Source organism: Lygodium microphyllum, chromosome 13 (genome assembly GCF_053477565.2).
Source record: "Lygodium microphyllum isolate KBCC chromosome 13, Lygodium_microphyllum_v1.1.10, whole genome shotgun sequence".
NCBI classification, from domain to species: domain Eukaryota; kingdom Viridiplantae; phylum Streptophyta; class Polypodiopsida; order Schizaeales; family Lygodiaceae; genus Lygodium; species Lygodium microphyllum.
The window spans coordinates 128,614,294-128,680,952 of NC_141147.1; the positions used below are offsets into that span (position 1 = coordinate 128,614,294).

Consider the following 66,659-nt stretch of genomic DNA (forward strand, 5'->3'; position numbering starts at 1 on the left):
TTCTTCTAGCTCTCTTCCTCACTACCTCTTGCCCTTCCTTTTTCTCTATTTCACCCTTTTTTTCATCTATCTCTTCTTCTTCCCAACCATCTTCTATCTACTTCTTCTTTGCTTTCTCCTTCCTCTACCTCACAAGCCAAGAACTTTACAAGGCGAGTACAAAGGCAAGCAGTATATTTGGTTAGATCTCAACCATAAACATGTACGTAACCAATGACAAAAGCAAGAACGATGAACCCTCATCTCCCAACGTTCCCACACAAGATGTCCAACAATAAGAAGACCGCTTTGAGTTTTGAGTTTTGAGTTTTGAGTTCTGAGTTTTGTGTTTTCTTGTGTTTTTGTGTTTTTGAGTTTATGGTTTGTGTTTTCTTCTATTCTACCCTATTCCAATCTCAATCCAACAAACCGGTTCCTTCCGATTTGGCCCTTCCTAGCCTAGCCGCATGGGTTTCGGAAGCTAGCCACAAACGCGGACGATTGGAACCACATCGATCCTATCCACGCCCATGCACAAGCCTCCTATTCCGCCACACGATGGGAGTGTGAGAACCTCGGCGGTTGCACCATCCTAAGTCCCGGCAACGGAACCAAAATGTTGAGGCAAACGCACCAACAGTCGAGACTTTGGACGGACTTCTATTCTTTCAAAAGTTGCAACTCACGTTGGCGACAATCTCTCACCTTGTCTTCACGCTCCGCTCTAACTAACCAAGCATTCTCCTCTCCAACCCAAGGAAGCAAGAACACAAGACTAGCTCGAGTTGTAGTGAACTCACCTAACTTACCTTTCAAAGGCTCGAAGATAGTTCCACGACCACGATCAACATGATCCGATGTCGTCGCTCCTTCGCATCCACCACCAAGCACACCAACGAGTCGAAGAGCTAGTAGAGACGACGAGAAAAGCAAGAAGACGACGAAGAGCTTCACCTTCCCTCAGTCCCTCACTCAACACACCTCTCGCTCTCTCCCTCTCAGTCACTCTCAACACAATGGAAGCAAGATGATAGAATAGAAAGATTGAATGGTTGCACTAACAGAGCTTCCGCAGCATGAATGTGCCAAAGGGGGTGCATACAACTGAGACCTCCCACCCTTATATAGACATAGAATTAGGGTTAGGGTTTGCGTCCCTTTTGCGTTTAGGGTTAGGGTTAGGGTTTGCGTCCCTTTTGCGTTTAGGGTTAGGGTTAGGGTTTGCGCCCCTTTTGCGTTTAGGGTTTCCACAACTGTGAATTAGGGTTTGCACCCTCTTTGGGCATCCTACCCACATAGTGGGCTTTAGGCCGGTCAATCCTTGAAACATGCTTGAACCTTAGCCTAAATAGACCAAGCCTACACTATTCTAATCACAATTACATATGCGCAACCCACGCAACACATGCGGGTGCGACAAATACAACTATGGGTGATAAATATAATGTGTACGAGAGTGAGCCCGGCTCTCACAAAATAATACAACCATGATAGTCTAATGATGTCCATGAGTAAAAAGTAATACACAAGTGCCCAAAGTAATACAATGAAGCTCCACAAAATAGTAATCCACCAAAAAATAGTATCCAGCACTTGCGCTTTCTGCAGCCTTCTCAAAATACCGTTAACAGTGTACCTCAACCACTTTCTCAGGTTGCATATTCATTTTGTCCTCATGAAAGATGACATCATGGCTGCTGATCACTTTCCACGCCTGCGGATCCCATAGACGGTAACCCATCTCTCCTGCATCTCCATAGCCAATGAAAATGCATTTGACACTCTTAGGATCCATCTTATTGCGTTTGTCCTTGGGAACATGGCAGAATGCCTAACATCCAAAGACACGCAAAGGATCATAAGAGGGGGGTTTGCCTGCCCATACCTCCTCTGCAACCTGAAAGTCAATGCCACTGCTAGGTGACCTGTTAATGAAATGCACTGCAGTAGTAACTGCCTCAGCCCAAAAGTGTTGCAGTAAGCCAGCCTGGCTAAGCATGCTATGGACCCTTTCCCGAATGATCCTATTCATGCATTCACCCATGCCATTCTAGACTAGGGTGTAAGGGGTGGTCAACTGACGCTTAATACCCCGCTCATCACAAAATTGCTCAAAAGCACATGATACATACTCACCCCCATTATCTAATCTTAGGCATTTTAGCCTTTTCCCAGACTGGTTTTCTGCCAATGCAAGTCAATGCTGAAATGTGTAAGACATTGGATTTTCTCTTTATGGGATAAGCCCAAACCTTACATGAGTAATCATCTATGAAAGTAACAAAGTGCTTTGCCCCACCAAGTGACTGACAGGGCATGGGCCCACATACATTTGAGTGCACAAGAGCCAAGGGCTCACCCATGCATTTCTTACCAGACTTTTCATGCATGTTTCTAGTCTGCTTGCCATACAAAAAATGATCACAAGAATCAAAATGCGAAGAGTCAAAAGGCGGAAGATACTGCAAAGCATGGAGCCTTTTCATTCCTTTAAGAGACATATGCCCCAAACAAGCATGCCAAAGGGATACATGGGGAATAGAACCCACAGACAAAACATGATCCAAAGTAGCTTCAGATATAAGTAAGGGATAGAGGCTGCCAGACTTGGCACCTCTTGCAAGTACAAGACTTCCACGAGTAATCTTCCATGTAGAGTCTCCAAACGACACAAAATACCCTGCAGCATCAAGCTGTCCAGCTAACATAAGGCTGCATGTCAACATAGATACATGGCGTACATCATGCAAAACAAAAGAGCCGCCAGAAGGAAACTGCAGCCTAACATCTCCAATGCCCACAGTGTCAAGAGACCTGTCATCACCAAGGCGCACAGAACCAGACATAATACGATAGGTATGAAACCAATCTCTAGAGGGTGTCACATGAAATGATGCACCCGAATCCAAGAGCCAGCACTGCACATACATAGAGTGTATCTCAGAAGTCTATGAGGCATCGCATGAAGAAGCTGCAAGTATGTAATTGTCATATGAATCAGTGGTCTGTGTGACTTTAACATCTTCTATCTTCACACTAGACTTTGCAGGTACTATGATGTGCTCAAAAGACTTTTCCTGCACTTTTCCTTTTCCCTTTTCCTTGTGCTTATCATCGTGCATTTTATGGCACTACAGCCTAATATGTCCTGCTTTCCCACAATAATGATAGGTAAGATTAGACTTCCATCTCCACAAGACTTACTGCAACCACGTAACTTGGACCTGGACTCCTAAGAGTCCCTGCCCTTGTGATCATTATCATGCATGCCATGTCTGCCACCTCTAACGGTCAATGCATGTGAAGAGCGGGAAGCATCATTATTTCTCCTGTTGATTTCCTCAGTCAATAAAGCACTCTCAACATCTTTGATTTTCAGCCCATCAAGCTTGTTCGTGCATATGGCAGTACAGAAGATATCCCATGATTCAGGCAAGGTGCCAAGCAGAAAAACAGGTGCAAGTTATCTTTAAACTCAATACCCTATGACAATAGACTCTTCATGATAGCATGAAACCGACTGAAATGAGATGATAGGGATGACCCCTCCTTCCTGCGAAGGTCCATTAACTACTTCAGCCAATACATCTGCATAGAGCTCCTGAATCTTCTCCCTTAAATCCCATGCACTCTGATTCTCATCTTCAACAACATTATGATGGACCTCTTCAGAGAGTGACAAAATAATGATAGACTTGCATAGCTCATCAACTTCCATCCAAACGTCATCATCCATATCCTCAGGTTTGATACCTTTGAAACGCAAGGGTTTAATATGCAACTTCTGCACCAAAACCTGTCATATTTGGGACTTCCAATACCCATAGTTGGTACCATCCAACTTGGCAATGTTAAAGAGAGCTGTGTCTTTCAGATGACCAGCCATACTGTCCCAAATCAATGCAAAATTGCAGATTGTTGTAATTAGTAGAAAATGCACTAAAACCACTGCTTAAACTAGCTAAAAGCATGGATTTTACCAAGAGAAGCACCTGTCCACCAAATATGACCAAGATAACATCAAATAGTAAGCATTATCCCCCTCAGAGAACTGCTCAAAATCTGCAGATTTCAGCTTATTGTAATAAATGACAGATTTTAGTAAATGAGAGGGAACTGTGCCAGAAGTGAATCCCAAGTCAATCATATACTACCAAGACCATAACCAGCATCATGCGGGCATAACATAGGCATATGACAATCGATAAGCATGAATCCAACACCCAAACATGTCATGAAATATCTGCCAGTGAGTAGGCACACCCCCCAATCAACGGAGCAAAGTGTGCCTGCCCCACTACCAAGACTTGACACAAGTAGGTATCTGCTCACAAGGAAAGGGACCCAAGTCAAAGAGTCAGCTCATAAGCATTAGAAGGAACCAAGACATATGAACCATGCATCATCCCAAAGGGTAAGAAATCCCAAATAGTCTCAAAAGCTCAAATAGCATAGACTACTTGCTCAATGTCTGTCAAGCATCCAAAGACGCTCCCACTGGCACAAAATCCGTAAATATCAAGCAACAAAGCTCGAACAAAGCATGTACAAGCACCAGGACAAGTGTCCAAGATCAAGCATCAATGATACATCCCAAACATGTAGGCGGTAGAGCATCCATAGACATCAAGTATATCCCAAAATAAACTCTGAAAAGCCAATAAATAGCCCAAGTAAGCTTCGAGAGTCCAAAGTTAAGCCAAGACAAAGCTCCAGTAGCAAAAGTCTCCAAACAATGTAACTAGCATTCATAGGTGATATAACCCGTACTGGCGGTCAAGGCGGTCAAGCATAGACCAAAGCATGCCATCTTGCATCAAAGATGGAGCATCCAAATGCTTTCCAAAGCTGAGATCAAGCTCAATCAATGATCCGGAGTGTAAGCCAAGCTCAAAGTCGGTCCCCAAATGTCAATACATCACTATGTATGCCCGAAACATAGCCCGAATAGCATAGGCATAACCAAGCATGAGTTAAATAGCTTCAGCCCGCTGTATTACAGCAGTGATTCACTGTGCAAAATTGAATATTTCAGCATCAAAATCATCTCCACAATGGCGGCAAATCAATAGGCGTGCATCCCCGAATCAATAGGCATCAACTAGGACCAACCGGGCATCAAATAGCAATGCCGGGCAATTATAAACATCAAATGTCACTGTAGCACTATTATAAACTACCTGTGGACTATTATGATAGTCCCAAAATAGTGCCAAATTAGACCCAAGTCAATGTTAGTGCTCAAGGCTTCAATACCAAGCTCCAAGCATGTGTATAGGCATCAAATGAGACCCTTTTGAAGTGCCCAATGGCCTAGGGAAGAAGCTGGAGATGAAAAGTGTGAGGCTACTATCAAGAACATGCTAAAAATTGGTGCATTTTCTCCTGTAGATGTTGTTGAACCACTGGGCTTAATGAGGTGGAAGGGGGGCTCAAATGGGTGCCAAGGGTGGCCTACAATAGGCCTTAACAAGCCTCAGGAAACCAAGTGGAGAGAGAGAGCTTCAAACCTCCATGGGGAAGCTCAACAATGGCTGTCCTATTTCCTGCAGCCTAAGAACTAAAGTAAGCCCTCAAAAGAATGCTTGAATACCTCTAAATGAAGGGCCTAAGGGTGCCTCAATAGGCCGGGAGGAAGCTCGGGAAGCCGGGGAGTGATGGGAGCTCAAGGGAGTCAGCTATGGCTACTACGATGGAGACCCAATGCGAATATGGAGTCAATGGGAAGCTAAGAATGCCGAGCCAAGCTCAAGAGTCGGGAAGCCAAGCTCTGATACCAATTGAAAGATGAGAAGGATCGAAGCTTGCATGCGAGAGCTATGGCGGGAGTGCAAGAGCAAGAAAGAGAGAGACAAGAAATGGGAACTCCAACAACCACAATGTGTGGTCGGGCCTTCCTTTATTCAAACTGTCACTAAAAGAATAAAGAATAAGTGATTGTAATGGGCGCCCGCTACCTGCAGTGTGCAATGGTGGGTACTGTCAGTGTAGAAATACACGGGCAGCTAGGCGAAGGCGCCTTTACCCCCAACAATTTAGTGAGGAAGGCCAACTTCAGGTCATCCCATGTGCCAAAAGTTCCTGCTGCTTGTCTCTCATACCACTAAAACTCCGCACCCTTGAAAGTGGCAGGGAAGATTGCTAACCAATGCTTAGGGTTCTTGCATTGTTAGCCACACATGCTACCATAAACTCTGCTACATGAAGATCAGGGTCTTCATTGTACTCTCCCTTAAAAATTGGCAATGGGACTACGTTTTCTGGCCTATCATCAATATTTCCAGGACGAATCTGAATAGGAAGGGGACCTTGAGTCGCCATGGGAACTTTTGTGAAGAGTGCTTTTAAGGCATCAAAGGATGCTTCTACTGCAAGCTTATTCTCAACCTTGATTTTTGCCTTCTCTCTTCTCACATACCTCAAGACTCGTTCTAGCGCTTGTCTCCTTATGGCATAATTTATGAGGGGGTTGGATCCACTAAGTTGTTAGTGCTCCACAAAAGGATAACAAAAGGCTTTAGTCTCTGGAGAACTCTCTTGCCAACATTTCTTCTACTTCTTTATTTTCAATGTCTCTGAATTCTGCTTTCATGCCATCGTAGAGGGGGAGATATTCCATTCTGAAGATATCAAAACTCATTCTTCTGAGGATCGTTATTGTGCCATCATCTGCTGTTGAGCATCCACGAATAAATTCCAACTCTTTTCTTTCTTTTTTTTGTGAACCTCCATTGACCACGACTCCTGAATCTTCTTCACGGTCTCCCACTTTGATGATGTCTGGAAACTTCTCAATGAATGCCAAATCTTCCATGGATGGTCATTCTCTCTATTTCTACACTTCACTTTGTTCCCAAACAATTTGCCACCAAGATGCAAGTTTCTGCTACTTCAACAAGAAGATGAAATAGTCCACTACATAGAGCCTGCATCATGATGGTAATGTGTTTCCACCATTGTGAGATAAACTTCTTATAGAAAGTGGCTTTGGCAATAAGAATCTCCAACTCTTCTGTGGAAGAAGGAACTTTGCAAGCATCCATTGAATTCTTCTCTTCTTTGGTAATGCAATTTCCTTCATTTTCAGCCTCTTCTGATGCTTGTTGATAGCAAGTTTCCTCGGCTGCGCACCAAAAACTTGGAGCCCCAAGAGAGACACCAAGGAAAATGGGTTTCTACTGTAAGAAAATCTATCTTGTAACATCAACAAGCTTTTGTTTCATTCTTTTGAAAACCATAACAAGGAAAAGAACAAATCTTCACGCAGCATCATAGTAGATATCTCCCACAGGTTTGATAGAATTAACCATAATCTTCAACATCTTCATAGAATCCATCAATAGAACAAGAAACACAAAATAACACACCACTTTTGAATGGAAACAATCACATAGTATTCATTTTCATTGTCTTCATAGTTCTCTCTCTCAACCTCTCATAGATAGATATATCTCTCTCAATCAATAGTACATCATCTCCTCACTAAAATAATCAATAATGATTTTCCATAATCCTCTCTTGGTCATGGATGCACCTCCCAAGAGGCATGGGAGGTATGAAAGGGCACCAGAGCCACTACAGTGTCTCTTCATAGCTCACTACTGTCACTTCACTTCAATATTCAACATCTGCTTCTTCCATTTGTTTTAGCTCTTTTGAACTTAGATTCATCCTTTCCAAAAGTTATAAAACTTTCCCAAAGTACACCCTCACATCACAGAACACATACATAAGATCTATAAAGGATTTACAGAACAGAAACAGAGCAAGAACAGAGGTTCTATAAAAAACATCAGAACCTCATAACTCATACTAAAACCATCCCAAACTATCAAAAACTATTCAATAAGCTTTCAAAAGACCTCAAGTTTCAATCCATGCTTCATACAGAAGAAAATCAGAACAAAGCAAAAGCTAAATAGAAGGTATCATAACCAACCAGAACCTCAACAGAACCTATTAGAACATCATAAAGCCTCACATTTCTATTAAGAATCATCGTGATCTTCCAAAAAACAATCAATATAATCCAAAATACTCTCAAACACTTTCAAAACAACTAAACATCACTCAAAATCATTCAAAAATCAACTATTTAGACCTCAAAAACAACAAAAATCAACCAACAAATCTAGTCATTTCAGCATTCAACACTACCCTTTGGCTAGCATTGGCTAGAACATATATGGTACCATTTGCCTACAATTCAACATTAGCAATTGCACTTGCAATAGTTTTATCCAAACCCTTTATAAACTAAAAATTCTACAAATCCAAAGATAGTTTGTCTGCATCATCCAATCTATTCTATAAGTTCTTGAATTTTTGTGTGCAGTCTTACACGAGCATAGACTTTTGTTTGATTTGTTTTAACTTCTTTAACACATATGTGGCTATTTTGCCTTTCCTAAACCTACTTAAAAATGCATTTTTTAGTGCATCATAAGTTGCAAAATGACCAATACCATATGTGCTATACTAATCCATGTCCTTACCCTTAAATGCTGCAATAAATTGTTGAAGTTTGACTTGGTCCCTATACATGCTATCAAAGCCATTAGCAAGCCATCTTGTTTCAAATTGGACCACATGGTAGTCGAGATCTCTCTTCTTCTTCCCTAAATACTTGGAAGTCCTAACTTTAGGATTGACTAGTGGATTTAGGGTCATCATGGATCGTCTTCTTAGCCTTCTCAATAGAGATAAGGGATTGAAAGTTACAGATCTTTTTGCTACCGCTACAAAAGTCTACAACAAGATCACTCTACCCAACACTAAATGCTACAATCTCTTAGCCACTTGATGAGGAGGGAAAATTTGAGTTTGAATAAGAGGAATTGGTTCCTCTTCTTTTGTAGATCTAGCTAGAGAGTGATATACTGTAGCAACACTCACAAAGGTACCTACATCCTAGTAATCCTCTATATAGATTGTATCTTCTTTCTCATCCAAGGTTGTGGATGTTCCTGCATCTCCTCCATCTTATAGTGGCTCCCACTATTGGTTCCTTGCAAATAGCTCTCCCATAATTCTCTGGATTTTCTCCTTATCAAGATGTCATTGGATGGATAGGGATAATACTCTAGCATACAAACAAAAATGCAAGATTAACCCTTTGAATTGCATCTTCCTACTTCAAGGATTACAAGGAATTTAATTTTCTACCACGAAAAAAAATCATTTTTAACTAAATTTTAAGGAGAGCTTTGCAGTAAGAATGGGATTCTATGTGTATGGTTTGGGTTTGTCTTTATAAAGGCTATACTAATTTCTTTCATTTTAGCACAGTCATCATAACAAATTGGAAAAATAACAATTTCCTAAATTTCATAAATTATGAGGGTATATCAAAGAAGGATTCTCAAACTCTACAATAGGAGTCACTTGTAATTTTTATTTATCTATAGTTTTCATTTTCATTTTTCTTTTAGTTGAAGTAGTGGGTGGGGTGGTCTTAAGGAGTGGGGCATTAAACTTTGGATGTCATATCTTGCTTTTTTGAGTGATAGTGTCAACATGGTTCAATCATTCTATCTCATTTACTTCTTTACCTTTTCCTTACTACCACAAACCTCTTTATCAACCTTCCTATTTGGCATTGGAAGCTGATCTAATCCATCTAAATCTCAATGTATTGTACTACAACAAGATTGAATGTTGTCTTATCCTTAGGGAGGTAGAATGCTTTGATAGATTCATCATTTGGAGTGTTGGCCATGTGCATCCCCATAGAATGGGGAATCAATTTCATTAGCTACAATGTCTTTAAAATTATAAGGAGCTACTATGACATAATCAAATACAACCATGTCAATAGTCTCTTTGACTTATAATTGATTTTGAGACCTCTCATGGAGCCTCTCTTTATGGGCTCTAAGCACTTTACAATGCTTTAGACTATGCTCATTGATAGGGTCCACTTAAAGTCTTATGCCTTAAAAGCCCTATCAATGCATGAATATTTTTCTTGTTCTTTTTGTACTATTTGACAACCTAGATGGTGGATAAATAGTTGGATCTGAGTCTTTGGATTTTTGCAATTCTAGTTCATGACTACAAAGGGGCATTTACCCTATCAATAGGCCCATGATGCTGAAAAGAAGTTTCAAATCATTGCATAGCTCATTCGTGTAGCAATCAAACAAAGCATCACCAAATTGTAAGCAACAATCAAAATTTCAATAGATCTTTTAACTTTGGTACATTTTCAACTTCACAATTACCTGTTGTCATACCTAAAAATGGAGCTGAATACAAGCAGTGAAGCTAAAGAAAAATCTCAAACTATCAACGTGAAGGTTCAATGCAAGGGATCTCAAATCACTTGTCATTAATGTGGTAAGCCTAGTCATGTATGAGCCAATTGTCATGGTAAGTTGCCAAGCACTAAGGGTGCTACCATTATGTAACTTCATCACATTGAGGAGCTATTGAATTATGCATGAATTGGGTGATAGATTCTTTGGAACAAGAGGTAGTTATCAAAGACAAGCCAGCATTGCATACTTTTATTTCTCTACATGCTTTACTTCCCATAAAGGCTTGTTCAAAGATTCAAAAGAAGCAGTCTTATACATGATGACAAAAGTTAACATGATTTCATTTAGGAAAAAGACATGCAAACATCAAACAACAAAATTTCTCTTACTACTTGTAGTCTAATTACAAAGGAGCATCAATAGGGGACAGTGAACATAGAATCTAGTTTCCTATAGCAAAACTCACAACTCTCTCTCTCTCTATCAGATGGTCACAATGCTTTGGGGATGAATCTCTCAACCTCAATATACTCAAGGGTACCTCTCCTCTCTCTCTCAATGTGGTTGCACACAATTTTTAATAATCGCCTCAATGAAACACAATGTTCAACCACATTCACTGAGAACACACAAGATCCACAAACCACAACACATTGAATAACCACCCAAACTCTCACAATCATAAACAAACAAATACTCACACTTCAAGGCAACACCACACCACAAGTAGAAGGACATGCAATTATTCAAAAGGCCAAGACAATCTCATCACATAAGCAATCTTCATACCATAGCAGAATCCAAGTTAGTCACATTACTAATCACATCAAGAGAAAGTTATGAGGAAACAGTCGTAAGCTTTGAACAATCAAGGAAGCTCAATCGCAACTTCTAGCATAAACAACTTATTGATCTCCAAAAATTTTAACCATATCACTCAAACCTACACAATGCTCTAGTCAATGTCCAACAAATTCATTCAAAACTCCTAATTCAACCATCAAAGGTTCTCATGTGAAAAATGGATACCTTTTCTCATCTTATTTCACCTTCTTCTCACTCATGCATCTACTAGATCCTTCTTCTTCAGTACTGCCACCCTCTCACAATATGATTACTAGCCACCTTCTTAATAATGGCTGTCTTCCATTCTTCAATCGCACAAGGTGGGCGTCTTTGCTACGCAGCTGCTTCCTTTGAAGATTGCCATCTGCCCTCAAAAATCTCCCCTCCTACCAATGCAAAAGGAGTCCCCCTTCCCTCTCCACACTTTGATTGGGTGATCCGTTGAGCTTTAAAGCTTCTACTTCCTTTTCCTGATAGGTTTTTGCATTTTCAAAAGCAACAGATTGCTTTTGCATTTTTTCCTGCTATTTAAAAAAAATCCTTTTATTTTTTATTTTTTTGGAATAGCACAAGAAAATTCACATGAACCATTTTAAAAGAGTAGCTAAGCACATGAAAAAAGGATATATGACCTCCATATATGACCGAATTGGAGCCAAGTTGAGAGAAACATTCTTATCTCATGAGATAGGACCAAATGAAGGTACAACTCAGAATGTTGTGAAAATTTTCAATCCTCATCTTTAGGACAAATATGGAATCAATATGAATGAAAAACCTCTTGTCCTCAAGGGGCAAGATAGATGCAAATGAAGATGTGGCATTAGGCACTATCAAAATGTTAAAGGAACTTATACATGGTAGATTGCAGAGCACCCAAGTGGAGTGTGCCTATAGTGCCAATGAACCATCTCAAATGCCAAGTGTGGGATGCACCAAGCAATCAAAAGCGCTCCAAGAAGGGCACAATTGCATCCTAGCCCCCTTCAGACATTATTTTTTCTTTATGATGCAAGAGGTGCCCAAAAAAATCTCATGCTTGGAAATATACCACATGTTGAGTTATTCATGCGTATTGAAGAATACAAATATGTGACAATCAATCACTCTATTATAAAGTAGGATATGGATGCGTTGAAAAGCTAGTGTCTAGACTATACTACCGTGCAATGCTCTATGCATTGCTACAAAACATAAAGGGTTACTTCATTATAGTTATATTCTTCACTGTTGGGTCTCACCTCTCATTGGAAAAAGGAATCTCCACTCTGATCCCACTCACTAATAGTTTTGACCATATCATTGATGAAAAAAGGACCATTCTCATAGGTTGAAGCAATCCTTCATAACCCTCTAACTCTCCCAACCTCCTTTCACACTCCCAAAGGTTTCTATTTGAGTGACAAAGCACATCCAACTACATGCAAATGGCCTACATGCTCAATTGATGGTGCTCACTCTAGTTCTCATGCATCAAAATTTGCATATTAGCAAACCTCATGTCATGCTAGTGCTCAATGATGGTGCAATAATGCATCTTCCCAATCCTTGGCATGATAGTAGTTGAAATCTTGAAAAATGACCTCTATTTGTAGTGCAATGAACAAATGTGCTCAATATGTGCTCATGATACCCCAAACCTCGTGTACTACAAGTTAAAGGCACAAAAATTGACTTGTTCTCTTTGATGCTAAGATGCACTAATGTAGCTTCATTCCTTTCTTACAAGGCATGCCACAATGTTGACTAAGAAAGGTGAAATGTGTGATAGAAATCAAACCAAAACAACTACTAAATCCCTCCTTAGTTTGAAATTGAGTTTTCTTTGATTGAAAAGACTTTAAACCAACAACTAAATAGAAAATCAAAAGCCAGAATCCTACCCATTGGTCTAGACTTAGGATAATGACAATGTGTGAAGGCAAATCTATGTCATTTCACACCTATCAATTGGTCACTTACAAGTATAACATTGATGTAAATCTCATGAACACTTATGAATGTGTTGCTATAAGATTCAATGCGAAGATTAAAATTGGCATGTTAATTTGAACTACATTTCTCCAAGAAAATCATAAAAATAATGAAAAAAACATTGATTATAAAGGTGATTTCTATTATTTTCTTGGTGCATATTTGTAAAATATACTATCCCTCGATGCTAAAATCAATAATTTTGTCTAAAAGTCATCGTGTTACAAGTTAGGAGTGATTTCAAAATAGTTCAGTCAAATTTGATATTTCATTAAGGTTAGCTTTCTCATTCTAGGAATACATTGTATACTCCAACTATAATTTAGATGACAAAATGGAAGTACTCTAATCCAAGAATTTGATTGTGAGGAGTCGTATATAGAAATGTTTTTTAGAAGAGAGTGTGTAAGCATGCAATTAGGCCTAAATGCATGTGCATCATTGAAGGGCAAAGCTTGAGTGAGAGCATAACCAAGTAGAAGCACCAAAGGTGTGAGCTATGGCAGATAGAGAGAGAGAGAGAGAGAGAGAGAGAGAGAGAGAGAGAGTCAAGTTGTGGGAACTCCAACAATCACAATGTGTGACTAGCCTCCCTTATTCTATTAGTCACTAAAAGAATAAAGAATGAAGTGACAGTGATGGGTGCTTGCCACCTACAGTGTACAGGTATGCGAGTACTATCAGTGTAGTGAATACACAGGCAGCCTAGGCACAAGCACCTTTATCCTCGACATGCATATGATGTTTGCACCAATGCACCAATGTATGTGTGCAGGGTAGGTGGGTGTGTGTGTGTGTGTGTGTGTGTGTGTGTGTGTGTGTGTGTGTGTGTGTGTGTGTGTGTGAACGTGCGTGCATGCATCCATATCTTTTTCTAACTAGATATTGGATCAAAAGATAAAATTATTTACTGACATCCACATTAGAATGAGAATGTTGAAGTAAACTTATACACACATACACATAGAGAGATAGAGAGCTCTAATACATAAGGTAGGGAACACACATGCGTGCACACGCACACGCACACGCACACACTCTCACTTACTCACTCACTCTTGTGAAAGTTGGTGAATTCACACATCACAATGTTTTGACTAGTCACGCACAATAATTTGAAAGTAAAATTGGGAAACACTTGCACCTTTATCAAAGAAAAGCATAAACATGCAAAAATTATTCATTACAAGTATGAATTCTACTCTTTTGTTAGTGCATCTTTGTAAATATATGTGATCCCTTGATGGTAGATGAACTCTTTTACCTTAAGCGAAACATACATGTTAAATTAGGGGTGATTTTTCAACAAATTCATCAAAACCATATTTTCCAATTTGGCAATTTATCATGTGCTTAGTCTAGAATGTAGATGCCAAAATGGAAATGCATTTATTAAATTAAGTTGTGTCAACTTTTAAAAAACTTGAGCTAGTGATGCCATCCTTTAAGTTTCTCTTTCTCATACAGATCTAAGGCAAGACATGGATGATTTATCCCCCTACACCAAGAGAAATAAAATTGAGTAAATCAAGTTTTCTAGAACTATCAAGGCAAAGCATGATTAGCTCTAGAAGTATTTGGGCATAATAAGCTCCTCTCTCTCTCTCTCTCTCTCTCTCTCTCTCTCTCTCTCTCTCTCTCTCTCTCTCTCTCTCTCTCTCTCTCTCTCTCTCTCTCTCTCTCTCTCTCTCTCTCTCTCTCTCTCTCTCTCTCTCTCTCTCTCTCTCTCTCTCTCTCTCTCTATATATATATATATATATATATATATATATACACACACACACACACACACACACACACACACACACACACACAAATATATATATATACGTGTGTGCGTGTGCGGTGCCTTTATGCATGTAGAATGGTTAGCAGAAAGGGTTTCCTATGTTTCCAAGTTGAGTCGACCAAGATTTCATAAAATTTACTTTTTCCATTTAATCTATATAAAGCCTCTCACATAATCTTAAGAGTTACGACTTACCATTTTCCATTACTCAAATTGGAATAAGAGTTATGGGTAGATGACCAATATAGGTTTGTGATAGGTCATTGATAAATTTCCTCGAATATCCTGTCATTGGATATCCTGACTCTAAACTAGGTCAGATCTCACCCTTGTGCTTCTCTTCTCATTAGAGTCTCTCTGATACCACTAAGGATTTGACATTAACACAATCATAGCCCCCATCTAGCCCCATGCCACCATAAGAGAAAACCTTCCTCACCATTCGACCTCATCATCTAGGTGGCGATCTCATGCTCTAGATAGTAATATTTAGCTAGGTGGAAAGCCAACTTTGGCAAGACTTGGGGGGAAGTACAATGCTAGTCTCAATCTTACAATAACCTCATCATAGCCTTGATAGATCTTTTCACTCACATCCATAGACAACCAACTAAGACACATGCACCTCTACCAAACAATAATACCATCTTAACAACCAATAGCATTTTAACATGATACCATTGCATAATCCCTATCTTCAAAATCAACACTTCTATGCAACCACAATGTGGGATTTAGGATACTTAACATCTTTATATCTCATCTTGTCCCCACTAATCCTAGTGATACCATCACAAGATCCCTATGTTTGCATAAAGTAAACCAAACAAGTAGGTGTTTTCAAGAAGCAACGATCTCTTATACACATTCCCCGCCTCAATTATCCTATCATCTTGAGGGTGGAGTGCAAGTCTTAGACTATTGATCTCACAACTTATGATTGATCTGCCCTTCTTAAAATATAATAATTCCTCAACATGAAATACTTGAGGTTTCCTTAAGCCTCTTGCCCTTATGTTGGTCCTTTCCTAGGAAATTGCAAGGTTTCGCCTTAGGAGGTCAATCATTTACTTCTTGTCCCAACTCCTTTTTCCCCCTAACTAGGGTAGTTGAAGCACATCTCCTGTATATTTTTTCCCTTAGGAAATGCTCACTACATAATTCTTGACAGGCAATAGTCTCTCAACATGAACTATTGGGTTTCCTAGATGCCACACTTTAAGTATGTTTCCCTTGTATTAATCTTACTCTAGAGAATTCCAAGCTTTCCCTAAGGTGATGAGCTACATCCCATTTTCTAATTACATCTTGTAGCGGCCTTGTTGCTACCTTAGCTACCCCCACTTATTGTCCTATTTTATCAATTTACTACTTTACTCATTTCCATTCTACTCTATTATTCTAGTGTTCAACATTGGGATTTCTAATCCTTTTGTATCGCTTTAGCTATGCAAGGATGAATTAGTTGCCTAATGAGACCTTTATTGATGATTTCATAGTGGAGGATGTTGATGCCTAGGCTTTGGAGGCACTATTCCTAAGGCTTATGGAAGTGCACTTTCAAAAAGGTATTAGGCAAAATAGACTTGGCGAGGCATTCTCCTTGGAGTATGGACTAATTATCATACACTTTTTACAAGTTTTCATTTGACTAATTACTACTAGGAGGATTACACATACGCATTTATATATGCTTACTTGATTTCCAACTTCAACTGTGGCTATGTCAATACATACGATAAAGCATTTGGAACGTGCAAGCAATTCACAAGTCTGAGTAAGCTTGTACTTGATTCTCATGGCTTATTGAGGCAACGTTACTTGATGTAAGCATTCTCGAAGTGAGTTATGGAGCCTCATTACACTTCATTGGTGCCATGTCCTGTATGTGTGTCACCCGATTAGCTATTCCCTTCGCAATACTTCAAAGACTTGAAGCTCGGTGATAGATGGAAGAGAATTAAAGATGATGCTATGATACATTCTCTCAATTTTTATTTACTCTCTCTCTAAGCTCACTCAATTCTCTCTTGCCTTTTTCATCTCAAACTTCTACTACAATCGAAGAACCATGTCCACCTTATGGATAATCTAGGTCCTCATATGTTTTCTCAATATCCATGTTAAACTCATGCTAATCTTTGCACTTCTCAATCTCACAAAAATATCAAATTTATCATAGGAGTCTAGTGCATATCTCAAACTCATAAACTATCAATTACATAAATAAGAACAAGCTAAAGCAAACCATATGAGACTATACAAGGCTGCTTCACTCCATTAGAGTTTCTAGCAGAAAGACCAAGCAATAGAGTAAGGACAAAGGAAAAGGCTAACGTTTAAGAGTGGTAAGCCCAAAGGTCTCAAATAGAATAAGCCTATCCCCTAAACTTTTGATATTTTTGGCACAAAACTCTCCCCCATCATTTTGGAACACATGATCCCCTCTCGCATCAACTCAAGGCATGGGGAAGCTGTTGTCTTCATTAAAGAGAATAAAATAGCCACTATATTGAAGATTAGAAGGCCTCACATAGTCTCTCTCTCTCCAAACCCCACACACACACACATCATTAGCCAGCTTGAAAGGTTGTATCACCCACTTGCCCTAAAAGAGAGGTGAGCATACTCTACTCTGTTTGTTTCAACACTCCTTGGCCCAACAACATGCTCTCTCTCTCTCTCTCTCTCTCTCTCTCTCTCTCTCTCTCTCTCTCTCTCTCTCTCTCCAAGGTCATCCCTTGGGCATTGAATTGCCTATAAAGGAGCTTGCTTTCTCTCACTTGTGTGTCAAACCCGCAATCCATCTATGTTTGATGAATAGGAGGCAATGGCTAGTATAAAAGGGTGGTGGGGGACAAGGGAGGTTTTGTTTGCATTAGAGGCCCAAGAGAAGGCCACATAGGGGCAAGGGAAGAGGTGATGTACCCATGTTGATGTGGCTGAGAAGGATTGGTCAATGGAAGGAAGACTCCTAAAGGCACCAGGGGGGTTCTCTGTTATATGACAACCAAATGATATCCATGAGGGGAGAGTATGCTATTGCTATGGTACCAAATGATGAATGAAGGGGAAGAACAGTCTCGGCAACTCCAGCAATTGATGGGTGACGAGAGTTGCTGATGGACCATGCAGGGGAGTGTGGGGCGAGGTGTCAAGAGTATGGCAGGGCTCTCATGACAACCTAATAGGCTGCTGATCCTTATAAGGGGTCCTCCCCCTCCATAAAGTCTAGTCATTATAATTATTTTTTACAGTAAATTAATAGTATTAAATTAACCTATCCTTCTCTATGGTACTGATCAACCAACTTAGCGTATATACCACTTCTACCCAATGATAATGCTGACTCATTAGTTAAATTAAATAATTAGTATAACTAAACTAACCAACTAGCTCAGTAGGTTGATACAAACCCAGCTAACTTTTACTAACTTAGTTGGTTGATGCTAGAGACGAAGGATCATTTAGCAACGCAAATGCTGCACACTCCTCACACCAGGGTGAGAAAAAGCACAAGTAATGACTACAGGTCAGACAGCTCTCTGACGACTCTCACTGATCGGATGCAATGTGTGCGCAAGATCTGATTTGATAGTCCTCTTAGCACTGAGATAAAACCACCTTTTCCATGCAGTTAGCTGGATGATCTGAGGATTATGGAAACCCTGTCACCCTTCTCCATCCTCAGAACGACATGATGGTACAACGTTATCTCACCCAACCTCCCCCAACTGTAACCAGAGGCAACCCAGCTCTTAGAAGAAGCAGCCTGCTGTATCGAAAAGAGGGTATGTGAAAAAGCCCATCATTAAGGGGATTTCAACACTCTTTGCCTCACTACTGGTTACTAAGCAAGGATTAAACTGAGTGGTCCCCTTAAATCTGCACTTTTTCTGCACCACCCCCATGCTCTCCACCTTTGAAAATATTATTATGTACATAGTTATATACATTATATGTAAGGTGTCCTCATGCCTTACATGCTGAGGTTAAACACCAACAATACACATTTGAACTTGGAAACCTCCAGACTCCAGACAGACACCAACCACTACATACCTACCTCTACCTAGATATAAAGACAGACAGAAAGAGAGAAACCATCCAACCAACCAACCGTGCACTAATAAAAAAGTGTCCTGTTTGCACAACCTCTGCAAGACTAGGAAAGAATTCATACTTGCTTCTCTCTACTGGCAAACAAGTCCAACTGAAAAAAACAGAAAACCTTCGCAGATAATATCTCCTTCCAACAATACCACTATCTACAGAAGTAATTCAACTATAAGATTACAACAAGTGCAGAGCTGCTACCATTGGGATGAAACTTTTAAAAGATTACAACAACTGTACAGCTGCTATCATTGGAATTTTCTCCCGCAGCTTTTGAGTTACAGCTACTCGCACAGTCATTACTTGTGCTGCTGGGCCTCCTATCCGAACCTTCACCACTGGCCCATCAATCTTCACTAATTCCAGCTCTCCTCCACCAGTTCCAGTTAGGTAAGGCCTAATTTCAGCAAGCACCTGAAAACATATAACAAAACGCAAGTACTTATTCACCAAAAACAAACAAAATTAGCAGCAGGCAGCACTAGAAACAAGAAACATGGAACATTTAAACCATCCTTTACAAAAGTGCAAATGAAATTCATGACTTCAGGACAAACATTTGCCATCAAAAAAATTTGGCCAACCTATGTTTTCAGCATCAGTTCACAGAAACCAAGCTCTGACATCAAAGGAAGAGGGTTTAATTTCTAAACATGGGCTCTAAAAGCACACAGCCGGGCAGCAATAAGCATGCCCACAACCAGCCATGCAGCTTGAGCTTAATCAGCAATGGCACACACGAGGCAACACAACTCACCAGCACCACTAGCCAAGCAGCATCCACACTGTCAATATAGCATAAGAAAAACTATAGCCTTGTCACCTGATCTGTTGGGAATAAAGGGGCACCGTGCCTTTTATATGTGCACAGGTGTGAATGCACCCTTAGCACTTGTACTTTCATATACCTATCTCCAAAAACCTAAAAGAGGTACACTCTATTGTACCCACATATCATGCCTCTCTCTCACTCTTACTACTCTCTATTGCTGCTCACGTTTTTCTCTCGATCTCCCATCACCATTGCTGACCATTGCATCTCCACTGTACATCAGACACTTCAAATTGGTATAAAAACATCGGTTATTGTGAGCACGCTTCCCAAATTCTGTTCAGCTCATCCCACGCACCTGTCCCGGGTGCAGGTCGCAAGTCACGCAGGTCACAGGTCACAGGTCACACAGGGGAGCTGCCCAATATGTGTACTACATACATATGTGACCAAGTCAAATTCTGATACACATGTGACCAAGTCAACTTCTGATACACAAAAACACCAAAATTCTCTGCAAATTCTCCAAAATTCTGACAAGTCGGAGATAAATCTCACTGCTTACAACAGCAAGATTGCTTCAGCAATGTTCCCAAAGTGCATTTCAGACATCAAATTTGCCAAAATTCTCAAATTTCAGCAAAAGCCCCAAAATTTTAATGACCTATCTTCTCTGATTGCATTAATGCATGATCTTGAGAGCATAATACGGGCAAAATTAGTAAAATTTAACCAAATTTTGCAAAAGCCCAAAATTAATCAGGTCCAAATGTGCACCAATGTCGCTAAATTTGGCTCAGCTGAGCAAAATTTCACTAATACATGAAAAGTCCCAAATTTTTCAAAGCCAATGTGCACAATTTTTGCAATTTTTGGATTAGATTGTCCTGCTCTGAACCATGGTTTCCAAATCCGAGAAAAGCCTCAAAATTTTTATCCAAGATGGTAGACTGTGCTTGTGCACACAAGATGGTACACCAAACACCCAATAAAGAAGGCAAAGAAACAAAATGCAGATTATAAAAAAACAGAAGAAAATGGGTCTATCAAGCCGTTGACCAAGCCCCATCACCCGCTAGATAGTTGCCCCTTGGACCTATCACACGTGACGACTTGCTAGACCTGCACGCGGTCGCCCGTCTACCCCACAATGTGCTGTCTGTCAAACCTGTCGCCTTCGACCTATCACATGGTGTCCGTCTTTTCCAAAGTTGGTACCAAGAGGTAAACCTATCTTTGACAAATGAATTTTACCATCTTTCAAGAAGACAATATCTTTACCTATTGAGAAATAGACAAGATGGAACAATGTTGGTGTTTGATGCACCACAGAGAAGCTTTGGAAGATAAGAAACACTTTCCCAGAAGGAAGCACTAGAAGACATGATCTGTAGAGAGAGATCTAGCTTCTCAAAGTAGGGTAGGTATTGTTTTAGCTATGGCTGCCACAAGGTCAAGTGGAGATGGAAGTGAGAAATGGAACCATGAGCTGGATTTGAGCTAACCTGAGATTAAGAGGGACTGAGAGAGCAGAGAAGGGAGTTATGCCATGCTCAGCTGAGCTCTAATACCATGTGAAATGTCGGATCTAAAGCATGGCAAGAGCTATGGAGATTGGAAAGTGAAGACTAAATTCATGTTGACATGGATAATGAGTAGACAATTGTTACACAAGCGAATTAGGTTCCAAGATAGAAGCTTGGACTCATAAAGACAATCTTGTGTATTGGATTGACAATGACAGTGACACTAGTTGACCGAGGAAAGCATCGTGATATTGTATTCATCATTATGAAAGTGATAGTCAAGTACAATGCTTTATAGAAGTTGGATTGTTCCACTCTCCTCACTATGCATATGGGATTCAAGACACCTCTTCCTGGAGCATACATCAAACCTAGGACCTTGAGATATAGGTTGGTACTGAAGGCAAAAATTCTAATAAGCTATGTTTAACATATACTAGGCAGTATTCAATGTCAGATTTTCGCCTAAACCAATTTATTGACCACTAATGTAGTGGTGGTGACATTAGAGACTAGGCAATAATTAATTAATTAATTAATGTCAGTCTAAAGGTCAATAACTGCTCAAGGGATACTTGGAAGACAAATTAACCAAGACACTTTAATTATTGGCTAGTGAAATTAATTTTTTGAGCACTAGAATAATTATGGAATTGATTTTCAGAATTAGTATTCTGAAAATTAATTTAATAAGTTGAATAATGCTAAAAGAATGGATAGCAATCTTTCTAGTGGTCCTAAGTTGTAGATGATAGCTTCCATGGCTGTTTGCGCAATGCAACAATAGCTTTTCAACATTTCTCATGACAAAACTCTGAAATTTCTCTCTCTATAGCATTCTCTATCATCCCCCAACCTCTCTCAAATTATGTCAACATTTTCTAGCAATTTTAGCTGTCAGAGGAAGAGATTTCAGTCAATCTCTGATATAAATCCTAATTTACAATAAAAATAGGGTTTGACAGCCACCTCAAGATGCATGCTCAAAATTGAGAGCCTAGGACTTGAATTCCAACAGCTGAAATTGAACTTCAAGGAGATTTAAGAGACTAATCAACCAATATCACATTTGGGGCTGAATTTGTCTTTTAAGAAGCAAGGTGAAAGTCAATCCCTAAGCTAACCAAGGGGCAAATTGGTTTGGAGGCTTGCTAGTCAATTTTGACACCAAGAGGCACTTGGATTAGTGGAGGAGATCAGGGGATCTCGCTTATACTCCTTCCATTTGCAATATAAGATTTAAAAAATACTGCAAGGGGAGCTAGTTTTGGGACCAACAAGGTGTCCAATGTCCAAGATTAAAGTGATAAAGTGTGCATTTTCAGTTTGCGTAAATTTTAAGCTTATTGTAATAAGTGCTTAATCAGGTTATTTACCACCCTATTCTATAAGGAAGGCTGGTTTCACCTGGCCGCTATTCGAAGCCCTTTGCAACAAGCCGCGCCTTGTGCTTATCCAAAGTGCCATCACTGTGAAATTTGGTTTTGAAGATCCATTTTACACCAATCATCTTCCTATGAACCGGCCTAGGCACAAGATCTCAAGTGCCATTCAGCTCAATAGCATCCAACTCCTGCTCCATAGCCTTCTTCCAATGCTGTGACTGCAAAGCATCCTCCACAAAGGTAGAATCCCCATCCTGTATGGCACGGGTCATCAAATAGTAGTTAAGTACAAACAAGCTTGATGATATGTGTTTGGGTCCTTCAAGAACGTTGTGGACCATCTTATAACTCCCACTCCTCAAGGACTCCCTCAATCCCTGAATCATGAAGTGTGTCTCAAGCCTGACAAGGAGGCCAAAACTCCTCTCGCCACTCTCCTTTTGCAGAAGTCTCTAGAATATTCATCGAGGCCGACTCAACGCATGAAGCCGATGGTGAAGCAATCTCCTTCTCCATTGAGGGTGGAGCCTCAATAGGCAAAGGCTCCAAAGGCACTAGAGTAGGTCGCCAACTGTCACCTAAATCTCCAAGAATGAACTGTATCCTTCGAATTGCGAGCTATATCTCGAGATAGGGAATCGATTTAAGGATGCGGATAACAGTGACCACTTGCTTTGGCCCAAAGACACTAAGGTGTCTACCAATGCTCCAACATAGTCTGTACTATCTTGATCACATTGTAATTCTTCTACTCCAATATGCCATTCTCCTAAGGGGTACTTGTGTCAAAAAATTCCTAGTGAATGCCACAATCTGCACAAAAATGATTTAGCTCTTGGGAGACAAACTCCCCTCCCTTGTCAAAACACAGGGACTTGAGTTTTCTACCATACATGTTCTCTTCAAAGATCAACCAATCCTTGAAATGTGAGAATGCTTCAAACTTCCAAGCTAAGATATACGCTCATGTCATTCTGCTAAAATCATCAATGAGCATAAAATACAAACTCCCCTTAGGGAACTCTGTCCTCATGGATCCACATAGGTTTGTTGAAACAAGCTCCAAGGGCTCCTTAGCCCATCGGAAAGCCTTTAAAGGAATAGGATCTCTATGCTCCTTGCTACGAATACAAGATACACATGTCAAGTGGCTCATCCCAATCTCTAATAACCTACGTACCAACCAACCACCACCAGCCTTCTGAAGATACTCGTAGTTGAGATGGCCAAACCGAGCATGCCAAGCTTGATCTGAGTCTATGAAGAATAAAGAAGAGAAGAAAAAGTAAAAGAAGACCGCAGCTTGTAGACTTCATTTTCCTTATGTCTTGCACAAAGAACCTGTCAAGAAACACCATCGAGAACTCGGAAGGAGTCCTTATCAAACTCAATCGTCAAACCAAGAGCTCATATCTTGCTCACTAAAAGTAGATAATACCCTAGACCCAACACATAGAGCATCTCTAATGTGTGGGCACCACCTTGCCCATCTAGAGTCAACTACATATCACACTTGCCTTTGATGGGAGCCGAAGTACTATCACCTACAAGGATTTGCCTATGCATCAAACGCATACAAAGAATCCCATCTAAAGGAGGAATAATGTAGCAAGAAGCACCACTATCCACAATCCACTCAAGAGACTATGGGGCCATCATCATTGCATCAGTAGCCGTCAAAGGAACATCTTCTATCACCTCCAAATGAAGAAAGGGAACCGATTACCACGACACAACCTATTTTTAAGTCTTGCTTACGCTCTTCTTTATCTTTTGAATGAACCAATATATCATCAAAGAAAGCACATGTAAACTTCCAATGTTCACTAAAGATTCTTTCCATCATTCTATTAAAGGTTGCAAGAGCATTGGTGAGACCAAATGGTAGCACAAGAAACTTATACAAACCAAAAGTTGTCTTGAATGTTGTTTTGTGAATATCTTGAGGAGTAATCCTTATCTGACGATAGCTACTCTTCAAGTCAATCCGATTGAATACTTTGGACCCATCCAATCTATCTAAGATATCATCAATTCTTCGAATGGGAAATCTATTCCGAATTGTAATTTTGTTGAGGGCCCTATAGTCCATACACATATGCCAAGCTCCATCTTTCTTTTACACTAAGAGAACTAGAGAGTAACAAGGTGAGAAATTAGGTCTCATTAGACCCTTCTCCAAGAGCTCATTCACATGCTTCATGATCTCCTCTTGTTGTGTTGGACTCACACAATAGGGTGGCCTATTTGGAGGTGAGCTCCCAGGAATGAGATCAATGTGATGATCTTTTGGCCACTCTAGTGATAACTCATTAGGTAAAGTGTCTGCAAAGCAATCTTAACTCTTTTAAGAAACTCATTCAGTCCTCATTCATATTTGAGATGGACTCTTCAATTCTTGACTCTTTGTTAGAATCTTTGATAAAAATCAAATATGAGAAAATAGACTTTTCATTACTTTACAAATTTGTACATGGGATAAGATGGAAATAGAGATTCCTTCCACCCCCATAGGAATCTAAACTTATTTTAATTCCAATCAATGGCTGGATCTATTCTTCTATGCTAAGGTATTCCTAATACAACATCACAATGACCAAGATCTCCCATGACAAAACTCTCATGATCTACATAATCTCCTATCTCAATTCATAGTTTTCCAAGAATGGGAGTACCTTCAAACTCCATTCCTTGAAAAGCGACACCTAATATTTATGGCATTCCAAGCCTCCCTTTGGTAGATGTAGAGCTTTGACAATCCAAGGATGGATATAATGACATGTAGCCCCTGTATCAAAATGAATGAGAACACGTTGATTAGCAATCTTACCCCAAGCTATGAAAGCTTCCTTTTCTCTAACAGAGTTTCATCCTATTGCAATGATTCCTTAGCTACAGCATTTGCTTGAGGTGTCTTTTGGGACTGATTTTCCTTCTTTGCCTTATTAGGGCATTTGCTAGGACTTGAACTTCACCGTATATTTAGTACTATTTTACACCTTAGTATTAGTATACATGTAGTCTTTTGGATCAGCATATGTAAAACAGCCTTTATCTTTCATATGATGTTTCACCTGAAAGTCAGGATGCAAGTTTAAAATGTCAGGCAGTTGTATTTGAACAATTGCTTTTAATCAAGAATGGAATACGACTGAGTACAGCGCCTCGAACTAGCGGCTGATGTTTTGATTCTATTATCTTCTAATTGTCTCTTGAATGTTATTGTGATTCTCTTCCAAATTGTTCAATCGATGAGGGTTATGGAAATAGAAAACAGCGTAGTATTTGATGGTCAGCAATTCTCTATTGTTGAGTACGATGTATGCTTTGGGTTTGAATATATTGCCGAAACGTTATGAAGTGTTGATGGCTGTAAATCCATTCAGGAGGTTCTTTGCTGTATTGTGATGATCTCTCAAGTAGAACATTGGGTTTGAATTGTTATGGTATTTTAAGAGGGCATAACACTTTGGCGATCCCTGCTAGTTTCAAGAAAATAATTTCTTGACTCAGGGGCAGATCTGGAACCAATTCCTGAGAGATTTGTACGACAGGAAGGCTGATGGCATTGATTATGTATCAGGTGCCTTGTATGGCCAATATTTATGTCAGGCAATTATCCTTATCATTCCAACCCTATTCTGACCAAGAGCAGATCACGAGAATTAAGGGAGGCATTGGAAAGGCAGCAACAGCACGAAGTTTTTCTTGCTGATGCAGAGGTTGTTGCAACATTGGGCAGGCTGGATGAAGAATAGGCTGTACCTAATAGTCGGGGTGATCAGGATGTGGGTCCCTCTGGGGGTATAGCAACCGTTTATAATTCTCCTGCGGGTCTCGAAGAATCTTTTCCAACCCCTTCGACTCCTAAAGGTTCACCTAATGTGTAGTGTGGTACGATGGGCGATTCCGTGTGATAACTGATACGATGGGGGCAGAGAAGAATACAAACTTAGTTCGATTCAAGACAGAGACACGAGATCCATTTCTCCTCCCAACCTTGCCTAGATATTTGCTGGCAACCCCCATCGTGATCCGATTGCCAGCCGTCAACTCTTGGTGAGTCCTACTATTCTTGGACTCTCTTTTATTCTAGGCTCCCCTAGACCCCGTTCGGGTGCCCAAGGCCCTCGGACGGTCATCCCTCGCGCCTGTTTCCCGTAATTTACCTTATTAATGTAACATTTCCTTCCCCTTAAGAATCGGTTTCGTCCTCGAAAACAATACTTGGAAGGTCTAACTGTAAATTGGGAAACCTTTTCCTTAAGGTACTTACTCGCTCCCATGTTGAGCTTTCTTCTGAACAATCTTTCCATTTGACCAAACATTCTTGATAAATAGTATTCCTTGTTCGTCTGTTACGAGCATTTAATATTCTTTCTGGTTCATGTGGATTAGATTGGTCGTCTAATAGCTCCTCAATGTTATCATTTAAGATTAGATTATCCAAATCACCCAGCTTCTTCCTTAGCTTGCTTACATGAAAAACTGGATGTATTTTACTACCAGCAGGTAGTTGGAGCTTGTAAGCCCGTTCTCCCACCTTTTTAAGTATTGTGAAAGGACCACAATACCTGGGTGAAAGCTTTGGACATTGTCCCGTTTTCATGATTTTAGTTTGTTCACGCACTTTAAGATAGACCAATTCTCCTTCTTCAAAGGAGATGTCTCTTCGGTGAGGATCTGCATAAGCTCTAGCTCGATTTTGAGCTTTCTTAATATTTTCTTGAGCAAATTTTAACATACTATTCATATCCTCCAAAAAGTCCTTGGCTGCCTGAACCTTTTCCTTATGCAGTCCTACTGCATGAGGAACTCTGGGCTGAAACCCATACATTAACATAAATGGACTATATCCAGTGGAAGAGTGCTTGGCACTATTATATGCAAACTCTGCTATCGGTAGATACTCTTCCCAATTAGTTTGCCTTTTACTTACATATGCCCTGAGCATATCTTCAAGGATTTGGTTAACCTTTTCAATTTGCCCATCTGATTGCTGGTGGTCCGCCGTACTCATGCTAAGTTTAGTATCCAACTTCCTAAATACCGCACGCCAAAATTAACTATCAAATTTTCTATCCCGATCAAAAACTATATTTGCCGAAAGGCCATACAATCGGTATATGTTCTCTACGAACGATCTAGCCAATTCTGGTGTTTTAACATCTGTTGAAGTTGGAATAAACCTAGCCATTTTGGTTAACCTATCCACAATCACCCACACAGAGTCGTGCCCCCTCTGTGTTCTGGGTAATGCAACAATAAAATCCATGGAGATACTCTCCCATTTTCTTGAAGGAATCTTTAATGGATGGAGAAGTCCTCCCATTTTCAATCTTTCAGCTTTATTAACCTGGCATTTATTACATTTGACCACATAGTCAAGGACATCCTTATTCATTCCAAGCCAATAGAACTGCCTTTTAATAACTCCTGGATGTCCCGCGCTAGGGATATCATGACACTCAAAGAGTATCTGGCGCCTTATTTCTTTATCTTTTGGGACACATACCCTACCCTTGTAGAGTAAATAACCATTATCAATGGTAAAATTCTTCCACTTGAATCCGGTTTGAGCAACCCCTGATGCTCCATTTCCTTGTTGAACATCCTCAGATATTCCTTCCTCAGTGGAGGCCCTTCCATTTGGATCCCCATTTTCTATTGCTTCCCATATGTTGGAATATACTGGATCAACCTGGCATTTCCCTTTTAAGGATTCAAGCAAATCGGAAGTGAACTGAGTAAAACTCAATTCATTTATGATGGGTATTCTGCTGAGTGCATCAGCCACTATATTATACTTTCCTTTTCTATACCTTATCTCATAGTTGAACTCTTGGAGGAGTTCGGCCCATCTGACTTTACGCCCTTGTAGATCCGGTTGGTCATTAAGCCACTTAATACTTTCATGATCCGACAAGATCAAAAGTTTGGAACCTTACAGATAGTGCCTCCATTTCTTCATTGCATGTACTATTGCATACAGCTCCCTCTCATAAACAGAATAATTCTGTTTTGCACGGTCTAATTTCTTGCTTTCAAAAGCAACTGGTCGACTTTCTTGTAATAAGACCGCGCCTATCGCCTTATCACTAACATCGGCTTCAACCACAAATGGTTTATTCGGATCCAGAATTAATAGTACTGGAGCTGTAGCAATAGCTACCTTAAGTTTTTGAAAACTTTCATTTTGGTCTGTTCCCCAATTAAAGCTCTTTCCTTTCCCTTTAAGTTGGTCTGTCATTGGAACAGCTATTTTGGCATAATCTCGAATGAATCTACGATAAAATCCAGATAAACCTAGGAAGATCTGCAGCTCTTCCAGGTTCCTTGGAGATGGCCATTCAATAATTGCCCTTACTTTTTCTGGATCCATCTTGATTTCCTCTTTTGAGATAATATGCCCCAAATATTTGACCTCTTGTGCGAAGAATTCACATTTAGTTTTCTTCGCATAAAGAGAATGTGTTCTTAACAGTTGGAATACCAATTGTAAGTGTTCCAAATGTTCTTCTCTTAATTTACTAAAGATCAAGATATCATCCAAGAAGACTACTACAAAATGTCCTAGATAGGGCCATAACACACTATTCATCAGCTTCATAAAGGTAGCTGGTGCATTAGTGAGGCCAAAAGGCATCACCAAAAAATCATAATGCCCGTATCTAGTACGAAATGCTGTCTTAGAAACATCTTGTGCCTTAATTCTTACTTGGTGATAGCCTGATCTTAAATCTATCTTTGTGAAGAATTTTGCCCCTTGTAATTGATCAAAAACATCTTCCATTCTGGGCAAAGGAAATTTATTATTCACCGTTATCTTATTAAGTGCTCTATAATCAACACAAAGTCGCATAGAACCATCTTTTTTCTTTACCAATAAAATTGGCGAAGCCCAAGGTGAATTACTGGGTTGTATAAATCCTTTATCAAGGTAATCCTTAATTTTTCTTTCAACATCTTGGTGTTGTGTTTCACTTAACTTATAAGGTGGTTTAGAAATAGGGTGCGTATCCTTATTTGTGTCAATTGGGTGATTTATATCACCCCTATCTGGTGGAAGACCACTTGGTAAATCAGAAGGAAACACATCTTTAAATTCATCTAACAAACCACTTAATTCATTATTTACATTCAACTCACAAACATAAGAAAATTGTTGCTTTATATTACAAAAAGTAAAAGTGTTTTGTACAGGAAGAGACCATAACATATATACCTCACAAGCTTCCTTCTTTATCAGCTTCTGAACCTCAGTGAAACACAACAAAGGATTATCAGATACTTCATGTTCACCTTGAATCACAAAAGTCTTACCATCCCTTTCAAATTCCAGTGTATTATGATAATAACTACGTTTTAAGAATGGTTCCAATCCCCATAGCCACTCCCTCCCTAAAGCAATATCGGCTCTTTCCATATTCATAATTTGGAAATCAAGTTTATCTTTATATCCTTGGATCTCAATTTCCAAATTGGATACCATTGTATCCCATATTTTATTATCTTGACCTTGCATCATACGAACAACATATTGATGCCCACTCTTTTGTTGGGGAAGTTTCAATTTTTTGACAAGTGCATAATTTATGAAATTGTGGATAGCAGAGTCATCAATCATGACTCTAACCCTCTTACCAGCTATCAATCCATGCACTCTAACTAAATCATGTGGCCCAAAGGTAGGCTGCCACATAGAAGTTGACATACAACACCCTGTGTTGTACATCCTTGTGCAAAACCTCTAAAGATTTATATTTTTCATGCCCCTTTAATTCTAGAGTCTGCATTACATGGATTTGTTTTTCTTTTCCCTTGCCCTTGTCCTCATCCTTTCCTTTATCTTTCCCCTTTTTCCTTTGAGGGCAATTCCAGGCAGCATGGTTAGGGGATAGGCAATTGAAACACAGCTTTTCTTTTTTGGCCTTATCAAAGTCATCTGGACTTAACTTTGGCCTTACAAATTGTTTCTTTTCAAAAGGTTGTTTCTTGCCCTTAAAAAATGGCATTTTTCTTTTAAATTTGCCTACAAATTTTGAGGTTTCCAATTCCTTAGTCTTGGGCTCCGTATTAGTGAGACTAGTGAGTGTACCTGGACGCGTACGATCTTCATTGATTAATGCAAATTTAATTGCCTCTTCAAGCGTCTTAGGTGAACTCCTTTTTACTTCCTTTTTACAGGCCTTATCTAGTCCCCTAATGAATCCTCTTGTCTTTTGAAATTCATCTATTCCTTCCAATTTGAGGATTATCTCACGATATTCCCCACATACGTCAACAGGGGTCTTCCCTTTTATCAAACATAATCCCAATCTTCCCAATTTCTTTCCATTTCATTTTCAAAAGGAATTCTTTCAAAAAGACCAATTCAAATTGAGCCCAAGCTTCAGGTATTTTATTTGCCTCCTTTAAAGTTCGCCACCATTTATATGCCTTCGGCCCCAAAGTTAAACTGGCCTTCAGCGCTTGAAGATGTGGTGGAGTATTTTTAAGTTTGTGCATATCTTCCGATTTTTGGAGAAAATTAAAGATGGTGTCTTTATTTCTATCTTTTTCCTCCCCGTGAAACTGAGGGGGTTTCATATCTTTTAAAATTGGATTATCCCTCAACTTGTGGTGGGGTTCCTTAAGATCTCGCATAGTCACATCCAAATCTTTCGATGAAGATGGGATATCCGAGGTTTCTATCTTATTTTTATCCCTTTCTAGTAATAAAGTTAATTGAGATTTTATTTCAGTGAGTGTTTGAGTTAAAAATTCCATTTGAACCCCCTGTGCTTGCACACGAGCAGTTAGATCATCAAATTGTTCTCGTGTGGCAAAAAATTATTCCCACTGTTCTTCTTGTATCTCCGTTTCATGGGGATCTACCATAGGGTGGTCCCCCGAACTAGAACCCTCAATTACTCCCTCTTTCCCTTTCTCTTCCATTAATACACTGGAATTGGAAAGCAAATATAAGAAATTTGCATACAAAGTAAAGTACTTCCCTGGTTATAGTGACAGGGCAACTGTTGCTGGCTTTTAATAATAACCCCGAAGAGTGAGGGATAATTTGTCTTTCCCGAACTGAGCCGGTCACGCTGGAAATGAAGCTTATTGGCAAAAACAGCTAGTAATGAGGGGACTAAAGATACCCCTTCTTTATGGTCACGTGAACCATCTATACATCTTCCCTGAATTCGTTCTCTGCCCAAACTGTACTTGTCATACGACTGCAGTCGAAGCTGGCCACAGAGACACCAGATGGTATAGTGCCGTTTTTTATTGGTTGTGCCTCACGAAGTAAATCATGTCCAGAATACGAGCATAAAGCGTGTGGGGCACCGTCTTCACGAAGGATGACAGGTGACGTGTCACGTAACAACTTCACGCCAGATTCCATATGACGTGTCATGTGGGTACCGGAAAGAAAGCTTCACGCGAAAACAAACGGAAGCAAGACCCGGCAGCTCTGAAGGAAGGAGGACCCGACGGCTCTAAAGGAAGGAGGATCCGACACCTGCTTTGAAGGAAGGAGGATCCAACGCCTGCTCTGATACCAGTGTAGTGTGGTACGATGGGCGATTTCGTGTGATAACTGATACGATGGGAGCAGAGAAGAATACAAACTTAGTTCGATTCAAGACAGAGGCACGAGATCCGTTTCTCCTCCCAACCTTGCCTAGATATTTGCTGGCAACCCCCATCGTGATCCGATTGCCAACCGTCAACTCTTGGTGAGTCCTACTATTCTTGGACTCTCTTTTATTCTAGGCTCCCCTAAAACCCGTTCGGGTGCCCAAGGCCCTCGAAAGGTCATCCCTCGCACCTGTTTCCCATAATTTACCTTATTAATGTAACATAATGTTTCCGAAGACAAGGAACTATCATTACCACTTAAATATCAAGAAACTCCTCCTAAGCAGGCACTTGAAAGACTACAACATATAGTGCTTGGGAGATCATTTCTATTGAAAGGTACAACTTGTCAAACTAAGAAGTCTTTAGAATTTAATCCTCAACCGCCATTGCGGAGGCCTCATAAGCCGAACATCATGAATCCAAATCAGATTGTTAACCCAAAGGTTAGAGCCTCTAAGTTTTCAAGAAAGAAAAAAGAAGATTCGGATTGCCATGTGGCTTAGTTCGAGACAAGATGGACAGCCAGTGGCTTCAACCAAATGTATGGGGACCAAGTCAAAAAGTAACAGTTTGCTGCCACTTTTCAAGGGAAAGCTATCGACTAGTTTGCCAATTATGGTATGGCAGCCTTCAATTCATATGATGCTCTAAAAATAGCATTTTTAGGCAAGTTCCATAAGAACAAAACTCTGGGAGATATTCTAAGGAAGATCAAGAAGATAAAACAAAAGACTGTTAGTGGAAGATTATGCCCAAAAATTCAGGAACCTCTTGAATAGGCTGGATGTTGATGATACACCTTCAGTGGAAATGCAAATTACCTATTTTATAAAGGGCCTGAGAGGTAAGATTCGGAATCCTATTGCCAATATAGAGATGGGTCAGAATGATACATTGGACAGATTGATAAGGGCAACTATGAGAGTGGAAAAAAGACTTGGTACCTCTAGATCTAAGAACAGTAAAGATGAGGATTCTTCAGACTCAGATTCTAATGTAGATTCAGGGTCAAATTCATACACAGACAGTGATGATGAGAATAGTGATTACAACTCAGATTCAAATGATGATTCAAGTGACTCTGATGAGGATAACTCTAGCAGGAGGAGGTATAGGAAGAAAAAGAAGAAATTAGGATCAACCAAGACTAAAAAGAAGAAAGCAAAGGACAAAGATAAGAGGAAGTCAAAGGACAGCAAGTTAGATAGAATGATAAAACACAAGCTAAAAGATTTGGGTATTTCTAAAAGTAAGAAGAAGGAAAAGCAATGTGAGATATGCCAGAGAAAGGGCCATGAGACTAGGATTTGCTGGTATAATCCTAATGTCCGGATGGCACAGCAGATGCCAGTAATGCAGGCTAGGCCAAGACCTATTCAACCAGCTGCAGTAAATCAGATTATTCCTGACACTATGTCACAGAGACCCTTTAGAGGACCTAGAAGAATGCAGGCTAGACAGCCTTGGAGAAATTTTCAAGCACAACAGCAAACTACTCAAACGGGAGCATGCCACTATTATGGAGGTCAAGGACACTTTGTTGAACCAAACTGTGAACTTTGGGCAAAGCATAGGACTAAGAGAGAAATCCCAGTAGCAAGGTCCCGCAATGACGGAAGACCTACAGGAGCATCTCATCAGCAGCATCCACCTGCCCTAGTTACAGCAGTCCTTATAGAGTTACTTGATCAAGATGAGAAAAAGCAATCTACTGATGGTACAGAAGCTGCTAGTTGTAAGAAAATTCAACAACAGAAGGTTCAAGAAGAGGCAAAGGCGATGTTAGGTAACACTAATGCTATAAGTATGCATGTTCATTGTGATTGTTCTAATTGCATTGAAATAGAGAAATGTCAAGAGGAACCACTGGTTTTAGCAGTCACCAAAAGTCAAGGTGGTATGAAGCTTGATTGGCAGGAACAAGAGAAGATAAGGAAAAAGGCAGCAAAACAGGTAAGAAAGGTGCAAAAACTTGTTGAAAAATGTGAAGCTGATCAACTTCAAGATGTAGAGAATTCAAGTTTGCAGAGACCTGAATTGCAAGACCAGTTTCCTGAAATTCAGGGTGATGCTCCTAAACAGCATAACCAGTCTCCTGAAGATCAGGAGCAGTTTCCTGATAGTAGTGTTGCCCAAAACTTACAACAAGGAGGCTCGGAAGAGCTCTTCCAAGCTTTAGCAAAGTGTTCTCTGCAGTTAACCTTGGAGAAAATCTTGGATCTAATACCGGGATTCAAGGAGAAGTTACTTTTGAAGAATAGGCAGAGGCAACAAGAAGTCTTTGAAAGTATACCACTTCAGGATCAAATAGTTCCTGACTGTCAAGTAGTGATCCCAATCCAACAGGAAGTGGTGGATTATCAAGTACCTACCATTCAAGTTGAGTATGCAGGTAGTAAGTATAATGATGTTCTGTTGGATGGAGGTTCAGGAGTTGATATCCTTCTTGAACATACATATTTGGCAAATAAGCAAGAAGAGTTATTGCCAACCCCATTTCAAGTGCGGATGGCAAACCACAAAAGGAGCTTACAATCTTTGGGTATTCTTAGAAATCAACAAATTCGAGTAGCTAGCCTGAAGTTTAGGGTCAGTTTTGTGGTCTTGAGAATGTCAGAAATTGGGGATTCTTATACAATGATTTTGGGGAGGCCGTGGTTTAGATTGGCTAAACTCAAGCAAGATTGGGGAAATGATTATGTGTGTATTCCAAGAGGACTCAAGGAAATCAGATTATCGACAATAAATAAGGTTATTTTGAAGAGGTCATCTAGACCTTTTGTGGCCCAAACTATTAACCTTGCCGATGAAGTAGAGGATGATAAGGAGGAATTATATCTTCAAGCAAATCCTTCTATAGTTCCATTTTTTGAGATTGATGTTGATGGTATTATTCAAGGGTATCAACAGCAACCCAATAGGGCTAGAGATGTATTTCTGGAGCAGCAACCTATTGAGACTGCAGGTCAATATCAACCTGCACAGCAATCAGAGGGTTTTCTTGAAGGTTTGGAGAATCCTGAATTTCACGACAGGTCAAGGCTAAAGGGAATAAATTAATTCATGACCAAGGCATCACTCATCTGGAGGTTTTGCAGCAAGCAATGCCTGATAAACAACAAATTGGTATGCATAGTTTCATGGACAGTGCTGGTACATTAGATGAGGAAGGGCAAAAAGCTATTGTTCAAGCTGAAGTAAGATATGAGCATACAATGAGAAGATCGGCAAGAGTGGTTGAAGATGAGGTTCAGGAGGTTAACTTGAATGTTGAAAATGAGTTTAAACCCATCAAGGTCAGTATTTTTGTAGAAGATAATTTCAAGCAAGATCTACTTCAATTGTGCCGAGAGTTTCAAGATATTTTTGCTTGGGATTATACAGACATAAAGGGATTCGATCCAACTACGTGTCAACACAGGATAAACTTGAAAAAGGATGTTAAGCCTATTGTTCAAAAGAGGTATAGAATGAATCCTAATTATACCAAACAGGTCAAGGAAGAAATTGACAAGCTTTTGAGAGTTGGGTTTATCAAACCGGTTAATGAGGTTGCTTGGTTATCTCTTATTGTTGTAGTGCCAAAGAAGAATGGGAAGATCAGAGCTTGTGTGGATTACACAAAATTAAATGCAACTACCATTACTGATCCCTTTCCCGTTCCTTTTACCAATTCTCTTCTGGATGATGTAGCAGGTCATGAGATGTATAGTTTCCTGGATGGTTTTTCGGGATATAATCACATCAGGATGTATCCAGAAGATATGGATAAGACAGCTTTCATTACAGAGTGGGGAGCTTATATTAGCACAGTTATGAACTTTGGGCTGAAAAACGGACCGCTTGAATTTCAAGGAGCTGCTCACAAAACCTTTAAACCATATCTAACAACTTTTATGAGAGTATTCATTTATGATTTTTGTGTTTTTGGCAGCAAAACGGAATACTTAAAACATCTTAAATTATGCTTTCAGAGATGTAGAATGTTTGATATGTCATTAAATCCTTTCAAGTCAATGTTTACAACCAAAAGAGATGTGTTGTTGGGTCATATCCTGTCTAAAGAGGGTATGAGTATAGACCCTAGGAAGATTGCAGCTATGCAAAAGGCTAAGGCTCCCAATAATGTGCAAGAAATCATGAGGTTTGTGGGGCAAGTTAAGTGGCATAGCAAATATTTAAGATACTTATATTTCAAGAGTTTGATTTTAAGGTTATTCATACCCCTTGAAAAGAGCATGCCATTGCTGATTATCTAAGTAGATTGCAAACCGATGAGCCTGAAGTAGGAATTCATGATCAGTTACTTGATGTTGAATTGTTTGAGGTTCAGGTGCTTAACCCTGATTCATACTATGACCAAATGCTGCATTTCCTAAAGTTAGGAATTATGCCTGCACACCTTTCAGCAGATCAAAGAAGAAGGTTGGCATTAAAGAGTAGATTATTTCAGGTCATTTTGAACACACTCTATAGAAGGGGAGTTGATAATGTATTGCGAAGATGTGTTCCTGAGTTTGAGCAACCAGCAGTATTGCATGCAGCTCATTCTGGATTATTAGGAGGTCATTTTTCAGAAGAGATTACAGGCAGGAAAATTTTGCAAGCAAGTCTTTGGTGGCCTACTGTATTGAAAGATGCTCATCAATATGCCAAAGAGTGTTTGCAGTGTCTGAAGGAAGGTCAACCACTTGATAGGAATAGGATACCTAATCATCCTATATTACCACTTGAACCATTTCAAAAATGGGAAATTGACTTTGTCAGGCCCATTGAACCAACAACTAAACAGACAGGTAATAGATATATTTTGGTGTGTATTCACTATGCTACAAAGTGGGTAAAAGCTCAAGCATTAAAGGATAATAAAGCAGCAAGTGTGGCCAAGTTTTTATACTCTAATATTATGACCAAATTTGGTTGTCCTATTGAGCTAATTAGTGATCGGGGAAAGCATTTTTTGAATCAAGTGATCAAAGAACTGACTATCAGGTATATGATTCTACACAAGAAATCTACTCCGTATCACCCTCAAGCTAATGGTCAAGCTGAAAGTTCCAACGAGATTTTACTCCGCATTTTGAAGAAAATTGTGGAGGATAACAGGGAGGATTGGGATATTAAACTTGATTCAGCATTATGGGCCTTCAGGACAGCATATAAAGTTACCACAAGGCTTACACCTTTTAGGCTAGTTTATGGTTTGGAAGTAGTGGTTCCCATGGAATTTGTAGTTCCAAGTCTAAGAGTTGCTATTATGCACAAGATGGATCTTGAAGACTCGGTGCAGCATAGATTAGAACAACTTTTGACACTCAAAGAGGACCGGATATGAGAAGCTTATATTACAGGTGTCACACAATAGAGGAGACATGCATGGGTTAATAGGCATGTCAAAAAGAAAATTTTTTAGGAAGGCTGGGTTATAGTATATAACTCCCGCCTTGGCAAGTTTCCTGGTAAGCTAAAACTGAGGTATCCAGGTCCCTTTGTTATTTTCAAGGATATGGGTCAGGGTACTTTTTTGCTGCAAGACTTGCAAGGAAAGGTTTTATACCCTATAGTGAATGGGTTTAGGCTTAAAAGGTCAGTACAACCCTATTATTCAAGTGTCCATTTTATCATTCAAAGTGGGACAAAGGAATTAGTTATTGGTAGTTACATGTGTGAATGGTCCAAATCTTATGATGTTGAGGTGACACTTAGCACAAAACACGGTACACTGAGAGAAGACTTGGACTTTGGCATGCAAATGGAAAAGGGCATGTGTTCATTTGGGAGTTTCTCTCCTTCTCCATTCTCGGCTTGCAACTCTCACTATCATAACGCATACTCGCCGCTCTTCAGCTCGGAAGCTGTCCATGACCAAGCATGGCCACCAGGAGGATGACAATGATGAGCTCTATGTGGCCAGCAATGAGGATAAGTCGGTGTAGCAGGGAGACAAAGAGGTAACACCACCGAAAGCTCCATTTTTCAATCCTAGTGCTGTTGGAACTCCCTTCGTGGACTCCACCTTGTATCTGAATGTTGAGGCAGAGGTTCATCGGTCATGGTTGCAAAAGATTGGATTGTATGATTATGCTCGGTTGGCATGGAATCGTTGGGCATCGAATGTGCATGCCTCCATACAAATGGATATTTTGAGGCACTCAAATTGCGAAATTGCAGATCATATTGAGTTGACTCCTACCATTGTTAGTCAAGTGTTTGCACTCCCTATGAATGATAATCCGATTGCATATAGATGCACAGAAGACCAGATGCATTATGTTTTCAGTGATCCAGTAGGGCCCACAAATGTTTATGTGTTAAAATGCATTGATGGTGTCAAGAAATTGCAGTTGCGTTGGTTTATGGAACACTTTATGATGTTCATCAAGACGGATAGCATTGCTAGAGATACTTATGGGATTCTTTACTATGCAAAGAATTTAGGGATGCCAAATTGGGCAGGCCTTATGTTTGAGAGGCTTATGGCTGACATTAAAATTTCAAAAACCAATAAGGTTTTTCAGAAATCTCGGATGGGTTGTTTTCTAGCAAGGTTGTATAAGCATGCAAGGGTTTTGTATCCAGAGCTTACGGCTGAGTATTTGCTGAAAATGGATGTTACTTCTTTGGCTGAAGATGCAGTGGAAGCCGATCATAAAGATGATGTTTCTCATGAGTTTAAAAATGTCAATGATGCTCATGATATGTTTGATGGTGATGTTGGAAAACATGCTATTTATCGTGACTTGAAACAGGTTGGATATGATGAGGCATATGCTAAGCAGGTGGCTTCCGAATTTGTCAAGGGAGACCATAGAGATGCACGTATTAAAGATGTATTTCATGTTGGTAAGCAGTATGATGGGGATGCTTCTAAAATGGGTGGAAATTTTTATGCAAAGAAAAAGCAGAAAATTGGGAAGATATGGTTGAGGGGTGGGTCGGCATCAGAGGAGAAAAAGCAAGATGCTAATCTTGATGCTTGGAATTGTCTTGGCAATGATTTTGATGACCAGCATGTGGCTGAAGGTCCAGCAGAAATACCTTCGAGTTTAACCCGTTTTCAGATGTGTAATGGGCAGTTTGCTAGTCTTTCTGATGCTGTTGGAGTTATGCAGAAAATCATGGTATACTTCCAAGATTATAATAAGCGGAATGCTCAGACTGCTGTTCGGGTTACTGAATTGCTGGATCGGTTGGCTGCCGGGCAGAAGGCAATTGAGGAGTTAAATTAGAAGCTGCAGCAAAAGCAGTCAGAGTATGATGCATTAGAATTGGATCTTGGGGTTAAAATTGCAGATATGCCGCAGATGTCGGATAGAAACAAAATGTCTACTGCACTTTTTGAAAAATGGACTAGTGAACTTAGGACTCAATGCTTGGAGGAGATGCAGTCTTTTATGGGGAAATATGTTCAACTTTAGGTTGATTATCAAATGTTATTGGAGAGAGTTCAGCCACTGCAAGGAGTGGAAAAGCAAATTTTGAGCAATGTTGAAGTTGAAGTGGATGCTTCAGTGGTATTGAAGTCTGACTTTGAGGATATTAGAAATGCATTGGTGGATGATGTCAAAGTTTCATGGCAAATGGTTGTAGATAGGTTTGATGCTATGATTTCTCGGCCTTATCATATGCTTAAAAATGTCTTTGTGTCAGCAGATTGTGAGGATGTCATGCATGAGAGAAATGCTTTGAGATTGAAAGTGGAAGAATTGGAGACAAAATGCATAGATGTAAATGCAAGATTGGAGAAGGTTTTGGATGCAAAAAGAGCAAGTAAAGAGCATGTGGCTTCTTTGTTGCAACATAGAGATTTTCGGTCTGATGAGCATGATTCTGTCATTAAGGAGGTGGTTCACAAACTTCATCAGGATTTTTCTGTCATGGATCATGGGATAGTTCAGAAGCATGATGTTGGTGCTGTAGCATGTAAGATATCTTCATGCACAGACATCGTTTTATATACTCCTAGATCTGTCTAGTTATTACTTTGGATGTAGTTTTGTTTTGTTCATGACATCTTTCGATCATTCCACTAACTCCTAGAACCAATTATGCAACTGCATAAGAGGATTATGAGTATCCTAGAGGGGCTCTACTCATAATAGCTCAATGTGGCTTGTCAAGGGGTGCAAGGCCTCTGGCAAGGCATAATTGTGTTCTCTAAGTAGTTCTTTATCATATTTAGTTTTCATATGTTCAATCAGCTATCTACATACATGTGGATTCGAGTCATGACTATCCCAGTCATCCACTGGGCTGTGCCAGGTGTTAGGACTTGAACTTCACCGTATATTTAGTACTATTTTACACCTTAGTATTAGTATACATGTAGTCTTTTGGATCAGCATATGTAAAAAAGCCTTTATCTTTCATACGATGTTTCACCTGAAAGTCAGGACGCAGGTTTAAAACGTCAGGCAGTTGTATTCGAACAATTGCTTTCAATCAAGAATGGAATACGACTGAGTACAACACCCGAAACTGGGGGCTAATGTTTTGATTCTATTATCTTCTAATTGTCTCTTGAATATTATTGTGATTCTCTTCTAAACTGTTCAATCGATGAGGGTTATGGAAATAGGAAACAGCGTAGTATTTGATGGTCAGAATTCTTTGTTGTTGAGTATGATGTATGCTTTGGGTTTGAATATATTGCCTAAACGTTATGAAGTGTTGATGGCTGTAAATCCATTCAGAAGGTTCTTTGCTATATTGTGATGATCTCTCAGGTAGAACATTGTGTTTGAATTGTTATGGTATTTTAAGAGGGTATAACAGCATTGATTTGCCATATGTCATTTTTCTCCACAAGAGAAATATTTTCCTTCTCTTGTATAATCTGCTAATTGCTAATATGTTAGCTTCTTTTAGGATCGCAAATGTGGTCTATCTTCTCCTTATGCTTTGGTTCTTGTTTATCTACCTTCTTTTGGTCAAACATCTTAATCTTCTTCCTTTGTGGTTCTTCTTTTGAGACTTTACCAAGCATCCATGGTATATGTAGTCCTTCAGCTTCTAAGGCTACATCTTGGGTTGCTTCAAAAGTATCAGCCTTTGTTATCTTGACAGCTCGTCATACTATCGGATGTAATCCATGGATAAACTTTCTCATATCCATATTGGAAGAAATTTCATTAAGAGATATAAACTTAAGAGAAACGGTTGCACACATGTTGATATATGTTTCAACATCGTCTCCATGGCTTTACTTCAACTCATCCCATTCTTGTTACACATCAACTTCAAAGGATGAAGGCAAAAACTTCTTGTGGAACATCTCCTTAAACTCTTTCCAAGACTTGGGTTCCTTTTCCTCAAGAACAACTTTGAGCCACCAATTCAAAGCAGTATCCTTTAGATGCATTTTAACCATTCTATTTTTTTATTTTTCTATATAATCTTCACCACCAAAAGCAACATCAAACTGTCTAGTAAATGACATAGGTTTCTAAGAATCTCTCTTACCATAGAAAACGTCAAACTTGACGCTCTTCTCTCCAAGCTTGAAGTCTCTTTTAGTATCGTTTTCCTTTACAAAAAGCATCTTTGAAGATTCAGCTACCATGGAAATAACTGGTTCTTTAACTTTCTCCATGCCCTTCTCCATGGAGGGATTCTTGGGACAAGAGAAGACAGCTTGTGTATTACGAGACTTTGAAGTCACCGCTTGGATTTATCCTCAAAAGATATGTGATATGTTAGCTTTCGTAGACTTGGTTGCATCAATAACATTGACACCTTTCAAGCTGAGATAGACCTTCGCAGCCGTAATACCATCTGTCTCAAGAACCTTCTTGGTAAGGAAATCTTCAAAGACCTTCACTTGAGCCCGTGATTTAGCCCTTCTCTCCATCAAAGCTTGAATTTCTGGATCGGCTTTCAACTCCTTATATCTTTGTATCTTCTCGTAATCAAAGAAGCATACAAATACAAAGTATGGGCAGCTTCTAATTATTCACCAAAGTTTTCCTCTTTGCCTATTGACATGATGAGAAAATTACGTCCAAAGATCTCGTCACCCAAAAAAATTCTTGCAAAGAAAAAGTCATTGCTCTGATACCAATGTAAGTGCAGGAAAGAACGTGAGAATGAAAATACCTTAAACTTAACCAACTTAATCAATTATTACCATGAAAATTAGAAGATAGAGAGAGAGAGAGAGAGGGAAAAAAAAGAAAGAGTCGGCCCCACATTGAGAGGGGAACTGGCCCCTCCCTCTTTTCAAGAATTTATTGAAACAAAACCACGAGCACCAAGTGCCTAAACCATATACAAAAGGATTGATTTGTTGCAATTCTGAAAACTAGGGTTTTGAAACCCTAATTTCTACTAACTCCGAGCAACAAGTTGATTCTCTTCTTTAGTGCTTAGATTAGATCAAGCTAAGTAGAAAGTGTTTCTTGGGTGACAGATAGATAGGAGAGTACAAAGCATGTGGCGAAAATTTCAGCATGAGAGCTTGTTTCAAATGAAGAGAGAGACCTCAATATATAGGTGTGGGGGTTGGGTGCTCTAAAGTGGAAAGTAGAGGCTACAAATGACAAGTGTTTGCTGAAAATGACAAGTGTAGCCTCAAATTCTACATCAATTTCAATCAACATTGTAAATGGAATGACCTGCACAAAAACAAGGACAACCCCCTCAACTCCACGCACAGTGGCAATGCCTGCTAGGGCTTCCTCTGCTCATCCTCAAAGAGTTTCACCCACCAAAGGCGATGAAAACTCAAATATATTTCAGACGGCTGAAAACGCAGCCTTTTCTTCTTCACCAACAACAAGGACCTACAAAAAACAGTAACTTCACTCCTCCGCATGTATCTGTTCACCTAAACCTCCAAGCGCTAAAAAACACAAACTTTTGTCGTGAAGAATCCTCCCGATTAGGTTTGCCCATGATCACCAGCCCTTTTACACTGCTCTCATACCATATTAGAGTGCAGCAAATGCATAAGCATATGGACAAGATTGAAAGACAATTAACACAAGAGAAGAGGGAGAGACAAAAGAGACAAAAGAACGCAGAAATCTATAATCAATGAATGCTGAAATGAAGGGGGCAGATGTACAAGGGCTGTTGATGTATCTCCTTAAGCCAAATCTCTCTCACTGACACTTGGAAGACAAACAGCCAAACCCTAATTCTGATTTGCTATAAAGCAAAATTTGCACATCCCAAGCAATAGAAAGAAGAACATAGAGATTGATTCCCTATTGCTCATCACGTCTGCACTAACTATGGCAGCCTAGCAACAAAGTTTTGGTTGGAGTGTCTTCAACAAACAATTCCATGTCCTAATTTCTAAAAACCCTAGCCACTAATCTGCTGTGAACAGCCAAACCCTGATTCTGATTTGCTATAAAATACAGCTTGCACATCCAAAGCAAGAGAAAGAATAACATAGAGATTTATTCCATGTTGCTCAACAGGTCTCCACTAACTAAAGCAACCTAACGACAAAGTTTACGGCCTCTTGATGGTCGCATCAGCCTGCCTAACCTGATGCCCTACTGGCTAAAGATCTAGTGATGCTCCAACACACTCTCCACAGCATAAACCACCAAGCATGCATCTCTTCTTGCTGCTAAAGCTCTCAGACTAAACTCCAATGGGAAAGAGCCCAACATGAACGATACACTTGGATGCAGCCCACAACTGACCCAACTTTGATACCTGACAAATTTCCATTCTAATTGGGGCCTCTACATCAAAGTTTGACTTGAATAGTCCTTTGGCTCTGCCCTCATTAAAATGACATTAAATGCTTTCCAATGTGACATTAAAATGTCTAAGGCTTTTAAATGTCTCAATGTCCATTTTAAAAACATATAGGAAAAGAACCATTTCTGCGGTTTGTCTATTGGCCAATGTTGTGGGTACCCATCCATGATGTTTAAGTATGTAACAAATCTAACTCCCACATTGTCGGTCAATCAGGTTGCCTCCCCACAGGTTGACTAGGCTGCCCAAACAAGGGTTGTCTCCCCATGCACTCTAACAGGGCACCAACTTGCCCAAGGCTACAAGTGCTAGAAACAGCTGCCCAAATTAGGGGCAGCCCAAATACAACCCACCCCCAATCCACCCATCAGGGCTGCCCACAAAAATGACCTAGGCCTATTAGGGGTTGATCAAGGGCAAATCAAACATTGAGTTACCACTTTACGTTATGGCCCTAAGTCACCTTTTGGGCTAACGAAACCAAGCGAGGCTCGTGGGATCAATGGGTTGAAACAACACACACATCAACGCATCGCAATGTTGGTGTGGATCATCCTGTGGTGTCACTCTTGTCGAGAGAGCTCCGCCCTACCATAGCATACTATCTTTTCTCACAAGCAGCCCCTTTGCCACAACCAAATTGCAATGACCCAAATGGGACTTTTCACCCAAAATGTTCCCAAACTCGTCCTACCCATGATTATCCACCACATAAGCCACTCTCCCTAAGTCTAGCCATCGCATCATTTACACAATGATACCCAATAGCATCATGCCAATAAAGATCTCCTTGGCCAATTAGCCATGTCTAAGGCTAGTCAATAGTAATAAACCACTTGTTCACTAGCAGCCCAAAACTTCTACATATACAGTAAAAATTTTGAGAAAACCGAAAACCCCCCTATATAGCATCCAAGGCTCTAGTGTGCATTTATGAAGATTTGGCCATTGAACAAGCCTTTGAGAATAATCAAAGGGGTAATGAACTTTGGAATGCTCGAGTAGATTGTTAAACAACACAAGATAAGCCCTATAGGTTGGCGCTCCTTTCAGTGTTTCTTGACCACTATCCAAAGCTTACACGAATCACAAGTGACATGCTGCCACAAAGCAATACTCTCTTGATGCCAATGATTCCCATGTTCCTTGCTCTAAAATCAATCCAAACTTGTCTCCTCACCAACCTTGACCAAATGCATGACAAATCAATCTATCACACTCTTAACAACTGTAATGCATATGAATACATTTTGTCCTCAGTCCAATTGACCTACAAAAGTGAAATTAGAGCATACTTAGTCCCAAACTACAAGATTATGTGCCAATTTATTCATCTTTATAATATCCCAAAAAGAATGGTAAAATTAAATATCGTTTTGTGAGTTTGGTTAGGGGTACAGCCATTACTCCCATATCAACCAATCCATGTGCTCCATTATCATCAACAATTACCCTGCTACAACTAGCATCCACACCAACTCCATCAGCCTCACATCTCCTCTAATGCCCAGCAACAATTATGGTGATTGCCCCACTACTTGGTGGTCTCTCCTACAGTTGCACACTGCAGCCCCACCCAAAACACAGGTTACTACTGCTCACTACCAACTCCAAGTGATCCACAAATGCCATTCCAGCATCCATGCCATTGTTGTCATCAAAACACAGCCCACTTTGGCTGACATTCACTACTGCCCTGCTACAACTAGAGTATTGTACGACTACACTCCTGATTTACTACAAAAGACAGCCTTCAGCTACCTCAAAATACAGCCTTTAGGTGCCTTATTGTTTGCACTAACAAGACTGCTTCCTACAAGCAAGCAGCAGTGCTGGCAACCTACTCGTATCTGTGACTGTTCAAGTGATTACACACTCGGCCCTGCTGTCTGTAGCATCTCCAACTCTACATTCAGATTCACACAGCTCAGACCATCTCTCTGAGAATCCTTGAATCCTGTGCTATGCCTTCTGCATCGAGCCTTCACCCTTGTTTTGGCTTCTTAGCAGTTCGCACCAATCCCACCGATCTATATGCTTCATCGTATCTCTAAACTTACTTGTATAGAGGCTTATATATCCATTGTATTTTCTTCCATTTTCCTTACCTTTATCTGAGCATTCATTTGCATTCAAAGAGTTCGTATTTGTGCACTTTGTCAGCCTTCTTGTCTTTACAATATGTATCATCTCACTCAACCACAACTCCATGAGTAATGCCTAACAAAAGCCAAAATTTGGCAGCCAACTTGCCATATATAGGGGAAAGAAAACTAAAGAGTAGGCAATCTAACATGAACAAGCACTGTGCTCCTTTCAAAATCTGAGAGTATATGTAATACATTAAAGTACAATGAAAGGAGGGAAAAAGGGACTAACATGTGCTTTTGAACACATCAGCATATCATTTAACAGAACAACCATTAGCCCTAAAATGCTTAATGTCAATATCAATATGAAACAATAAATTAACCCAAAGTTCACTGTCATAAGAAATTCAGGATTGCCAATAATCAAATTATACAGTCGGTAACCAATACCCACATGCTTACTAATGGAACAGCAAAAATAGAAAAAACCCTGAAAATAGATAGATTAGCCCAAAGCTCAATGTTGTAAAAAGCTCAGAATGATAATCAACTATCAACATATACAAACAGTAACTAATATCCACATGCTTAGTAATGTAATAGCAGGAAGAGACAAAACTTAGAACAAGGTACCATAAGCAAGTAGCTACCTTCTCTACATTTTCTTCTGTCAGTTCAAGCCCTGTCTCCTCATCCATGACTTGTTCCACACCAATAATTTCAGGGATTTTCTCCATTAGGCGTCGTTCAATCCCCATCTTCATCGTCATCATAGAGCTTGGGCATGAACCACAAGCTCCTTGAAGCTTCAACTTTACCACTAATCCATCAATCTCATAAAGCTCCACATTTCCGCCATCAGACATGAGATATGGTCGAACTTCATCAAGAACCATCTCCACATTTTCCTCTGTTAAAGCCAAACCCTCAGCTGATGTCTGAGGACTAGCCACAGCTTCAATGCCTGCAAAAGCATACAGGATTTTGATACATTTAAACACCATGAAAAGGGCACATCAATGAACTGGATAATTTATAATGTATTACCTTTCCTTTGTTTGACACTACTATCGCATGTATATGGGCCAGAAAACAGCAGGTGGGCATCTCTATTCAACGTTGTATTCTTCAATGTGGCACCGTGACCTTGAAACCTTGAGGTCTGCCGATAATGATTACAGCATGAATTGCATTAGTGATCGAAGCTTCTTAAAGTACAGCACTACTCGGAATGAAAGATCACAAGTAAATTTACATCCAATGATAGAAACCAATCACAATGTTCATTTTTACATGGGTCAATCACAGCAAATTGGCAAGGATGTTTCACCTAAAATGAGGTGTAAAATGTATTCATATAAACTGCAACTCTGTGAAATGTGTATGCATTCAATACTTGATCTTTGCAATGTTCATATCCTGGATATTCAAAGTGTGGCATTGCAGCAGAGACACGCAGACTCGGCCAAGCTAGGACAAAACCATGTGCAGGCATAAGATGCTTGATGAGACAAGCAGTTCCAATTCAAATGGTGTAATGAGGTAAGCTCTATTATGATCGCGTGATGTGAAAAGCAATGAAACAGCTGCCCAATTCAATCCCTGATGAAACAATCGGCCCAGTTCAACTCATGGAATGAGGCAGGCTCTAATACCATCAAGTGACATGGAAAGCAATGATAAAAGGGAGCCCAATTCAACGCTTGATGATGAAACAAGCAGCCCCGGACCAATTCATGGAATGAGGTAGTGATGTAGAAAGCAGTCGAACAAGCAGCCCAATTCAAACTGTAAATGAGACAAGTCTCCCCAGATGAGCAGAATTTCAAGTGATGGGGTAAACAGAGAATAAAAAAGCCGCCTTTGAGGCAGACTATGCTTATGAGGCCAAGAATGGGGGGATCACTCAAACCTGACAGAAGGCGTGGGCGAGAACATCTCCTCTCGAGGGAGAGCAGTGGGTGGGAGAGACGCTAAAGACTGGAGGAGGGGACTGGACGTGCAGAGTCTGCATCTCCTCTTCGTCCCCTGCACGTAGCGTTGTAGCAGCGATCGTATTCTGAGCACCAGTGAATGAAGGGAATGTCTCGAAAACAATCGGAAGAGAAAAAGAATCGTGGGCGTGAGTCGGCTTCTTCACTTGCTAGAAAGTGTCTTGTTCTCTATCCTCTCCTGTCCTTGAATTGTGGAAGAAGGCCAATTGAAACATATACGAATGGGGGACTGACTATGTCGGCAATTTCTCGTAGGTGTATACGACACCTCTAGGATGTTTGTGTCAACGAGCCGTGGCTCCCTTGGTAAGGGGCGGGTGCATAAGTTTCAAACGATTAATGGTTTCTATCCCTTTTCAAACTACATAGCTCTATAACTCATTTTTCTTGGGTTCAAAATACTAGTGTCGTTAACAATTAAGGTGACACTACCTCAAAATCCAAAGAATGGGGTCGAAAAGCAACTCTTGATTGGGAACGATCGGGGCGAAAGATGACTAATACAAGCGAAATTCGAATCATCCGAATCGCTAGATGTCCGAGCCTCCAGATGTCCGGGTCTCCTGGTCAAGTCTGAAACGTCCGACTACACACCTGTGCTACACTGCTTCATCAGCTCGCATGTATGAATGCAGGGAGCTAAACGCCTTTCAGATGGGCATGCTAAGCTAGGGGGATCACTGAAGATTCTGAAGTCTTATGACTCCATGGAAATGGACTATGAGACTTTGGCCACTTCACATGGTGAGGACACAGTCGAGCTTGAGTGAAGACTTCGAGAGGATCATCAACGCCAAGAAGAAGGCAGTCCTTGATGGATCGAAGCACATTCTACGAGTGCTTGTGGCCTTCCCCTTGTTGCGCATCAAGCAAAGGTACATTGAATATGCCCTCTACGGCATCTACATGTTCTTCTTGGGCAAGCCCCCATGGAAGAGGAGTATGGCAGATAGTTTTATGTCACCTATGGCACCAAAGCATGTTTGCTACAGTATAGGTTTGTGGGGAAGGGGTTTTTCCTAGCCCTGGTTGCCTCCAAAGCTGAACAAGATCTTATACTTGGCTCTTCAATTGGGTATAAAGGCAACCTCGTCTACACCATGCCCTGGCAAGCCAACTTCAACCCAAAGGAAGTGTTGTAAACCAAATGCCCTGTGTGGGTTAGCTTCCACGAGCTTCCTGCGTGGCTTGACGGAGAGGTGTCAATACTGGCGGAGGCTCTTGGCAAGACCTTGTATGTTCCGTTAGTGGCACCTACGAGTGGTGCTATCAAGGCTGAGAAGCATGCCTGCATCCTATGGGATTGAAAAAAGCAAATACTAGAAGTCCTTGAGCTCATCGACCCGAATGGCATGGACCTACTGGTCGATGTACAGTTTGGCTCCTTTCTTGATACCTGCTTTTATTGTAGGGAAGTTGGACACTATGCCAAAGAGTGCCCCAAGAAGGGGAGTACTACCCCAAGCGAGCATCCCAAGAGTGTGCAGCAACAACAACCAAAGGCTGATCAAGGGACTAGCTCTGAAGCGGGGGAGAGGAAGCAGCCTAGTCAGACTGAAGACATTAAGGGCAAAGGGAAGGAGAAAAGAGAAGAGCCGAGCAGCAACCAGCAAGAAGCGACATGCAAAAAGTCGAGTAAGGGTACAATGGATGGGAAGGATGCTGGTCTCCATCTATGGCCCTAATGCCTCCGTTGAAAGGGCAACCTTATGGAAGCTCTTAGCTACCATTGGGGGAGATGAGAATGCAATGCTCCTGGGAGACTAGAATATGACCTTGCAGGAAGCGGATTGGTCCCATGGAAAAGGTATGACGATGGTTCAAGAAAGAGAGAACTGGAATGAATTGGAGATAGAGCAAGAATTAGTTGACGTTGCCACAGTCTTCAATAGGGATGGTGGGCAATGCTAGATGTCCGACTCAGAATGCTCTCTGAATATGCTACTTCAGATCATGCACCCCTCCTACTCACTCTAAGGCTAGCCATTGTGCAACAAGATGGTGAAGGCCCACCATTGTTCAAGTTTAACATCTATTTCTTACAGAAAGAAGCCTTCTATGAGCAGCTCAAGAATGCATGGACTGAGAATAGGATTTCTGCAAAGGGTCATGCACAAAAGTGGGCATGAAACATGAGAAGCATCAATAACCTTGCTAAACAGCATGGTAGAAAATAGGCTGTAGTGAGACGGGAAAGATGGGAAGGTGGTAGTCATACTAGAGAATGCATAGTGCACTCATTGCGAGTGCAGTCAGAAGACCTAATCTTACAATCTTTACAAATGGAGGTGCAAGGATACCTAGAAGCTCCATAGAAGCACAAGGTAGAGGCAGCTAAGATCCAGCTAAAGAGCATGTGATATGTCTTGGAGATGCACCTAATGCAACATGCTTTAGAGCACTTAAAATCAAGAAGCAAAGAGAGCTAATCACCATGATTGATGAAGGCAATGGGAAGATCTTAATGGATAGTGTAGAGATTGCCCATGCTTTCACTAAACACCTCTCTTCTATTGTAGGCTCAGAGATTGACATCCCACACGACTACAATGCTAAGCTGGCAACATTTCTACAGCCGAGTAGGGACCTGGTCTCTCAAGGGGAGGCTGTTATGCTTGGGCGCCCTTTCTCAAAAGAAGAGCTGAAGTATGTAGTGGATAAAATGGCCAGGGGGAAGTCACCAGAACTAGATGGCATCCCGATGGAAGTGATTCAATTGATGTGGAGTGTGTGCTCCTTAGATCTTTGCAACTTGATGAATAAGATCAGAAAGGAGGGGAAGTTCCCAGTGTCCATTAATCAAGGCTTAATTAAGCTCATCCCAGAATTAGTTGACAGGGCCGAATTGGGTAGTTGGAGACTGCTCACAATGATGGGAGCAAGCTATAAGATCTATGCTAAAGCATTGGCATTCAGAATTAAGTTTATACTTGGGAGGATACTTCATACGCAGCAACATGGATTTGTTTAGGGTCAACAGATCCATGATGCGATTCTAAACATGATCCTTTCAATAGATCATGCACTAGCCTTGGCATCTGACTTTGTACTTAGTAATATGGATTATGACAAAGCCTACGATCGGATAGGATGGTGTTTTATTATGGAGGTTCTTAAAGCTATGGGCTTCGAGAAAATTTTCCTACAAATGGTAGGTGCCTTATTCACCAACACCCTGGTTGTAGTATAGGTCAATTGCATACTGTCCCCCCTCTCGACATCAAGAGGTCAATAAGACAGGGATGCCCCATTGCCCTGTTGCTCTTTACTGTCATTACAAATCCACTGCTGAGGAACCTAGAGCTGAAGGTCCAGCAGGGCATAATTAAGGCCCTTCCAATCCCTGGTGGCAAGCACTTTGCTGCACAATTCTTCGCAGACAATAATTCAATATGGTGAAGGCAGAGTTGTAGTCAGTCAATGCAGGGGAAGGGAAAGAAGCAAGCTTTTTGAGCGAGCATTTAAGCAAGCTTTTCTAAGCAACCTCCATTTCTTGTTCCACATATTCCACTTATTCCTCCTATTCTCTTGTGCACATATCAAGCACCACTACAGCCCCTACTACCACCACCACCTCTACTACTGCCTCCACTACTGTTGTCATTACCACCTCCGCCACTTCCCCCACTACCATCCCCTCCCATGTTTCTTCCCCTATGTTAATTAAGCTCTCCTCTACTGCTGCCTCCACTACTGTTGTCATTACCACCTCTGCCACTTCCCCCACTATCGTCCCCTCCCATGTTTCTTCCCCTATGTTAATTAAGCTCTCTCTCTCTCTCTCTCTCTCTCTCTCTCTCTCTCTCTCTCTCTCTCTCTCTCTCTCTCTCTCTCTCTCTCTCTCTCTCTCTCTCTCTCTCTCTCTCTCTCTCTCTCTCTCTCTCTCTCTCTCTCTCTCTCTCTCTCTCTCTCTCTCTCTCTCTCTCTCAGCAACTTCTCGATTCTCCCTCTCTTACACTCACCTTCTCCCTCGCTTGCTCTCTCTCCCTCCTTATGTCACTCACAAATACATATACACCCACTCTCTCTATATCCCTCTTTCCATTCCTCCCCCCCCCTCTCTCTCTCTCTCTCTCTCTCTCTCTCTCTCTCGGCAACTTCTCGATTCTCCCTCTCTTACACTCACCTTCTCTCTCGCTTACTCTCTCTCCCTCCTTGTGTCTCTCGGCAACTTCTCGATTCTCCCTCTCTTACACTCACCTTCTCTCTCTCTCTCTCTCTCTCTCTCTCTCTCTCTCTCTCTCTCTCTCTCTTGTGTGCTCACAAAGACACACACACACACACACTCTCTCTCTCTAAATTAGCAACTTCTCTCTCTCTCCCCCTCTTAATTTTGCAAGGGTCATCCATCCGTTTTTCACAACCCTCTTATTATTACAAGGGTCAAGGGTTTGCATGAGGTAAATTATCTTAAACACTTTTGGTAGTTAATATCAGGACGAAAATAATATCACATTGTTATCCCACATGCATATATCCATTCACGTACCTCTCACTTTTATGTGTATGATTGATATTATATCCTGATATATCACTTCCATTGTGCACGCATAAGCAAAACTACAAATCACATGTTTTTGCTACTTTCAATCAAGCATTATTGTGTGGACTTACTACAAGAGGATAGGGTATCAAATAGTTTGTTACACTCACTACAGTAACGTGTGATATCTATTGTTTTTCACTTTGTTCGAATAGTTAACATTGAGACAACAATATTACCTCATTGTTACTCAATCCACTATGCACATATACATTCACATGCATGCATGTTTCTACACTCCACCCTTCCCTAAATATTTTGCACATGCTCTATATTAAACACCTTGTAGTATTGCAATTGAGCAAATGCCTATATAGAATCTCCTTCACTTGCACATTCCTCTCTCTTTCTCCTCTTCCCTCTCATCCTCATTTTATTGCGCTTGTAAATAAAAAGAATCTAATAAATTTGAAAGTACATATTCATCATGCACATCAAATATCAATCAAATTCCATTGCTAGGGGGTAGAATTGGTGATCCCTAACACTAGCTCGGTCAAGGAGCAGCTCATTTAAGTTGTCTTTCTTCATGGAGCTCCAGATGGCAATGTTAAACAATGAAGATATTTCCTTCAAAAACCCAGCGAGCCCTGGCTGCAAAATCACCCAATACCTACCCACTTCTAAGGGCTTCACTGGTAATGATCCCTTTTGCTTTGGCTACCTATGTAGAAGCACCCCATTCATAATGAACACGATTAATTTTCGGGTGGTGGGAGGTGTTATACATGCACACGTGGAAGGGTGAGCACCCATGTTGGTATGATGAAAAAGAACACTACATTACAATCAAATATTGTACAAGTTTATGTAAACATGTTACCTTTGCTCTTAGATATCTGCCATCTTCGGCGAAGTGATACAGACATACAATCAATCTTTTGGAGTTTAGCACTACTGATGCAAAGTCACCACATCTTGCATTGCAATCTAAAATAGTGTCCCCTTCTTTCGTGTACATTTGCAAGAACGAGCTCCAAAAAGCCCTACCACGTTGCATGCCACCTACAGTATTTGGTAGTCATATAATGGATTAGGAATCTACTAAATGTTTACAAAACACATACCCAATAGTTTAACAACACTGGATCTCATATTGACCTCTCATTGGGGATCCTGATGTATCTCGCACCCACTCATTCGTAGTAATGTCATCTTTTGTGAACTTCGGAGGGATGATTTCATGGTAAGCGATATCTGAACGCATGTACGCTAGAATATAGAGCAAATGTACCTACATTTAAAGATTGAGATACTAATTTTAGTAATTATACTCACTAAATGGAGCCAACAAGTGTGATACATAAACACTCTCACCTCTCCACCTCTAATGACACATATAGGTGTTTCGCAATGAACAACTTGTGCCATGCGTAAGGCCCAACACTTCTACCCTCACTCCATCCGTTGGTGTCCATCCTCCACAACTTGCTCGACAAGCTCTACGATGGAGTGTGTTGTGGCAAGGAAAAGTAACATCCTTTGCATCCTTGAGAACACGATCAACTAGATAAGGGGGTCTTCCATGTGGCTTTCAATGTTGTGGGCCTCTGCACATTGAATCCTTTATTAGTAACACATTCTTATTATTGAATGTTAATGATAGATAATATTCTTCTTATATGTTTGTTTACTTGCATGTGTGGTTGGAACATCTTGCACCATTGTAGCTTCCTGGGAGAAGATGTCTTGCAAGTGGACTTCCACGTGACTTTCAATATGGCCCTCTGCATAATAAATTCATAATTAGAGACATATTTTTTGTTCAAAATGTTATTGTAGATAGTATTATTGAGACACGTTAGTTCACCAGTGTCTATGGCTGGCACATCCTCCAGCATTATAGGTTGAAAATAAATAACTGTATCCCCCTCTGCAAAAATACAAACCATTCTTATTGGCATTGTATTGTGGGAAAAAAAAACCACGAGTCATGCTTGTTTACCAGTAGCTGCCACATCCCCTAGCACGACTAGTCCATGTTCTTGCATTCTTTCCTTTCCTACACAAGGACACACATCACTATTAACATCATATAATGATAGAATATTTTAAAGCTCTAACATCATCCAATCATGACATGTGTGGAATTCATGAACATCGTTTCTTTACCTCTTTGCGCATGTGCCATGTCTGATATGACCTCAAATCCAAGACACTTAGTTCTTCTGCCCTCTGCATGTTAAAAAATATTGTTGATGTTACTTTGGTGATGAACAAGAATTACGTGCCTTCACATCATGAGTTTTGTACAAAAGCAAGCTTACCATCTCGGTGCTCTATAATACGTGTGTCAATTCCATGTGATGCTTCACTGCTTCTCGTCATTGTTGTGCATCTCTCTATAGCAGTGTGTAAGGTAACACTCTCCACTGCAACATCTGGAAGAACTTGTTGTATCCTTCTATCCATGCCAATGTCGTGGACCTCCTCGGTGATGCCTTCCATTGCAATCTACTCTTCAGTGGTATCAACGAAGAGGCCTACATGGTTTGGTGGTTACGATTCATATTCAAGGAAATATTTTCACTGGAGGGACACAAAAAATGTCTTGGCTATAGTACTTCAAAACATCAAACCTTTTAGGTGTGGAGAAACCAAATTAATTGCTAATGAGGGCCCCGAGCCGATCTTTGCTTGGCCTCTCTTCAATGATATTGGATGTGCACTTGCTCTTCTATTTTCTTTTTGTAGTAACCACCCTACTCGTATTAGTTTCTTGTGAACCCATCACAATCTCTTCATTAGAGACAACAAAGTGCAATATACTCCTAAGAATGCAACTCATTTCACTTACCATGCCTTTGGATCCTTGTGTCTCTTATGTTTGCCTTTTCCTTGAGTACTTTTGGTACAAAATTTTCTCATTGGATGGGTATTCATCTTCTAGATAGTTGAGGAAAATAGGGCATCTTTGATATAGCTCCTCATCCCACTCTTGCTCTATCTAGTAATCCTCATACATGCTCTGATCCTCTTGCATGTTTGCCCAATCCTCATACTCTCCTAGCAGAGTTTGTATAGCCCTTTTCTCCATCTGCTCATACATGAACCTGACTTGCAAAGTCACCATTACAAATCTTGAATGGATTGGCAAGATAGCACTGCAGACATGCTACTAAATAAGGATATTGTGAACTACTTGTACAAAAGCCTCCATACTGCCAACTTCGTTGACTTCTATGACTCTATATCTTCATCTGGCTTGAAATCATGGATGACAATGCGAAACATTTGCTCTTTATGTTTTCTCTTTATCTCCTAGGTGTATCGGAAGAACAAATCATGTTCCACTCGAATATTATAATAGTCCTCCCAACTTAATAGCTATCTTTTTCCACCATCTTGCAATATGACCCAAAAGGTCAATTGTCTTACCCAGCTTCGAAACGGTGCATTTCCATCAACTCGAATCAAAGATATGTCGGTTAATACCAATTCTTCGAACTTATGATGCACATAATTTAAATGAACAAGGATAACCTACGTTCAGGCATGCCCATCAACATTCAAATTTTCATGTTAGAACTCTCCATGGCCTTCAATATCCTTATGCGATTTGCCTTGTTTAGCTTTGAGGATGCCAATGTGTATACTCTCTCCTCGTACAATACACCCCCTGTCTTGGAGCCCCACTCCAAGCATGAGACAGTTTTGCATTAACAAAAACATTGTTACTTTGGACCAATGTAGTACAAGTATATATAGAGGGCAGGTACAAAGAGGTAGCAACTTATTGAAACCACTTCTCTCCGAGACTGGGTCTGCAACTCTTAGCAAACATTGAGTTTTCTTGACAAGCTTTTCATTGACACTATAGTATGCCTCACCCCACTTGGTTCTAAACTTAGAATCAGAGAGTTGTGTCTGTTTCTGTTTGATCAATTGCACTGACATATCATACTTGTCTTGCACTTGGTAATTAGGGACAACGCCATTATATTAGGAAAAAATGCATCAGGAAAAACATTGTTAAGATAGCTTGAAGAACTACCTACCTTCCACATAACGTGGTCTAGTGCAATCAATGGTGCTTTGTACCATGCGGGAATGGGCGCCGACTTTCTGCGTGCTTGCAAGTTGCATGGTCAACCTACCCTAACATCCTTACTTCACAAACAAGGTCTGGATACAAGGTATGGACAACTCCCTTTTGTGCCAGTCTATGTACATTCTATATTAGGATCTCATGAATATGGTCCATTGCATACTGAGGGCTGAAATGATGAATGGGTTGCATACTGAGGTACTAAAGAGGGGTGCCACCTAGCTAAAGGGAGGATGGGCTAGGACATCCCTTTTCTCAAAGAGAATCAAAAGAACCAAGACACAACTTCACAAGAGAGAATATATGTACTAGATACCATATTAGAATATGAGAGAGAGAGATGAGAGGAGTGGGAGACAAGAGGAGAAGAGGTAGAGGAAGCTTGCCATTATGTATTCATGGAATGAGAAGATGAGAAGAGAGGGAGACAAGAGGAGAACATGTAGAGGAAGCTTGCCATTATGCTACATAATAAAAGAACTCACTCATAGCTTACCTCAAAGAGATGGACTAGCATGAGGGTATTCTAGAGTGCTCTCATATGCTTGACATTGTTCTTGTCCTTCTCTACATCTCCATGGGCTCCTTATATAGCCTCCATGAGGGTTTAGATTAAGCTAATCTTATTGATTAACATAATCCTAGATTATGTATGGCATCTTTGAAAATATGGAGAATAGTGGATGGGACAAGTCCCCACCTTGGTCATCATGCAAGAAGCCAAGGGTGGTGGTAGACAAAATAGAGAAAGGGAGCTAGATTACAAGAGGTGGGTGCCCAAAGCACATTATTATAATATATTTACAAGAAGGATAGAATGGAAAGTTGATATGGTGAAAGAGAGAAGAAAATTGCATGTAGCTAGTAGTTTGCACCTTTGTAACTTCAAATCAGTGAAGAATCTGAAAAAAGTTTCTTTTGCAACTTTGTAGATCAAGTCGAAACCGATCGAGTAACGTGAGAATTTTCTTGAAATTTGCTTTCCCTTGGGAGTTATTGAGATTATAAAAAATGGCTTCCAAAAGCTGCTTTGACTTTATTTCTTTATATATATATATAAGCATGTGACAAAAGGGATCCATGCTTGTAAGCTTTTGTGTAAGATCCAAATGACACCATGATGTGGATATTGACTTGTGTACTAGGGTGAGGTGTCCTCTAATGATGGTGATAGATTCCAAATCTTAGTGATGTAGGTGGAATCCACGTGTAGTTGGAGGCTAGTCCTTTGAAAAATCTATGTACTCACTCAACTCCTAGGTGTAATCCATTTCCATCTTCACTAAGATAACCATCCCTTTTACCCTTTACATTGACATCCCTCCTAAGAACTTGTTCCCCCCATTCACTAGAGTTATCATGATCGCGAAGCAATGTGGCATATCTAATGTTTGAAGAGTAAACCCAAAGTGATATGGTAAGGCTCTTGATAGGGGTTTTAGCCAAATTTTGTGGTAGAAATCCAGTTTGTAAAAAACCCGGATCACATACTTGTTTGTACGAGAAATAGCTGACAAAATTCTCCCTCTCTATCACACTTGTCACTTTCACAAGACGACAATCAATGTGCACATATTGCCTCGCGTTATCTAGAAAGGCTGTTGCAAATGGTCAATTGTGTTAAGGATGATGTAAGAAACAAACACATTGCAGAATGTTAAGGTCCTACAGTTTAGGGCCACTCACATGTGCGTATCTCATTCATCCATGCTGTGAGCCGATGGTTACTATCCCAAACATAAAACATGCAATTTGACAAAAAGACCCAATCAGTGCCGTTGATTTCTGCCTTGAAGTCCTATGCTTCTTTCGCCAATGGGGGTCCCACTCAGTTTTAATTATATCATCAACCTCCTTGTACTGGTGTCTTGGAGTCTCTAATGACACTATGAATATACCCATCCCTCTAACGTACCCATTGCTAAAAAAGGTTTCTGAGAGTTGCTTGTACCTCAATGTGACTTGTTTAATTGTAGGCATAGAAACCAAACGACATAATGGAATGGGTGGCAAAGGGGTGGATATCCGGATTTGAATGAGACAATGAAGTAATTAATGTTCAATAAATGTGAAGAAATAAAAACCATAATCTAAATCATGTTGCCATCTCTTACAAGCACTCACCGTCAACACTTCCAATTGGTCTTCTATACATGCTTACACAATACATTTATTGCAAGTGACTATGAGAGCGATCTCTCCAGTCGTTTCACCGGCATCTGTCATGAGTTTCTTTTTGGTTCTTTGTGTTCGATTCTTCTTGGGTTGCTTATGGCCATGCCCTTGCTGTGCACTAAAGGACTCGATGCTTTGATGGTTGTTGCTTTCCTCATCAGTATCACTCTTCAATAGTATGAGTTTTCTCTTGCCCTTCCTCACCGGAGTCATTGAAGCGTGCCCACCTTCTCCTGATGTCACTCCTTCCCCACATGCAATTGCAATGGTTGCTTGTAGCTCGGTGGAAGTCAATGATCACGTTTGTGTTACTCTTCCTCTCGCTCTTGGAGTGTGACTCCCCCCTTGTGATTGCATGTTGTTGGTGACAATAGCCTATCGTCCTGCTGTAGATCGTGGAGATAAGTCAGAGTCCCTAGGAGACTTGATCAATTGTCGCTCTCTTTCCTGCAAACAATGATCCGAAATAGGATAAGAGTAAGAGACTTGTCTGGACATCAAGAAAGGAGCTACTTACCGTCTCTTCAATTGCCCATTGCACAATTGTGTTTTCCTCAATGGCATTCTTAATATTGCCTTTGCAATGGGCCTTTACAACCCTTTGATGCACGATGGTGATAAGAACTCCCACTCGTCTAGGGAAAAAGCTTGGCGAGGAGAATGTGGATTAAACCTTCTACAATCCTTTCATTGCCCTCGTAAAGGGTGATATGATCTTGTCTTTTGAAATCAGATTTGTCCATGATAGAGGGGCTGTAAAAACATGGGTCTAGAACATGGCTTGAGTTGGAAGCTATGGAGGTTGGAAGGGAAAGAGCGAGTTTATGAAGACACTGACATGACTGACTGTTACACAAGTGAATTAGGTTCCAAGATGGAAGCTTGGACTCATAAACACAATCTTGTGTATAGACTGACAATGACATAGAGACTTTACTGAAGGACAAAAGTACTACGATATTGCATTAGAAAAGAGAGCAAGTACAATGCTTTATAGGAAATTGTATGTTAGCACTTCTCCTACTGTGCTTATGGGATTCTAGTCATGAGCTCACACTGCTCCATACAAAGAGGCTAAGTAGGTGTGATTGCAGAAATCTCAACACCCCTTCTCAATCACAACCATAAGTACAAAGTGTGTAGAGGCTTTAGTGAGAGCAACACCTGCAAAGTGTGGGCACATCATAAACATGGAAAAACACTAGAGACTGTCGCAAAAAAGGCTAAGTGTGGATACCACAAACATGGTGGACATCTAGAGGCTATAACAGGGGCCTCAAAAAGTGTACAGAGGCTATAGTACAAGGCTACATGAGGAGTTTACAAGCGTATGATAGAGGCATTTTGGGCTAGGCAGTGCAAAGTTAAAAAAGTCTATCAAAATAGTGAGAATAGAAGGACTGGTGAGGCTTGTCCTTCTGATCCTAGTAGTCTTGTTCTTCTTCTTGTTCTTCTTGTTCTTGTTCTTCTTTTTCTTCTTCTTCTTCCTCCTCCTCCTCCTCCTCCTTTACTCCATGGGCTTCTTATTCTTTCACTGTAGAAAGATATGCCTTCTGGGATGTCTTTTTGGTGTGGCAGAACTTTTCAGTGTGTCCGGTCCTTTTGTAAAAATCATAGAATAGCTGGTCCTTCTTGCCTTTGTATCTGTTGCCAACATATAACATTTGTTCATCTCTAGAGGTGCTTGGTTCTTCTTTATTTTTAGCTTCTTTTCCTCCTCTAGCAGTGATGCATGGATATCAACAAGCTTAGGATTTGGCATATTGATTAAGGTTGTTGATACATTATTATATTCACGAGGCAAACTTTTAAGTAGAACACCAATATTAATATCGTCATCCATTTTCAACTCTATTTTTGCAAGCTGGGTTAGAAGTCCTTCCATGTAATTTAAATGTGTAGCAAGAGGTGTGTTGGACACATGGTGGATATAGCTGTCGTCTAGCTCCAATTTGATAATGGCCTGAGCTTTATCATCATTCTTTTGCCAAGTGACTCCAAGGTCTGCATCACGAAACTTCTTCTCTTTGCTTCAACATCAAACCAGCTTCAAAATTCTCAGATTTCAGCAACATAAGACTTGATCTTGAGTGTACTTGATAAGCATAAGTGCCAAAAGACACTAGATGAATAGTATCAAGAGATATTGATGCTCGAAGCTTGAGACCTTCAGAATCTCCCCTTCTTGATTTGATGCTGAACAAAGTGCTGGACAACTTCAGATTTAGTGGATAATATTGGCAGAGGCTTGGTTTAAGTGTCAAGAGAGAGAAAATAAAGGAAAGATGAAGCTTTAAGTTCTTGGCTATGGCAGTCACAGTTAGGATTTGCAAGGTAGCCTAGTTTTTCACAGATTACAGGAGCTATAGTGCATCATTTCTAAAACTTTTTTTAATAGAAATGAAGCTTACTTCATGGGCTATCAATGCCCTATGATGCTGCCCTGAATCACAGCATGTATAGAGAATGAGATGAGTACCGAACAAGGCGGGCACAGTTCCAAGCAGCAAGCCAAAAAATTCACAATGCTGGGCTAGCCTAATGTCGAGGTCGCAGGTGACAGGAATAAGCGCCCTGATGTGGGGAACAAGTTCTCATAAGGAAGTGTGAGGAGATACTACCTAGATGTGGAGATATAAGAACTTCAAGCAAGGTTGGTATTGCCTCGCTATGGCTACCATGGAAGGTTGGTGAAGATAGAGTAAGAAAATGAACTCATTTGTTGGACTTGAGCTGAGCAGAGTTGGAGAGAGGTTGGAAGGGGGGTTTACTGATCTAAACTGATGTATGCCATGCTCACCATGGCTCTGATACCATATAAAAACATGGATCTAGAACATGGCTTCAGGCGGAAACTATGGAGGTTGGAAGAGAAAGAGTGAGTTCATGAAGACAGTGACATGACTGACTATTACACAAGTGAATTAGGTTCCAAGATGGAAGCTTGGACTCATAAACACAATCTTATGTATAGACTGACAATGACATAGAGACTTTACTGAATGACAAAAGTACTATGACATTGCATTAGAAAAGAGAGCAAGTACAAAGCTTTATAGAAAACTGGATGGTATCACTTCTCCTACTGTGCTTATGGGATTCTAGTCATGAGCCCACATTGCTCCATACAAAGAGGCTTAGATGTGATTGCAAAAATCTCAACAAGGCCTTAGGGTTACTTCTTCAAGATATATTGCTTCCTCAATTTCCTGCCAAATGAAATACCAATCGTGAGAGAGAGAGAGAGAGAGGGGGGGGGGGAGGAAGAGATGACATTGGGATAAGAGATTGAGGGGGGGGGAGGAAGAGATGACATTGGGATAAGAGAGTAAGAGATAAAGAGAGAGAGTGTGAGAGGCAAATATCGGGAGAGAGAGCGAGAGCGAGAGCGAGAGTGAGGGAGAGGGAGAGCGACAGAGAGAGGGGGCAAGAAGGAGGAGATAGAGAAAGGGAGGAAGGTGGAGAGAGAGAGAGAGAGAGAGAGAGAGAGAGAGAGAGAGAGAGAGAGAGAGAGAGAGAGAGAGAGAGAGAGAGAGAGAGGGGAAAAGCCTAGGATAGAATAGTGAGATAGAGTATGCGTGACTATGTTAGAGAGAGAGGTGTGGAGAGAGAGAGAGGGGGGAGAGAGTGACGGAACCGTACTAAGGGTAGGGGATAGAAAATAATAAGTTGAATTGCAAGGGGAGGGGGGTCCTTTTAAAGACAAAGGAGAGAGAGAGAGAGAGAGAGAGAGTCATATACTAAGAGTGGAATGATTTGCAATGTGAAAAGGAGGGGATGGGTCCTTTTATAGGTGAAGGAGAGATAAAATAGGGGGAGAGAGAAAGAGTGATAAAAGAGAGGGGGAAAGAGGGAGAGCATGTGATATGTGTAATTTTTTCTCATCAGAAAGGGGTCGATGACAGCCCCTTGTCGGATGATTTTTTTTTTCGATGACCCATTCTTGGATAGTAAATTTTGGCGCAACAAGCTCTTGGGTGAAAAAAAAAACCCATACCCTATTGGTCCCTATTCTCCCAATGCTCTATATTCTCGGATCTGTGGTTTGTTTTTTCACCAAAAAGGGGTCACCAGCAGCCTTTTATTAGGCAAAGAAAACCTACAAATCTAGTTGGGTGAAAAGTTACTCTCGCAAGGAATGGGTCACCTAAAAAAATTTCATCCTGTAAGGGGTTGCCGGCGACCCCTGTCTGGTGAGAAAAAATTACACACATCACATACCCTCTCTCTCATCACCCTTTCTCTCTCTCCCCCCATTATCTCAACTAATTAACAAATATTTACTTAATTAACTTTACAAGTGAAAGAGAGAGATATAATTTTCTAAATAGTAGATATTTACACTCTTAGAAGCATAATATGAGATAGTCATACAAAGTAGAAGCTTATACACACTCGTTCAAACATTGTTTTATTTATGTTGTCTCTCTCTCTCATCCCTCTCCTATCACTTTGTTACTCTCTCTTCCCTCACCTAACTAGATTTGTGGTTGTTTTTTCATCCATTAAGGGGCTGATGGCGATCCCTTTTTGGCGAAAAAATAAACCATAGATCTGAGAATATACAGCATGGCAATAATAGGGATCAATAGGGTATAGGTTTTTTTTTGCTCTTGGATGAAAAAAAAATCCGTACCCTATTGGTCCCTATTCTCACCATGCCATATATTCTTAGATCTGTGGTTTGTTTTGTCGCCAAAAAGGGGTCACCAGTAGCCCCTTAATGGGCGAAAAAACAACCACAAATCCAGTTGGGCGAAAAGTTACTCTTGCAAGGAATGGGTCGCCAAAAAAAATTCCGTCCGGTAAGGGACTACCGATGACCCCTTTCTGGTGAGAAAAAATTACACACATCACATGCTCTCTCTCTCATCACCCTTTCTCTCTCTCCCCCCATTATCTCAACTAATTAACAAACATTTATTTCATTAACTTTATAAGCAAAATATAGAGATATAAATTTTTAAATAGTAGATCTTTACACTCTTAGAAGTATAATATAAGATAGTCATACAAAGTAGAAGCTTATACACACTCATTCAAACATTGCTATATTGCTTTAAAAACACACTCGTTTAAACATTGCTTTATTCATGTTGTCTTTCTCTCTTATCCCTTTCCCATCACTTTGTTACTCTTTCTTCCCTCGCCCAACTAGATTTATGGTTGTTTTTTCCCCCATTAAGGGGTTGTTGGCGACCCCTTTTTGGCAAAAAAACAAACCATAGATTTGAGAATATACGCCATGGGAAGAATATGGACCAACATGGTATGGATTTTTTTTCCGCTCTTAGGTGAAAAAAAAAACCCGTACCCTATTGGTCCCTATTCTTCCCATCCTGTCGTATATTCTTAGATCTGTGGTTTGTTTTGTCACCAAAAAGGGATTGCCGGCAACCCCTTATTAGATGAAGAAAATCCACAAATCTAGTTGGACGAAAAGTTACTCTCGCAAGGAATGGATCACAAAAAAAATTTCATTCGGTAAAGGGCTACCGGCGACCCCTTTTTGGCGAGAAAAAATTACACACATCACATGACCTCTCTCTCATCACCCCTTCTCTCTCTCCCTCTATTATCTCAACTAATTAACAAATATTTAATTAATTAACTTTACGAGCAAAAGAGAGAGATATAATTTTCTAAATAGTAGATCTTTACACTCCTAGAAGCATATTGTCATACAAAGTAGAAGCTTATACACTCTCATTCAAATATTGCTTTGTTCATATTATCTTTCTCTCTCATCCCTCTCCCCTCACTTTATTACTCTCTCTTCCCTAGCCCAACTAGATTTGTGGTTGTCTTTTCGTCCATTAAGGGGCTACTGGCAACCCCTTTTTGGTGAAAAAACAAACCATAGATCCAAAAATATACGGCATGGGGAGAATAGGGACCAATAGGATATGTGTTTTTTTTTCCGCTTTTGGGTGAAAAAAAAAACCTGTACCCTATTGGTCCCTATTCTCCCCATGCTGTATATTCTCAGATTTGTGTTTTGTTGACGCCAAAAAGGGGTCACCGGTAGCCCCTTATTAGGTGAACAAAACCCACAAATCTAGTTGGATGAAAAGTTACTCCCGCAAGGAATGGGTTTCCAAAAAAAAAAACGTTCGGTAAGGGACTGTTGGTGACTCCTTTTTGGCGAGAAAAAATTTCACACATCACATGTCCTCTCTCTCCCACCATTATTTATGTTCTCTCTCTCTCTCTCTCTCATCCCTCTCCCATCACTTTGTTACTCTCTCTTCCCTCGCCCAACTAGATTTGTGGTTTTTTTTTCACCCATTAAGAGGTTGTTGGCGACCCCTTTTTGGGAAAAAAACAAACCACAGATCCGAGAATATACAGCATGGGGAGAATAGGGACCAATAGGGTATGGGTTTTTTTTTCGCTCTTGGGTGAGAAAAAAACCTGTACCCTATTGGTCCCTATTCTCCCCATGCTATATATTCTTAGATTTGCCGTTTGTTTTATCGCCAAAAAGGGGTCACTCGGGAGCATCTTATTAGGCAAAGAAAACCCACAAATTTAGTTGGATGAAAAGTTACTCTCGCAAGGAATGGGTCGCAAAAAAAAAAATCATCCAATAAGGGGCTGCCGTCAATCCCTTTCTAGCGAGAAAAAATTACACACATCACATGCCCTCTATCTCATCACCCTTTCTCTCTCTCCGCCCATTATTAATGTTCTCTCTCTCTCTCTCTCTCTCTCTCTCTCTCTCTCTCTCTCTCATTGCTCTCCCATCACTTTGTTACTCTCTCTTCCCCTATCACTTTGTTACTCTCTCTTCCCTCGCCTAACTAGACCCAAAAATCCAATTGGGTGAAAAGTTACTCTCGCAAGGAATGGGTCCCCATTACTTATTTTATTATAATAAACAATGTGCACATACATTCCAAAGAAAATTGATTTATGTTGCATATTTTTAAAAACTAGCTTTAATCGTGAAACTGGCTCTACTTATGAAGATAATTGTTATTTATTAATGATGTATTTTATGCCAGTTCATGGAAGAAAGACTTGGGAAACCCTCCCAAGACTAGCTTATTAAAACTATGCTTGTAGTATAGAACAACAAAAAGAACTGCCTAATGGATAGTCACTTGGCAATTAAGTGTACTTGGGTGACGATACTGTCGGGATGGGTGACCTCCCAGAAAGATTTTCCTATAAGCTAGTAGGAGCATCTCACGCATAGCCAAGGACTCCAATGAAGTCTTTGTAGCCCGTTACCAAGTATGCCAAGGCCAAGATGCCAAGGTCTATGCCTTGGAGTGATGCTTGTCCGACAACATCAAAAGGGATTTTGGGGGGGGGGGGGGGGGGGGGGGGGGAAGGGGGCACCGATGCCCCCTTCTTATCGCTTACCTATGTCACATCCGTATGCTTACCCACCACACCACGTCTCGCATTGGAGTCTTCCTGGTGCTTACTTGTGCCACGTTCATTCGCCCGCCCACAATACTGCATCCATCCCCCCTTTGGAAGGGATTTCTTTTCTTGGGGGGGGGGGGGGGGGGGGGGGGGAAACGGGGGAAGGGGGCGCTGGTGCCCCCTTCCTGGCACTTACCCATGTCACGTCCGTTCGCCCGCCCGCCCGTTGCATCGTATCCATCCCTGCCGGCATTCGTCCATCCGAGGGTGCGCACACACACACACACACACACACACACACTCTCTCTCTCTCTCTCTCTCTCTCTCTCATATAAATATAGAAAAATAAAAAAACGTTATTTAATTTCTCTTAAATTGAGAAATTAATTAATTAATCAATATATATTAATAATTTAGTAACTAATTCAATAAATAAAT

The 66,659-nt window shown here is 40.5% G+C and overlaps 1 protein-coding gene across 1 annotated transcript; it reads right to left on the reverse strand.

The window, feature by feature from the left end:
* Positions 1–18,942: 18,942 nt before the first annotated feature.
* LOC148027196 (nifU-like protein 2, chloroplastic) lies at positions 18,943–48,271 on the reverse strand. Its single transcript, XM_087691734.1, has 4 exons — positions 47,997–48,271; positions 47,132–47,246; positions 46,735–47,048; positions 18,943–19,377 (listed from the first exon to the last, which is right to left on the reverse strand). The coding sequence occupies exons 1-4, from the start codon at positions 48,096–48,098 to the stop codon at positions 19,189–19,191; spliced, it is 720 nt and encodes a 239-aa protein (XP_087547860.1). The 5' UTR covers positions 48,099–48,271; the 3' UTR covers positions 18,943–19,188.
* Between the last annotated feature and the right edge of the window lie 18,388 nt (positions 48,272–66,659).

What these genes read in the sequence shown, in the direction of transcription:
- LOC148027196 (XM_087691734.1), bottom strand. Translation starts at nt 48,098, where the DNA reads ATGCAGACTCTGCACGTCCAGTCCCCTCCTCCAGTCTTTAGCGTCTCT. An exon ending in TCGCCCACGCCTTCTGTCAG is followed by an intron (nt 47,247 to 47,996) that starts GTTTGAGTGATC and finishes CATTATCGGCAG; the next exon opens with ACCTCAAGGTTTCAAGGTCA. An exon ending in TAGTGTCAAACAAAGGAAAG is followed by an intron (nt 47,049 to 47,131) that starts GTAATACATTAT and finishes ATGCTTTTGCAG; the next exon opens with GCATTGAAGCTGTGGCTAGT.